General features: G+C 46.2%; 2 protein-coding genes and 1 long non-coding RNA gene across 4 annotated transcripts; 2 read left to right on the forward strand and 1 right to left on the reverse strand.

Annotated features, from left to right (window-relative positions):
- Positions 1 to 18,629: 18,629 nt before the first annotated feature.
- Positions 18,630 to 22,906, forward strand: Egr2 (early growth response 2). 2 transcript variants are annotated; one of them, XM_055598935.1, is made up of 3 exons: positions 18,630 to 18,916; positions 19,017 to 19,125; positions 20,477 to 22,906. In XM_055598935.1, exons 2-3 carry the CDS (start codon positions 19,107 to 19,109, stop codon positions 21,709 to 21,711), a joined length of 1,254 nt encoding a protein of 417 aa, XP_055454910.1. In that variant the 5' UTR covers positions 18,630 to 18,916; positions 19,017 to 19,106; the 3' UTR covers positions 21,712 to 22,906. The 2 variants fall into 2 exon arrangements, with proteins under 2 accessions (XP_055454910.1, XP_055454909.1); XM_055598934.1 differs by having other exon boundaries at positions 18,856 to 19,125.
- Positions 22,907 to 25,310: 2,404 nt separating this feature from the next.
- Positions 25,311 to 29,763, reverse strand: Ado (2-aminoethanethiol dioxygenase). The gene has a single exon (XM_055599001.1). It carries the CDS (start codon positions 29,415 to 29,417, stop codon positions 28,647 to 28,649), a length of 771 nt encoding a protein of 256 aa, XP_055454976.1. The 5' UTR covers positions 29,418 to 29,763; the 3' UTR covers positions 25,311 to 28,646.
- A 247-nt stretch (positions 29,764 to 30,010) lies between these two features.
- Positions 30,011 to 31,833, forward strand: LOC129670466 (uncharacterized). The gene is made up of 3 exons (XR_008719217.1): positions 30,011 to 30,525; positions 30,648 to 30,711; positions 31,227 to 31,833. It is a non-coding gene; the product is annotated as an uncharacterized LOC129670466 (long non-coding RNA).
- The last annotated feature ends 39,207 nt before the right edge of the window (positions 31,834 to 71,040 follow it).

The raw sequence follows: 71,040 nt of genomic DNA on the forward strand, positions 1-71,040 counted from the left end.
GGAAAAGCCTAGTGAATCTGGTCAGTTTCAGGGACTTCCTGAAGCTAGTTTTACATGTTTACTTTCTGACTTAAAGAGCTTTCCTGCAGAATGGAACATTTCAGTCTCAGAGGAAACTGGTACACAACACTTAGAGAGCAAATGCCAATGGCCAAATGACAATCAAGCCCCTTTGCCCACTGAGGCATTTAATCAGCTTCCATTGAAGATTTGCCAACTTTGATGAACACAACTGGGTGCACACTGGAACTAGGTGACTAACAGAGTCAGACTGTAGACGTGTGTCTGGTGCCATTTCCTATTCTCCTACAGGAAGTTTAGTTACATACAGTTGTGTGGCAATACATGGTTGCTTATATAAAAGGAAGTTACTTCTTTTGGAGTATCTATGAAGCATGGGTGTCAAGTTTTTAATGGTTTTGGAGGAAGTGCTGTTACAGGAGATTTGGTTTAGAAAGAACTGCTTCTGGCAGTCTTGCTACCCATGGCCAGGACCATGCACTCACACTTTCTCAACTCATCTTTGGTTCTGTGGGGCTGATATGTTTTGTGAGAAGACTCTCCCTAGGGAGATGCAACATACAAGTCTATCTACCCCAGACAGGGAACCCATAACAGATCAAAGTACAGACATCACCAAAATCCAGTTTGGTGAAAGAATAGCGGAGCGGTTACATACAGGGGCAGAAACAACCTAAAGACAACTGCATCTTCAAAATAGAGTGTTCTTTTCAGGTACCCCAGTTGATCTAAAACTCTTCTGCACTGCTAGGCTGGTTTCTGCTTCTTCCAGGCAGCTGGCCACAGCGTCTTCTTTGCAGCTTTTCTTCCCTAGACGTCTTCCTTCCTTCCTTCCTTCCTTCCTTCCTTCCTTCCTTCCTTCCTTCCTTCCTTCCTTCCTTCCTTCCCTTTCCTTTCCTTTCCTTTCCTTCTTTCCTTCCTTTCTTTCTTTTTTAAATTAAGCTCAGCTTCTCTGAGTCTCTGAGACTTTATAATTCTGTTAATATTAGTCTCTCAGAGCAGCTCTTGGCTTTTATTTTTTACTCTGGCAGGGAGGTGTATAGTGAATCTGGTCACTTTCAGAGATCTCTTGAAGCTAATTTGTTTACCTTCCTGCTTAAGGAGCTTTCCTGCAGGATGGAATGGATGTTTTAATCTCTGGAGGAAACTGTATTCTAAACATTAGGAATCTGAGCCGGGAGAGCAATTTACCAAGTGGCAAAGTCATGGTACACCACAAATACCACAGATGATTTTAGGTTGTTCTTGAGATTTATGGAACTGATTTCTGGTACACTTATATATATCTTTTCTCTTTGGACTTCACAACATTTTTGGTTTTACTGTGGTGTCCATTATTGCATGTATTATAATTTATTTAGATGGATTTGGGCTGAATGGAGTTTTTTTTTTTTTTTCTTTTTTGAAAAATGTGGCACCATCTGTTAGTTCACCAAGAATTAACTGCCTGATCTTATGGTAGGCAAAAGGTCAGCTTTGGAAGAAATGGCCAAATAGTCTTCTGAAGTGGTTGGAAAATTCAACCTCAAACCTGTAGTAAACAGGCTCCAGCTGCCGCAGATTTTCAGTGATACTTGGTATCTACAGTTCCTAATCTTGTGGCTATTCTGGAGACTATGTAGCAGCATCTCACCATGGTTTTAATTGCTATTTCGCTGATGACTAATGATACTGAGATATTTTTATGTGTGTTGGCCATAAACATCATTATTTTGTGAAGTATCTTTGCAAGTCTTTTGCCAATTTAAAGTCAATTTATTGGGATGGGAAGGAGCTCAGTCTGTTTGGTGCCTGCAAAACAAACATTAGGACCTGAGTTTGGGTCCCCAGAACCCACATGAAAAGCTCGACAGACTTGTGCATCATGCCTGTAACTCTAGGTCTTGTGGGTGGGGGATACATACAGGTAGATTAGCTCATCGGTCAGCTAGTCTAGATGAGTTGATGAGCCTCAGGTTTACCTATAGAACCTGTTTAAAAAAATGAAAATGGGGCTCAATCAAGGAGTGACACCCAGCATCAACCTTAGGCTTTCAGTACAAGTACACACATCACACATACATACACAATGACTCAGTTGGAGGGGAAAGCTGTTTAACTGTTAAACGTTGATCCAAAGGAGAGTCATCTCCCCCTCCCACTCCTGAACCACTTTCCAGTCCAGGGTGGCCTCAAAGTCACTATCCTCCTGCCTCTGCCTCTTTTAAGTGCTGAGGTGGCAGTTGTGTGCCACCATGCCAATCTGGTAATTTTGGACACAAGCATTTTTTTAAAATATCAAACTCCTCCTCCATGGCCTGGCTTTTCATTCTCTTAGCGTATCTTTTGACTTACATTAAGGTTTACATTTTAGTGGAGTCTAAGTAATTTCCCTCTACCTTTAACGTTTTATGGGCCATGCAGATTTATGCCCATCTCAAGATCAAAAACAAAACAAACCAAAAAAAGTTTGCTTATGTTATCTTTATTGGTTTCACTTTGTCTTTGAGATCCCCCATTATTCTTGATGTTCTACAATTTTATTCCACTGAATCTCCTAACCCTAGCTGATCTTTTTTTCTGAGACATGGTCTCCACAGCCCAGGCTACTAGAAAATGACTCTTTTCATCTCTTTGAAAGAAAGTCACTGTGTGCAGCTATGCGTTCCCCTCTCTCCATGTCTCTATCAATGATGTGGGACCCTTCCACACAGGGTACATGTCCATTTTTTGTATTTGTTTGTGTAGTCAATAGCTTAAGGCAACTGTACATCAGTACAATGGATATCAATACAGACTCACAGATGGTTTTATGCTTTGGCTTATGACCCAATGCTATTTTGTTGTTGCTCAAGTGTTTCAGCTTTGGTCTTAGAATCGTCAGCTGATTCCTGTACCCTTTTGACATACTTTCATCGCTGTGTTTTTAAAAATCTATGTTCTTATTCTCTGACCCAACAAGATACTCCAGACTCATTTGCATGTTGCCTCCTCTGTTTTTGGAAGGATCCCTGGTTGTTTGTACACGAGGTTAGTAAGGTTAGTATAGGACACCAAGATCTGGGTGTCAGCCGGGTTTGGCTACATGTTTTTTTGACATCAATGTATCTTGTTAAAAGCACAAGTATTGTCTTTCTCTATAATGCTTCTGCATCATCCTGTCCATTCTTTTTCTCTAGACCACATAAAAGGTTAGTTGAAGTGTCTCAAGTTGCCCATCACACCTTATAATTCCCCATTTGGCTCATTGTTTCCTTCTCTTCCACCTCCTTCTCTCTTTTATCCTGCTGTTTTCTGTAGCACCCTGTTCCCATTCAAAAATATTCTGTCTCTAATTCAGATTTTTACTTGATTATATCTGGAAAACAGTTTTCACTAGCATATCTTCTCAAGGTTTGTAAGCAAGTTTATTATTATTATTATTATTATTATTATTATTATTATTATTATCTCTTCCTACTGTTACTGTTCCTACTGTTACTCACAAATTGGTCTACCTCAGCAGCTCCTGGCTTTGTTGACACACTGGCCCCCAAGCCTTGAGGCTCAGTCAGGTTGTTTCACTTTAAGGCAGAGCTTTAGACCACTGCTTAATAACTTTGGGGTTATCTTTTGGGTTCCTCCATCATGTTTATATATAAGCTGGCCGTGAAGAGCCTGCTTCAGCCACAGGTAAGCAATGAGCTGGTCCCCACACAGACTCCCTCAGCAGACACTTCCCTTCATTGGCTGAAAACTCCAAAATACTGTCTATTTGTACGGTTTCATTTTGGTCATGCAAATGACACAGGTTTCAATTTTTTCATTAGCAATATAGTTTTCTCTTGAAATGCTTATATTTATTCTCTCACATATGTGGTGGTGGGGTGTCAGAGGTCCGTGTTGGAGGTTTTCCTCAGTCTCTCTCCACCCTATTCTTTGAGACAGAGTCTTTCACCGAACCCGAAGGTCTTCAGGGGGCTAGAATGACCAGCTAAGTACCCCCCCAGGCATTTGCCGCCCCTGCCATACCAGGGGTGGACTACAGGTGCTCATTCTGCTCTTTATATGGTGCGGGAGATTTGCACTCAGCCCCTTAGGCTCTCGAAGTGAGCACTTTCCCCACTGAGCTATTTCCTCAGACCCTTTATTTAGTAAGATGAAGAGGACTACAGCGTAAACAGGAATACAAAGTACAATAATGGCCCGAACTGGAGAGACTAATGTCTGACCCAGGTAGAACGCTGGCAGGGCTGGAGCCTTCTAAAGTCGCAGACTGTTCTGTGAACTCACTAACACCCATCACTATGTAGCAATAGACCGTAAGTTTGGACATCACATGTCCAGTGATACCAGTAGCAAGGTGGAAGCTACTAGTCTGAGGAACATGATAACTGGAGACAATCTTTGAGACCTATTTGTGGGGACCACAACAGCTCCTGCTGATTGGCACAGGACAGCCATCCCACGTGGTGAGAAGGTCATGACACAGATGCTCTGTTCAAAAGTGGGGAACCGTGAACCCCTTCCTGGCACAGCCTTCTGACTCTGAGGTCTGGGGATAAATGACTACGCCAGACATGACTCACTGCAGTTTGGAAATTCTCAGCTGCAGCCTGCACTTTAAGAAAAATTATTATTATCATCTCTGACTAATAACTAGCAAACCCAAAAGTGAAAAAATAACTCTGTGGGAGATGAAGAGAAAGTTCTTAAAAAAAAAAAAAACAACAAAACTTCATAACGAGCTTGAAGCACAAGAAGACAGAGGTAGAGAAATACAAGCAGCAAGCCTTAAAATATTAACTGGGTAATTATGCCAGTTAACATTCAGTTGTTTCTATGTCCACTGCATTTGTGTCTAATAGCATGAAAGCTAGTAGCCATGGCCAGAGAAGAAGTTAATTAAAATCACTGAGACAGAACCAATACAATATCCATTCTTTTTTTTTTAAAAAAAAAATATTTTTTCTTTTTTTTTTGTAAATTCTTCGAGGGCTAAACAATCTATTTCTTATTTTGAAATTATTCCAAATGGAGACTGAGCCAGTAGCATGGACATGTTTTCTTCCTATGAAGTCGCTGTGTCTTTGTTGCATTTCTCAGTTGAGCCATGGTCCATACAGAAGGTGGAGTCGGATATGATGTTAGACCCAGTTATTCCAATTTCCTGGTCTCTAATCCTAAAACAAAAGACTACCTTGTTGTGAAGAGGGTTTTCCCAAGATCCCCAAATTTAGCTGCTGAAGTCCAAGTATACTGTGGGGTCGTACTCCAAGCAGGGGCCCTGTGGAGAGGTAAACTGAGGCAGCAACTAAAGGAAGCAGCTACCCTGAGAGGACGGTGGGAACAGGCCACAGCTGGCCAGGGAGGAACAGCTGTGGAGGAACCAGTGACCAGGTTTCTCCATTGGCCAAGGAAAGTCCATCTTTGGGGACCTGCCAAATCATGGGGTGTGGAGGGTTCTCTCTACGTCCAGTTGTGTAAACTTTTCTTTAGAACATTTACTTGTTTATATGTTTATGTGTATAGGTGTTTTGTCTGGATGGACGCCTGTATACCAAGTGCATGCAGAGGCCAGTAGAAGAAATCAGATTTCCTGGAGCAGGAGTTACAACAGACCATGGGAGGCAGCAATATGGGTGCTAGAAGTTGAACCCAGATCCTCTGGAAGATCATCCTGCTGAGCCATCCCTCCAACCTCTCTATAGCCTTGAACTCTTCAAAGCTGAACTCTTTATTTCTTATCCATTGACTAGATAAACCAGACAAATGCGATTGGGGACATAACTCCTCCTCTTCCTCCTTCTCTTCCTCCTCCTCCTTCTCTTCCTCCTCCTCCTCCTCCCCCCCCTCCCCCTCTCCTTCCCCTCCTCCTCCTCGTGGAGCCACATAGCACCTTTTGATACAATGTCTATGAAGCTATTCTCAGAGTTTTCTTCAGGGTTAAGAACACTTGGCTGCTGCTAAATTTGGTACCCTTTACTTTTGTGTGGTGTATGCAAATACTGTTTTTCAGTCTTGTGGCCGAGTCAACAGTCTTTGCTCAGAAAAAAACTGAAGACAATAGACACACGAAGAACTGACATTTACGGATCTGCATCTACAGGGGGTGGACTCTGTTGGTCTCCAGGTAGATTCTCAGAGTCCACTGATGCTACCAAATGGCTGCTTAGGATGCGTTCCCTGTTAGTAAAGATCCATCATTCGGTTAATTGGTTGATGTTTAGGGGAGTATCCCTCACAGGCGATCCCAGCATATTAAGTATAGAAAGGTGCACCAATTATGAAGGGAAGGAACAATAAATAACGTGATTTTTTTTTCCACACTCATGCCTGTCCTCACCCCTCCTCAAGCCTGTGGCCGTGTTCCGAACATGTCTGACGGTACCTACCCTGCCTTGTGCACCTTCTATTTCTATTTATTTGTGCACTGCCTGCAAGAGTCCAGGGTTCTCATTCATCTTTTATTCTGTGTAAACTCTTACACCAGCCTCTACACCCTACAGGTAGGTCTCAATTGGATGTTGCCAAGATGGCCTTCCCCCTGGGCCTAACAGATGACAGTAGTGTCACTGTCAACCGTAAGAGACTCCTGACATTCTAGATACTTTTGAACTGTGGTGATCAAATTTTTGACTTGCTTCTTTGCAAGCCCACTCTTTTTTTGCATCATGTACTGATCTGTGTGTGCGTGCATTTTTAAATAACCAGGCTCAATTAAGCCAATCTATTCTTGATTTTTCTAAAAATTATATAAATTATAGTTTCCTTTCTATAGTCCAAATTAAAATACACCATTGAAATTAAAGTGAACCTACAGGAGTGCTATTAGCATATTCAAAGCCAAGTGTTGATAATAATGGTGTTTACTTACCGAAATTTAGCAGTATTCATTCAAAAACAACATGCTGCCCTAACTGCCATCGAGGAAATAATGCACGTTGCTTTATGGTTCTGAACCCTAATTAGTCGGGAACAAAACAACTCCTGTGCCTCTTATTAACTCTTTCCTTCCTGTTATTTTCTGTATTAACCTTAAGCAGAACACCGTTCGGGTGTTCTGTGTTACTGAACTCCCGGGGACTGGCCTGGTGGTTGAAAGAGGGTGATCAACCTTTCTTTATCACAGTGAGAGGAGGTCCAGGTGGGCGCCCTTGGTTCTCTCTTCCTCATTAGCATTGCCCCTATTTATATCTGGACGTGGGCTTGCCTTCTTTGTGTGCAAATGCCTTGGCAAATGAACAAGCCAAGTAACAGGAGTTAATCCAAAGGATTTCAAGGAAAAAAATTTCCTCCCGGGATCATCCAATCTCTTCCTAGGAGAAAGCACAGCCTGGTTCCTTTGTTGGAGAAAGGCCTCTTCCTCCTTTTTACACCATCAAGGATGGTGATGGTTGAGATTGCAGCCCTTGTACCACCCCCCCCCACACACACACACACAGAGTCAGTGCCAGATAATAGGAGACTGCCAGTGTGGTACAGGGCCTGAGATGTTACATAGATGTAACAGACAGGAGGATGCTGGGACTCAGAGAGCCAAAGTGACCAAGATGAAGCTGTAGACCCCAAGCCTGCCTGGTCATCGCTCTTGCATCCATTCGTTTAACAAACTCTGACTCACTCTGCTCTCTTCCAGCACAGCCACGAACAGTGGGGACTCAGTGGTGGTCAAGATGAGGGAGGTCTTTACCCTCATGGGGCTGAGGTTCACCATGCGTGAACCCCGAGTGAGAAAATGGGGCCTGATAGTGGGCACGGTGACTGGGATGAGTAGAGAGGGCTGAGAAGAAAAGGCTTACACAGCTGAACGAGACCTGGGCACAGGGTGATCAGTAGGTAAAATCTAGACCAGTGCTTGTCAACCTTCCTAAGGCTGCCCCCCTTTAATACAGCTCATCATGTTGCGGTGACTCCCCCCCACCATAAAATTATCTTCGTTGCTGCCTCATAACTGTAGCTTTGCTACTGTTATGAATCATAACTGTGTTTGCCGATGGTCTTGGGTGACCCCTTGTGAAAGGACCCACAAAGGGGTCGTGACCCACACGTTGAGAACCTCTGGTCTAGCCAGAAGGGGCAGCCACTACACAGGTTCTGTGACAGGAAGAGGCAGGATGGTGGCTCTCAGGAAGGTTAATCCTCTAGAGCAGCATGGAGGAACTGGTAGGTTACACAGCAGACAAACAAGTTAGAGTAGGGGCCAAGTCGTAGCCAGAGATGCTAATGATATTATGACCTTTTCTGAGAACACCACGCACAGGTTAACTGGGTGTGGAAAAAGCAAAACCATTAAGGTTCTCTGTTAGAAAGCTGCTCGGCTTGTCCCCTCCCTCTGGTCAGGCTGGTCACCCCAGTTGAGACACAGCCACACTTAAGCCACCCCACACAGATGACAATCTCTCGTATGTAATAGCACCACAGGCTGATAACCAAGAAGGTGGCAATCACTGAGTCATTGCCAGCCTCAGAAGTGGGACAAGTGACGACTCCCGTGGATGGAACTGAGGAGTCATGGGACCCAGAATCGCCTCTAAATCTCTATGAGGCCAAGATCTGGCTGGCTGTCGGCTGCTTACCCATTACCTTTGTAGTACTAGTTCTTGCCATTGTAGATACCAAGATGCCGGGGTATGAGCGGGGTCAGTTACCGCTGTGGAGAAGCAAACACATGACCTAAATGATAACTGGCCTTCTGCCATCTCAGTGTCTCAGGCATTGCACAAGCGTTCATATGCCTGGGCCTTCCCAACCGGTCCTTGGCCTCCCATTTCACAGACTGAAAGTCAAGTTCGGCCTCCAGGGCTGTGGTGGAGAATGCTGCTGCTCCCTCTATAGCTGTGTGGCTCTGGGTAAGTCACCCGTGTTCTTTTGGGTTCACTAGGCTTCCTTGGGTGGATGGGGGTAGGGAGGGTAGGCATGGCTTGTCAAGGTAAAGAGGTTGTACCATGTGTCTGAAAAGGATTAAGGCAGGAGAAGGGGGCCTTGGCAAGGGTTAAGTAGCACCTAAAACGTACTCTTAGGCTTTCCAACTGTGGGGAAAGCCTGGGCAATGCAGAAGTTTGTCAACGCGTTGCTTCAGATAGACAAATGGATCAAGAGCCTCAAATCCCAAGACTGGCTCTGAGAACTGAGATTTTTGTCCACAGGGGAACAGAAAAGGCCAAGGGCGATAGTCCAGTCGATGACTGGTTCTTCCAACATTGTGACTAAACCCTTTTAAGTCTCCCAAGGAGAAAACAAAATAAAATTCATAATGAAAAGGGGGGGGTGTTGTCTATCTCTGAGGAATGCCTTGTGAGAGTAGACACCAGAATGAGTTATCAAAGCACGTCTGCTATTCTTCCTCTGATGGCCTTAGGAGAGATACCTACCAGAGTGTGGGTGGTGCAAATGGGATTCTGGCTGAAGCTGGGAATGGGGGCGGGGGAAGAAGACGCTACAAACTGAGTCTTCCCTTTTTTGGTTCCTAGAATAAACCCACAAGATCTTCCAGAGAGTGTTGTTCACTGACACTTTCCAAGCACGTATCGTGCTATCTGCACGCAGAGGGCGCTTGATAATTATCCACTGACGAGATTAAGGGACACAGTCAGTTTGCCTGTGTGTTCGGAGGTGTTACAAGCCTGCCTTTCCACACTCACTGGCTCTGGCTCGCCTGCCTGCTTATCCACAGCCCCTTAGAGCGGACCTTGGAGAGATGAGTCAAGTGGGCTGAGGCTTAAATATTACTGGGTAGCTTTCTCCTGAGCATGCAGGCACATCCACGCACGCACGCACACACACACACACACACACACACACACACACACACGTGCGCGTGCACAGAAAGAGAGAGAGCTCCCTCTGGACAGGTTAATTTGTCATTATTTTCAAACACATGGTGATGAAATGCCTGTGTAATAGGACACAGTGCTCTGTAAAGGCCTTACTCATCCCTAGTGTTTTACAGATGTAAGGCCATCAACCACTGGGGGCATTTCTTCAGCGTTCTTTCATGAGCGGCAATCAGAGAGAAGAATCTAAAGTGCTCTCACTCCTCTCTCTCTCTCTCTCCTTTCAAAGCTCCCATGGACTGTTGCCTGAAAAATCCTGTTTATAAAAAGCAAAGTCCGGGCTGGACGTCACCAGGCCCCTGGGGTAAACACTGCCTGTGTGCTTACAAGACCATTGACTGAAATTGTCCTGTGAGTCAGGGATGACCCTAATGAAACCACACTGGCCCTATCAGGCACAGCAGCCTCAGAGCAGAAACACACGTTTTTGTCAATTGCTGGGAGTGTGACTCTGTGTCTAGCCTTTTTTTTTTTTTTTTTTTTTTTTAGCATCAAGAGAAGCAAGAGAGGCAGGAACTAGCCCCAAAGGCACCATTCTCTGGGGAATCCTCGTTCTGCAGTATGGAAAGGAGCACTCAGATTTGCACCAGCAGCCCCTAATATAAGGAGGTGGGAAAGACATCACTTGGAAGGAGGCTTGGGATTTGTCAGCAAGCAAACAGGTCCAATTCAAACAAAGGCTCTGCCTAGGTCCTAGAATCAGCTGGGTTTCCTCTCCTACCCTGAGCCACATTTAACCCCTGCAGACTAGCAACTTTTCTGGCTGACAGCAACTGGAGATCTCTCACAGTGCTCTAGCCAAGGGTAGAGTCAGACACTCCAGTCCCCATCTTGAAGATGAGAAAAACAGAGGGAGGTGGCCTATCTTGTCACACAGGCTAGGTGGGGTGAGTATCGGGAAACACAGGGTTAGACTGCTTGGGTTCACAACTTGACAATGTCCATTGCGTTAGAACAGGGGTTTGGACTTCAGTGACTTGGTTTCTGCACCTTTCAAGTGAAGAGAATAATGATATTTGCTTCCTGAAATGATGGGCAAAACAAAAGGAATCAGGCACCATCAACAGTAGAATGTTTAGTACTCTTTGGTACTCAATAATACAAACTATCATCACCATCATCATCATCATTATATTGTGAGTATCCCTGTTATGGACACACAGCCAATAAGTGTCGTTTCTAACCTACCGCTTTTCCCTTTACCCACTTTGGCATCGAGTGCCAGGTTTTTGCATTCCCTCTTCATCTTCTTCCTACATCCCCTGCAGGGTTCTCGTTCAAAATAGTGAAGGCTCAGACTGTCTTTCCTAAAGCCGGTGGCCACATAGGCTGTTATTTAGTGTTCCTATAGGCGTGAGGGAATGTCATGCCTCCTTGTCTTTGCAGCATTTGACTAAGAAGTATCAGGAGATACGGGAATGAAAAGCCTTCCCACCATGGAAGGCTAGTGTGATGGGAAGGCAGAAAGCTCGACTGCTTTCTCCTTGAATCATCCATCAACTCCAAATAATGCCATTACCAAGTGACAGAAAAGGGACTGGAAAGAGGTCTCTCGGTTCCTTGTCCTGTGCTCTTTGCATTCTTCAGGTTCCTTGCTTGTAGCAGAGAAGACTCGGAAGAAAGAAATGGCCTCGCTAGTGCTTCCAGGCAGACCTCGCCTTAGTGGTCCCGTGCTGGTGGCCACAGCATTCACAGTGGCCTCTACCCTGGCTGCCAGGAGATGAGCGGCTTTTACTTCACGCAAGGGGAGCTATCTGAATTTTCTTTAGAGGAGGCTCCTGGGGGTCCTTGCCTTGCTCTGAAGTATGACATCTCTAAGGGAAGCTGACATAGCAGGCAGGAAGACCAGCAGAACTAATTAGGAGTTATCTGTGAGGTCTCTCTCACTGCCAGGAAGACACCATGTTCCCATGCAGAACCCTGCTGGCTGGAACACAGAGAGCCATCATACTTCTGAGCTCAGGTGACTTCCACAGTTTAAGAAAGGAGTAGTGTAGAAAACACAGGGAACCATCCTAGAACACAAGTCTCATTCACAGGGCACACCAAGGCAAAACGTGCTCTTTACAGTGGACTTGAATTCGCTATATATCCCAGGCTGGCACCAAATTTGGCATCTTCCTGCCTCAGCTTCCTGAGTGCTGAGACTATAAGACTGTACAACTCAGCTCCTAAATTTTAAGTCACGTTGAGAGTCCCAACCTTTTCCTTGAAGCTCAGTGCAGTTCTTACGTATTTTGATCCCTCTGGAGGAAATGTGTATGTAATTAGGCCACCTTAAATGTATATGACTGGGCTTCCTGAGCTTAGATGATGGTTTTGTTTTGTTATCCCCGAAGCTACAATGTGTTTTAAAGTATCTTACAAAAACATCTACCTCTGGGGTTCTCTTTCTTCCTCACAACCTTCTCAGTAATGGTGAATTCATTATTCTTGGAAGCAGAAACTCAGAATTTGGAAGAAGTACCATGAATCCTTCCTTCCTCAATATCTGAAGAAAAGCCATCCTTCTGCTTTTATCTGATGAGAGTTGGGTTTCACATGAGCTCAGAACACAGCTCTGGGATCAACAGAGCAGAGTCCTTATTCTGGTTCTGCACCTTGCTGGGATGACTTGGGCAGGTCACACACCCTTTCTGAACCTTTGTCCCCTCGCCTATGAAGCAGAAAAGAACAGCCATGCTTCTTCCAAGCTGATTATGAGGAACACAGTGTTGAATCTAGAAAGATGAAGTAGTGCCTGGTGCATAGCATTCAGTCATGGAAATAATTTAATGAGTAATAATTATTGGATATTTTAATATGCACCAGTAATGTGCTATCGGCTTTGTATCACTGTATTTAATCATCACAAAAAACTCAATGGTCATTTCCATTGAGTTCATTCCATTCACTTTCCAGATGAAGAAACCAGGACGGAGCAGCTAAGAATGTGTTGAAGCACACACAGCCGGGGAGCGGCAACATTTAGGATTTGAACGGAAAACCAGAACCCATCACCCTAACCATAATAAATGGTGAGATTATTGTATTTTGGAATACAAAAACTGTCTGTGTTTAAATGCTATGAAACAATTACTTTGACACAGATGCTCTGCCTTGCCTGATCCTTTTATAAACATAAAACCAAAAATTTCATGAGTCAGAAGTTAGTTGGAAAAGAAAAAAAAAAAATTACTGCCCATAACCTGGCGATATAAACAGTCTAGTAAAATAAAACAGGGATGGGTTCTGTAGCTGTAACGACCTTTATTTTTCATGTGCTAGTATACAATACACTAAATATATAGGTGTAATACAAAAGCACAGAGAAAGATGATTTGGAAGGAGGGTTTGGCTTTGAGCTCTTATGACCAGAATGACCAGCTGTCATTTGTTAAGTTGGGCCCTGGGTTAAAGTGTACCAGTCTTCAACAATAGTGCAAATGGGCACATCCATTTACCTTTTCGTTTTTGTTTTTTTTAAAAAAAAAAACCAGGGATAGTTAAAGTGATCTGTAGATCTGACATGATGTCTCTCTGCTTCACTTTACGCACGCTTTCATTTTATACGGGACAAAACTCACACTGTCTGTCATTTCCTTATTGACAACCGAGGAATGTATTTCATTACAACTGTCACAGGGACACAATGCTGATACCAGTAAGTGTTTCTGTATATTCTCCTGGATGAAACCTTGTTGGCAAGTTCTTATTCATCTGCAGAAACTGAGTGGCAGAAAACCAAACCAAACAAACAAACAAACAAACAAACAAACAAAAAACCCTCAAATGTAAAAAACTGTAATGCCACTGTCATTTTCCAGAAAAAAAAAAAAAATAACAGAAGAGAAAGAGGAGCACTGTGAAGGATTAGAGCCTTCTAGAGTACTCTGTATTGGCTACCCCAGTCCCAATGTTCGCGTGTTAGCTGACCTAGAAATGCCTGCCCAAACTGGACTTTCTCTACACAAACCTTGCTTTCTCCCATCTCGAGGCCTTCCTCCACCTGCCTTCTTCCCCAAACACTCTTTCCACAGGTCTTAGCCCCTCCCCTAATCCTTGTATGTCCTTCAGATCTGTGATTTATGAGGTCCGCAGCCATGAAACTTCACTGGCTCTTTTGTCTGTTTTGTGGAGAGCGAACAGAGTCACTGTGGTGCTGAGTTCCCATGCTATACCAGGCAAACTCCATGGGGCTGGGGATGGGGCCTGGCTGTAGGCACCATTGTATTCCCAGAGTTTAGTACCGTGCTGGAAACAGGGTGGATCTTTGAGAAGTGTTTTTTAAAGCCTCTTGAGCCAGCACTGATACATCCATCTACAAAACGTGACCATAAGGGTCTTCTCCTGGACTGTATTATCTAAGCCCATGGCACGTCTTTACAGCTGTGTTGGGCATGACCTGAGCTAGGCTTATAACCCATAGGTTTTCAGATTTGTCTTGGGATACTGGATGTAGGGAACTATTTACCAGTTTCCCTAGTACCCAGGGATCCTTTAAGATGATTTGGCAGTTAGCATTCATCTGGCTTTCAAAGGCCACATGATCTGACTTGGAGGCCACCTGACTTGGAGATCTAGTCTTTGCTTGTGTCTACATTAAGGGGGATTCTAACTTATCTGTATCTCTGCCTCCACCAGCAGTCACAGGTGGGACGAAAATGACATCACAGAGTCCGTGAAGGTAGTCAAACATGTTCCTTTGCACATCAAAATGCAGGTGGTAAATGATTTGATGCGTCTCCTGAGTACTGTGAACAAGAGCTGTAAGACTGGAAAGAAGTCCAGTGCCACCCTCACAGGGTAATTCTCAGGACCTTCCAGCCAGCTCCAAACTGCCCATGGGCCACCTCACCCCTGCCCCAGGAGCAAGCCTGCCTCCAAGAAGCCTCCTTGCTTCCCTTTTCACAGCACATGTGAAGCCGGCAGCAAGCTACTCTTCTCGACTACTGATAGGTTTTGGAGTATTTCATTTACACGGTCCGTTTGACAACACTTCATTTTATTTTTTTTTAAATGCTACGTGTTGTATTTTTATCCAAACACAAAAAGTTCGAATGCTTCAAAGTCGGGACCCTGGTTTCACCTTTGTAGTCCACTCCCACGTCTCTCCTCAGGCTTCTTCCTCTCCTCCTCTCCTCAGCACAGAATCACACCTCTGCCTTCCTCTTACCCCTCCTTGCCTCCAGGAAGGATACTGTGGGGTTGGGTTCTCTTAAGACAGCAGCATTAATATGCTGGTTCTGTGCCAGCCTGGTCATTCCTTCCATCACACAGGTCTGCAGAGTCTCTACAGTGAAATTCTCCCCCTCCCGGCAGGGGTCCACCTGTAACGGCCCCCCTCTCTCTTGCTTTGCCCCCACCCCATCCCCGTCCGGCTCTACTTTTCCTCCGAAATGCCAAAGCAAGATGAAATTCATGAAGGTGACGCGGTCTCTCACCGGCTGAGCCAGGCTTTCAGGACTCAACCGGCCGACCTTCTGACAGTCCCGAGAGCCCCACGCAGCGACCAGCTCAAGAGGGCTTGGACTCTGAAGACCCAGGAGCCGGTCTGAGCCGGACCAATCACCAGCTGCCGGACTTTTGGGGCAAGTGCTTTTAGCTTTTCTGAACTCATCCCTCTACGCCCCGTGGCTGGCTTGAAATATGTGCTCTGGATTTCGCTCCCTCATCTAAGCTGCCTTTATTTAAGGGTTTGGATTTTTTGTACTTAGAGAGAGACAGAGACACTTTTTTTTTTCTTTTAAGGAAAGGGAGGAAGATAGGAGGGAAGAAGAAAGTAAAGGTAAGACTACTGGAAGCTATCACAGACGCCCCCCCCCCCCCCCCCAGGATGTTCTGGGAGAACTGGGAGAGGGACTGGCCCCAGGCACCCTTCAGAGCCTGGCCTGCGAGGCCTGGGGCAGCTGGCGTCTACTAGCACCTGCCCCTCCCCCACGCCCTCCCCCCCAGCTAGGTCCAGCGACGTTCTTAAGGGAGGGTGAGAGTTCCTGGAAGGCTGGGCTTCCACAGGCTCCCCCGAACCCCCTCCCCACTTTCTAGACTCCTTGACGGCGCGAACCCCTTTCTCTTACCCCCACTGGCCTCCCGCGCGAAGGTTGGTAGCGGCCACCCGCCAGCTTCCCGCGCGCTCCACCAGCCCCACCCAGGTCGGGCGTCCTGCCCTCGGCGGGCTCCCTTCTCCGGGCTCGGTCCGCCGCCCGGGAGCTCCCCCTCCGGGCTGCGCGAGGTGGCAGCCCGCGGGGTGTTGGCAGCACCGGGAGAGAGGGGCGGCTGCCGCTGCAATCCACCCGCCCACGTGCCCCGACGGCAGCGGAGCGCCAGCAGTCGCCAGGCCCGCGCGTAGACGCGGGTGGGTAGTCTCACCTTGGGGGCCGGCCTGGAGGGGGGGGACCGTAACCCGAGCCCCGCCGCCGGGACCTCTATTTGCATAACCCGACCCCCCCTCCACCCCCTCTCTCCCCCATCCAGGCTGGAGATGAGAGTCGGGCTCCCCTCCGAGGCGTCGTCTTGCCCGTGGTCGGCGCGGGGGCCGCGGGACCGGCCGGAGCGCAGGCGGAGCGCGCTGGCGCACGTGGTAAGAGCGCTGCCCTCTCTCCCCTCGTATTCTCTCGCTTCGAAACGGGGCCCCGCAGGGCTCTTCAGACGGGGGGGACACCCACGAGGGGTCCCACCCTCGGTGAGCTTTCTCTCTCGCCCCAGTTTGCGTTCGATTCCCCCAACTGGCAGGAGAGAGCGAGCGCGCGCAGCGCGATGGAGAAACTTTCCCAGATTTGCTTTGGGGCGTTTGAAGTCTGGGTGGAGGACGAATCCCGGGACCACAACTCTCGCGGCGGGCGTGGGGGGGAGGCAAGACAGCTCCGGGGGACGCTGGGGTGGGTGGGTGGGTGGGGTCCCCTGACCAGCGGACCCCAAGCTGGGCAGCAGCCGGCGCGCGGCGGCCACGGGCAGCGCAGGTGCAGGGCGGGAGAGCGCCTGCAGCGCCGCGCTCCGTCCACGGCGTGGCGCCCTGGCTCCTGCCCGCCGGGCAGCCCGGCGGCTCCGAGCAGCCCGGGCCAGCCAGAGAAAAGCCGGGACGGGGACCGGAGCCCTTCTTGGTCACATTTTGGAGCTGAGAAGGGCAGGGCAGGTTCCCAGCCTGCGTCACAGATCCCAGGCTAACGCAGGGCCCGGGAGCCTCTGGCTTGGGAACCCGGCCGGGGCGCGTCTGGGGCGGGCTGGGCGCGTAGGGGAGGTGGGAGCCGAGTGTCCTAGGAGCCGGCACGAGCCACTGTTTAGGCCTCTGAAAAAGTTTTTTTGGGGGGAATTTAACAGGAAGGTTTCTACTGGAAGGGTTTGCGCTATCTATCTATCTATCTATCTATCTATCTATCTATCTATTTATTATTTATTTATTTATTTGCCTAGGGGTGTTCGTGTGGGAACCCCCTCCCAGGCGACTCGGAAACCGTGCTATTTGTTGTCACTGAGCAGGCTCTAAGCGAGGGAGAGGGAGACTGCTCCCGGGTAGATCTGGGGCGCGGGGGATAGGATGCGGCCCCGGAAAGCGTACACATAGAGATGGGGGCCGCGGGGGCCTGTGAAGGTGAGGGCAGAGCCTGGCCAGGGTGCCCCGTCTGGCGCCTGGGGAGCCTCTTGGCTCAGGCGAGCGCACGCCCTCGCCCTGTCAAGAGGGAGGCGTGTGGTGTGTAGCGTAAGGAGTGGGAGCGGGGGGTGTAAGAGGGCAGCGGGGGAGGGAAGAGTGTGTAGCGGAAGTGGAGCGTGCGTGTGTGTGTGTGTGTGTGTGTGTGTGTGTGTGCGCGTGTGCGCGCGCGCGTGTGTGTGTGCGCGAGCGCGCGCCGGAGAGGGTGAGTGTCCAAGTCTCCATCTGGCTTGCCCCCACGCAGCGGACCGCCCAGACACGCCGGGAAGGGCGCCCGCTCCGCGCGGCAGCTGGAGGGGGGCGGGGAGCGCGCGGGCAGAGAGGAAGGGGGCGCCTCGGCTCCCTCCAGAAGCTCCCGCCGCTCCCCGGCTCCATCCTCTCCTCTAACCCCTTACCCTCAAGTTACCCAAAATACTTAAACAAACAAACAGCCCAGACCTGTTCCGTTTTCGCTCTTGTATAAATAGCACAGACTTTCCAAAAAAGCAAGACCGCATTCACTCTTATCACCAGACACTACTTTCCACCGTGTAATTCAGAAAAAGGCAGTCAGCTTCCGTGAATGCCGGTAGCTTTTTTTTCTTCTTCTTTCTTTATTCTTCTTTTTTTTTTTTTCAGTCACTTTTTTTTGCTTGCGGTTTTGAGCTGCCAAGAAAAGTGAAGGAGGGGTTTGACTGTAGTGTCTCGGCTCCGCTCGGTTTCTTTCCGAAGTTTAATTTTCCGGAATGGCGCCCAAACAAGGGCCGGGGAGGCGGAGCCGCCGCCACCGGATCCTCTCCTTTTTTGGAAAGTCTCCGGGAACCGGAATTCCTCCCCGCCCCGAAGAGACGGAGCTGCCACGGCGGCCCGCGCGCGTTCCCCCGCGGCCACCTCGCCGGGGTCGGCGATCGCACCCTCCCCGGGCTGAGCTCTGCAGCCCGGAGGCTCGGCTGCAGGCGGGGGCCGGGAGGTCCCCCCCACACACACCGGGGGGCCCTGTCCGCCGCTGGCGAACGGTGGGAGGCGAGCTCGGCGGAGCCCGCGGAGCCAAGCCCGTATGCAAATTGGCCATGTGACGGCAAAAGCTGCTGGCCCGGCCCTGTTCCTCAGTCCATATATGGGCAGCGACGTCACGGGTCTTGAAGACCTGCCCATAAATACTGGGAGCCTAACACTTTCCGTCTGAGAGAGCCGCGATTGATTAATAGCTGGGCGAGGGGACACACTGACTGTTATAATAACACCACACCAGCAGCTCCTGGCTCCCCAACAGCCGGGTCCCAGGCAGGAGAGAATCAGTGGCAGAGAGTCATTTTTCTTCCTTAAAGAAGCCAACAACTTGCTTGCTAGTTTTATTGCTGTTAAGATTTTTTTTTCCTTTTGGCGTGTGTGGTGGTGCTGGTGGTGGTGGTCTTTTTCTAAGTGTGGAGGGCCAAAGGAGATACCGAGCCAGGCTCAGCCAGACCCCTCTCCAAAAACGGCTTCTCTGGCACTCCAGGTAGCGAGGGAGTTGGGTCTCCAGGTTGTGCGAGGAGCAAATGATGACCGCCAAGGCCGTAGACAAAATCCCAGTAACTCTCAGTGGTTTTATGCACCAGCTGCCTGACAGCCTCTACCCTGTGGAAGACCTCGCCGCCTCGTCGGTGACCATCTTCCCCAATGGTGAACTGGGAGGCCCCTTCGACCAGATGAACGGAGTGGCCGGAGGTAAGCCGCGTGTCCTCTTCGGGGCTGGTGGGTGGGGCGGTGGGTGTGCGGGGCTCGGAGGGGAGAGTGGGCGCTTGGGGCGGACGGCGCCGGCCACGCCGGCCCCGAAGACTGGAAGTGAGCGCGGGAGGAGCGGGAAGGGACGAGGGACCAGGGCGCCCCGCGTTGTGCGCGCCGGCAGACGCACCTGGTCACCGAGAAGTCAAGCTTGGGCTGGGCGCAGAGTTCAGGCGGCACCCCTCCGGGGCTTCCCGGCTGGAAGCGGGTCCGCCGGCGGGCCCCTGCGCGTCTGGAGTGGGGTTAGAGTGCCGGGAAAGTTGGGCAGTCCGGGAGAGCGTCGCGCGTCTGGAGAGCTCAGCGGCCGGGGAGCGCCGGGGAAGCGCGCGGGCAGCGCTCTCGGGGCAGAGCCCACTCGGAGAGCACCTCGGAGCGCGCGGCGCTTCGGCTGCGGCCGGGAGGCGCCACCCCACTTGCGCATCGCCCCGGAGTGAATGGGGTTAGCGAGGCGAGGCTGGGGAGCAGGGCCAGTCCACAGCGGAAAGCGGCCCCGAGACTGCAGAGGGAGGCCCGCGCGGGCACCAGCGTGAGTCTGGGTTCCTTGGCGAGGCCGTGTGAGGTCGTCTCCCTCAGCCCCCGCGCCTCCCTCGAAGCTCGGCCTCTGGTCTGGGGCTGGGGCAGAGGACGCGAGGGGGTCGGGCATGGCTGAGGATGTGGGGATGGAAGGGAAACCTAGACTCCTTCCTCCGCAGCCCGGGAACCCATTGGCAGTCGTCAGCTGAAGCGCAGCGGGAGAGGGAGGGGGAGATGGCACCAGGAATTAGCAACGGGAACATCACCCACCCACTTACCCGTTCTGGGGTTCCCCTCTGCCGCGGTTGGCACCTTCTCTGCACCGCCTGGGATTGGTCGGCTCTTTAGTGGTGTCTGTATCATTGCCTCGGCAGCAGGCAGTGGGACCACAAAGCAAAGGAATGGGAGCGAAGTCCGAGGCAGATGGGAAATTGTTTGATATTGTCGCTATTATTGGATATTTTTATTGGGGACTAGAGTCACAGATGGCTGGGGGATAGAAGGGGGAGGGGCACGTCCTGCTTTCTTGGAGATTGGTTTTGAATCCCAGACTCTGGAGAACTTTTTACTATCTCCAGGCCTCAGTTTCCCTACCTGTTGGAGCTTGAGCTAGCCCTATAGTGTTGGAATCCTGAAATGGGGGTGGCTGTGTGTGTGTGTGTGTGTGTGTGTGTGTGTGTGAGAGAGAGAGAGAGAGAGAGAGAGAGAGAGAGAAAAGAGAGAATTGGTTCTTGCCTGCATTTTCATTACTGCATCTCTTTCCTGCCCTTTCCCTCCCCAGATGGCATGATCAACATTGACATGACTGGAGAGAAGAGGCCCTTGGATCTCCCATATCCTAGTAGCTTTGCTCCCATCTCTGCGCCTAGAAACCAGACCTTTACGTACATGGGCAAATTCTCCATCGACCCCCAATACCCTGGTGCCAGCTGCTACCCAGAAGGCATCATCAATATTGTGAGTGCCGGCATCTTGCAAGGGGTCACCCCTCCAGCGTCAACCACAGCCTCGTCCAGCGTCTCCTCTGCTCCCCCACTGGCCACAGGACCCCTGGGCGTGTGTACCATGTCCCAGACCCAGCCTGAACTGGACCACCTCTACTCTCCACCACCTCCTCCTCCTCCTCCTTATTCGGGCTGTGCTGGAGATCTCTACCAGGACCCTTCAGCGTTCCTGTCACCACCCACCACGTCCACCTCCTCTCTGGCCTACCAGCCACCCCCTTCTTACCCATCCCCCAAGCCAGCCATGGACCCAGGTCTCATTCCTATGATTCCAGACTATCCTGGATTTTTCCCATCTCCGTGCCAGAGAGATCCGCATGGCTCCGCTGGCCCCGATCGAAAGCCGTTTCCCTGCCCTCTGGACTCCCTGCGGGTCCCCCCTCCGCTCACACCACTGTCTACCATCCGTAATTTTACTCTGGGGGGCCCCGGTGCTGGGGTCACGGGACCAGGGGCAGGTGGAGGCAGTGAGGGACCCCGACTGCCCGGCAGTGGCTCGGCAGCAGTGACTGCTACCCCCTACAACCCGCACCACCTGCCCCTGCGGCCCATCCTGCGGCCCCGGAAGTACCCTAACAGGCCCAGCAAAACGCCAGTGCACGAGAGGCCCTACCCGTGCCCGGCAGAGGGTTGTGACAGGAGGTTCTCACGGTCGGACGAGCTGACCCGGCACATCCGAATCCACACGGGCCACAAACCCTTCCAGTGTCGCATCTGCATGCGAAACTTCAGCCGAAGCGACCACCTCACCACTCACATCCGCACCCACACCGGGGAGAAGCCCTTTGCCTGTGACTATTGCGGCCGCAAGTTTGCCAGGAGTGACGAAAGGAAGCGCCACACCAAGATCCACCTTCGACAGAAGGAGCGGAAGAGCAGCGCCCCGTCTTCGTCTGTGTCTGCGCAGTCTTCAGCCTCCGGCCCTCCCGGGGGCTCACAGGCCAGCCTGTGCGGGAACAGCACCCTCGGAGGACCACTGGCCTCCTGCACCTCTCGGACCAGGACACCATGAGACGAAGCTCCACGCCGGTTTCTCCACGCCCCACAGGCCCTCCGTCCACTCGAGCTGTACAACACTACCACCCTTCCCTGTTCCTCCCCGTCATCTCGTGATAGTGGACGAGGACCTCGACGGAGCCCAGCCCTGCCCCACCTTCTCCCCCCAAAAAAACGCCTGCCCAAAAACTTAGGCTATTTAACTTCCTTAGGGGAGTTGACTACTCCAAGCAATGGGGAGCCAGAGGAGGGCTGGGTGAGCGCCTCTGGCCAAGAGGGCTGTGGTCTGACCCTGCCCCAGAGATGTCTGATGAGGTTTTGCTAGGCCTTCCCTTTATTTTGACCCTGGATGCCAGGCTTGTTCTGAGACCTTCTCTACTAGGTTGGGAGCTGCTGGTTCCTTGGAGTGAGGACAGCGAAAAAGACTAAGCAAAACTGCCACTGCACTTTATGGCTTGGGGCCGACTGGGGGGCTTGGGGGGGAGTTGTACAGCGAGCAGAGCCTGGTCTGAGCTGCGGGCATTCTGTGACCCTAGAGCAGCGAATTGAAGTGTATCTGGCCGTCTCAACCGTTAAGCAATATGTACTAAAAACTCAGAGAACAGAAGTGCAATGATAGGAGGGACAAAGCAATATTGCTCCTTTTTTTTGGTTGTTGTTGAGAAACGAAGATTATTTTTCCAGTGTATATCCATTCAGATTTTGTGTATTTTTGATGTGCACTGTTCTCCAAGTTCTGAACCTTCGGGAAAAAAAAAATGTAAAGCATTTATGGTCTCTTGAAATGAGTCAAAGGTTAACTTATTTAAAGGGGGATGTACATAGGATGCATGCAGTCGTGTCGTGTCCTCCGTGCCTGGTGTGGTGTGGGCAGTGTTACAGGGTCTGCATGTAGACAGGATGCCTTACTACGGAAAAAAAACAAATCACTCCCTGGGGTTAAGTATGGCTGTATATTTCTGCCTATTAATATTTGGAATTTTTTTAGAAAGTATATTTTTGTATGCTCTGTTTTGTGACTTAAAGTGTTACCTTTGTAGTCAAGTTTCAGAAGAGAATGTGCATAATGTCACTGCAGCTGATTTGTTTGGTTATTAGCTCTTAATAGTTGTGGAAAAAAATAAACAATCTATTCTAACATAAAACCACTAACTGGAGTTCAGATAACGGATGGTTTATGACTATGGTGTAAATAAATACTTTCAACAATATTTTTTGCTGCAGAAATCATTTACGAAGCTCTTGCTGGGTGGAACTACTATTTACATCTAAGAACCACGAACAGAAGGCCACTCAAGCCAGGGGCCGAGCAAAGGCCCTCTGTGTTTCCTTGCTGGCCTGTGGCTACCAAGGCTCACTCTCATTTCCATTCATAAGCCATAGCTAGTCTTAAGGGATTTCCCCCTTGAATTAGTGTAAAAGTGAGGTTTTCTGACTTACCAGCCTTACAGCTCCTCTCTGCTCCTGAGTGGGCTCCGGAAAATAAATACTTACAAACAAGTGGCTAGTCAGAGACGACAACCTCAGAGCTGCTTCTAGAATTCTGACTATAGCTTGGAGCTCAGTCAAGTTGTAGCTTTGTGGAAAGTGTGGCTGTGTGGTCACACTGGAAATGACTTTTGGGTTCCAGGATTAATCGTATGACCACAGAAAACTTTTTCAAAAAGAGCTATCATCCCTTCAGATCAAAATTGCTCAGATACTGCTGTTGACAGCATTAATGGGCGGCTGCAGGAATTACCCCAGGACTCATTTCTCTCCATGCCTGGCTTCTCATGATTGCCCATATTTGGAGGGATCATTTGTCACAATTTCGGTGGATCTAGAAGTGATTCTCAAAAGAGCATGTAAGACAGGTGAACAACAGGCCGTAAAACTCCAAGGTAACCTAAAATTAAAAGGTAAGTTGCCTCCCCCAAGATAACAGGTAATGGTTTGCAAAATAATACACTATAAGGTTTCTTTTACTGGGATCTTTTTGTATTTTCTTTTAAACACAAAATAATCTGACCTACCCACTTATCTTACAGAGCCAACAGATCATGTCTCTGTTAGCATTGTTACTCTGAAAATCTGGACCTAAATACTTGCAATGTCCACTGCTTCTTATGTAATATGATCTGCTGGTGCAGTACTGCTTTGTCTCGGCAGAAAACTCCTTCCCTTGCTTCTGGTCCCGCTGAAGTCCCTCAAGCTGATGGCTGCTAACCAAGGGCTTGTATTTTAGAGTAGCTATCAGATCTTTGGCCCTAAGCAGCACTAGGATTTGAGATTCAATTCACAGAGGCAACTAGCGCTTTTTTCCCCCCTGAATCTCCTTCCTTCATCCCTATTTCATGGATGTAGAAACTTCTTTCCAGAACTCCTAAATAGTTCCAAAACCTTGAGTGTGGGATGTTTTCCTTGCCTTGCAATTTCCCACTGAACTCAGGCTTGCCAACTGTCAAGAGTATTACTGTTGTTTATCCAACATTGGCATATAAAGCAATGCCACGCTGTGGCAACTTTTAAACAAATACTTGCCCTCCTGCAAAACTTTCATTAGAGAAAGATCTAGTACACCCAAATTTTGTACAGTTCTTAACCATTTTCCCAAACAATTTAGAGCATCTTCAATTAACCTAAGCCATGATTTTAAGCGCAGGACTAAACATTTAAAAAACATAAAGAGCTCTCATGCTAAAGACAGCAGTCATGTAATTAGTTTCATGTTGGTGTGGTGGCAAACCTCATCAGAGCTGTAAGAGTTGGTAAACCTGTTTGCTCAGGGCCACCCTGTGGCTTTGCCCCCAGATGCTAACATAGCAGCTCAGTCAGTATCTTTAACCAAATTTCTTTCTCAGCTTAAAGCATTCATGGCCAAATTTGAAGACCCTTAAAAAACGTGCCTAAGAAACTAGCACAGATAAGTTTGGTTCTTTCAGTCTCTTTCCCTGCACTTTAAGGGACACAACTACAAATGTTTCAGTCGCTTTTTGTGGAGAGTGATTCCTTAAGGATTCATGCCTCTGAGGTTTGATTTGTATCACAGTTGATTAAACCTAAATAACTTTCTCAAGCCAGGTTAGTTAATTTCAATATCCTCATTGCTAATTAGATCAAGGCAAATTATTTTGTTTCTCAACTGTTGTAACTCTTCAGTGTGTACGGGGGCAGGTAGGCAGAGATGGGTAAAACCCTGCCAGTCCTAACCACAACCACCAAATCCATAAGGGAAGACAACAAGGTCACGAGATGAAAATACTTAAGTCTTGAGTGTTTTCCCCCTTTTCAGAATGAGTTAATTTGTTTTCATGCTATTTTCCTTCGGTTAAATAAGGCCTTTCTTTAGGTTAAAGTGGCCTTTTCTGTTACAGCGAAATCATGTAATTAGACATTAAATACTATCAGATGAGTTTTCAGTCGTCTTGTTTCAAAGACTACTCTCAAAAAAACAAACTAATTTAAAGTTTAATAAATTAATAAACTAAGGTCTTTGGAAATCTGTAGGTTACTGGCTTTTGGTACAATACAATCTTATGGAATAAACTGTGAGCTTTCAACTATTAAAATATAGTTATCATCAGAGGTAATGTTTTCCTTCTCCACTTTGCAATAACCAACATTATTTCCACATAATTTTAAACATGCCTTTATTTCCCGTAAGTACACAGATTTTACTCAGAAACGAAAACACCCCTGCATTTAAAGACTGGGTGCCATTAACAAACGATCTCCTTCTTTGACAGCAGCAACCTCAGCGCAATGGACCAATGATCATCTGGAGCATCTGGATTGTGTGGAACCATAAACTTTGAATTTGAGCTTGCAGTTACAGGAGTAAATGCTGAACAGCAACGGCAGAGGTCTGAACTTGGGATACATTGTTTCTCTGCCGATCAGGAGAACTAAAGCACTGGGCTCATTTGTAACAGGAGTTGGCAAAGTCCTCCCCAGATGTCAAGATCAAGGAATCTACAAGACAATGCAAGGGGGGGATGAAAGTATACATTTTGACAGAGGGACTCTCCTCATGTCAAAGAACTCACTCCTATTGATAAAACACATTACTTAAAAAGCAGGCCTTTTCACTTAACCAGCAGCAATGTGGTATGAAACCCATCAATTCTCTCAGGAGTAGGAGTAGGAAGGTACAAAAAAAAGGTACTTACAACGAAGTAGTCACTGAAATAATTATGAAATTTAAAAGCTTCAGAGTATTTAGACAGACAATATCTTATCCAAATATCAGACAGTTTCTCATCCATGAGCTATAGTTATTTATTGCATTTATTACTCATCAAAAAAAGTGCTGATACCATTGTGCTCATTGGTCTTTCCAAAGGAAAGGAGACGGTAACTTCAATCCCAGTTTCTAGATCACAATCTATAGTGTAGACATATGCGGAAACACAACGGCAGCAGTTATAGCTAATAGTTTATGCATAGAAGTGCAAGGATTTTTCTGCACATTTTGCCTTAGTAATGAGCATATTCTTTCTAGAGAGGCTCATTAAAATGTTACACTGTTTTCAGCATAAATTTACTCAATGTATTAGTGAAACGACAGTTCCACTGTTCTTACTGAACTAATGAGGAGCACAGTATTGCTGTTTTAGCCCAGAACAGTTTCAGTTATTCTTTTGAAAAGCACCTTAGGTTTTTTTCCTTCTAAATTGCTTGTAATCAACCTTTAACTTTTCCCCTCCTCTTTTGCAATAAAGGCTTTCATGATAATTTTTATTACTAGCCTCGCTGCAGGATAGGTTTCTACAGGCTAGTTTAAAGTACCCTAGAATATGCTATATGACTCTCAACAACCTTTGCTGCAATTCAAAAACTGTATGTGGCTGAAAACCACACTCATCACTATTCTATTAAAAAAATTATCAAGTTTAAAACCATCACTTCCTACCTAGATTTTCAAATGAGTGGCTCAAAGAACTGTTCCACAAGGATCCAAGGACATTTAAACTCCACGATGGGAAACCTGAACTCTAGCAGCCCTGGTGGAAGTCCTTGGTGTTGGACCTGTGTTAGGTTTAAAACAGGTTTTCACTGTCCTGTTGCTTTCACTTTGATTAAGATGAAACAAAACCCCACAAGCCAAAGGACCAATAATTTGCTTTTTTTGTAATACTTTAACAACTGGACTGTGAGCAAACACCCCTTCAGCCTAGGACTGTGTAACCTGGATACGTGGAGTCAAAAGCAGTTTCCCTACCAGGTCACCAAACACCTGCCACCCGTGATGGTTAAGTCTCCATTTATTACAGATATTAGAATTCTATTGCCACACAAGCCATCAAGAGGGCTTAGAAGACAGCTGGGCACATTTCATTTCTACAGTTTGTTTTTATGAAAAGGCCTGCGATAAAAAGGAAGCCTGTGAATAGTAAAAAAGGAGAACCCGTGCTCCATGGCCAGAAGCTATGGTGTCAACACATCTGTAAACATGGTAAAGACGGTAATGCGTGGACAGAACTACAGCAGTTTGGTGCAAGAGTTGGCACAAGGGTTTAATCTTCAATCTTGATGCCCTTAGATGGCTAAATTCTCAGTTGTCTATCCCCTTCATGCATTATCTATGTGTGTGTATGTGCACACACACATTTATACGACGGTGGCTCATCTAGCCATTTAAGTTCCTCTTAAATTCACTATGTAGTCACGAGAAAGACACTGAAGGGCTCCTCCTGCCTCCACTTCCTAAATGCTGGAGCTGTAGGTGTGCACCACACTTGGTTTCTGCGGTGCTGGGGGTTGAGCCCAGGGCTTCTTGCCTGCTGGGCAAGCAGCCTACACCAGGAGCCCCTCCCACGGTACTACACGCCCTCCACCTCTTCAGAGAGGGGCGGCAGGTGCCAGCACTGGCTCTCAAGGGAGTTCTGGGATAGTACCCCCAGCAACACAGCTGGATCTGCAGCCCTCTGCAGGTTCCTGGGAGAGAGAGAAAAAAAGCAAAACAAAAGAGCAACAACAAAACTGATCAGAGTACCCTTCTCTCCTTTCACAGGAAGACGCTGGAAGTAAATAGAGTATGGAATTCAACAGGTGGCCAAAGGCTGCACATTCAGTTATTTGGAAGCATGCCAGATTCAGCTCCTCTGAACCTTCTGGTTAGAAACCACATAATTATTATCATCTTTGAGGTGCATAAAGAAAAGTCACTTGAGGATAATAGTCTGTAAAGGTGACTCCCCAACAACAATCTATTGAAATGACAGATCAGGAGACTCAGGGGGGAGGAGCTCTAAGGGCCTGACCTCAGGGAGTTCACAGATGTGAACTTACTAAAGGCTACCTGAGTACACCAGATGTGGCTAGCAAGCAAGGGGAGGTTAGAAATTATCCTCAACACCCATGGTTATGAGGGTGAACCCAAGTGCTGGAAAGAGGTCTTTTCAGAACTGCCCGGTTTAGAAACTCAATATGGTTTTTGTAGAAACTCTATTTGTTTTTGGGTGTGTGTGTTTAAACCAAACCAATGACTTGAACTAAAAAACAAGTCGAGGTCATGCACAATAAGTAATAAACTATTAAGGAGCAAGAGGTCCTGCGGGCAGGAGAAAACAAATTTCAAGTCACCAAGGGGAGAAGGGGTTCAAACACCTTAGTGTATTTTGTAGGTAATGAGAAACAAAAATATTTTCTTTATGGCTTTAGGACGGAAGCGCTTTTGGGTCCCCTGCCCCACTCCCTTAAATCAAAGCCTTGGTGGCAGTGACAGTACCAGGAAGCAACCTAGCCTCCCACCCACCCGCCCCATAACCGTGCCCGGTGGCTGTACTCCAGTGGGCCGTGCTCCCCATGGTTGCCCAAGATGAGGCGCTGCTCACTCCAGTAGATCCATCCATCAGGCGAGTGGGGTAGAGGGAGAAGAGCCCTTATGGTAGGTCGCTGGCAGCCAGGCCTTTCTTGCGCAGGGCAGGGCACAGCTTTGGCCCACAGTTCCTGGGGGCGGCAGGAGCCTCAAGGCAGGACCTTGGGGCCTGGATAGGGCTCTCCCTCGCACCAGAAGTCATCGGCCTGTGGGGTCTCCAGGAGCCACACTTCTCGGGGAAGGTCGTAGGCAGAGTTGGAAGCCTCCTTCGGTCTGATGGGCTCCAGCACACGGTAATAGTGGCAGTCCCGGCCGTCTTCTGGGTCGTAGGGCGGGGCCAGGATGTCCAGGAAGGCGGCTGGCCCGTCCACCGCATCAATCTGGTGCAGGTTGTCCCGGTGCGGCGTGAGCACGCAGGGCCCGCTGGCCTCGGTGTACTCGGCCCGGGAGCGCAGCACGCCCGGCCGCACGGCCTCCCTCTCCCGGGGCTGCAGCGGCGGCTCGAACTGCTGTTCAGGCGGCGGCGACCTCGGCCCGGCGCCGGCCTCCAGCTTGTCCATGCAGCTGATGCGTACCGTGCCGTACAGCACCTTGAGCATGCCGTGCATGCCCGGGTGGTCGTGCAACGGGATGCACGTGCCGCTCTTGAGCAGGAACACGCCCAGGCTGAAGCCCTCGGTCTCGTAGATGTGCATGTAGGTGACCGGCGGCAGGTTGCGGGGCAGCGGCTGCGGCAGCGCTTTGCGCGGCGCGATGTTGAGGTCCTCGGCGCGCACCTGGGTCAGCAGGGTCTTCAGCTGGTTCAGGTTCTCCGGGAAGCCGGGCGCGGGGGCATCAGAGCCCGTTGCGCCGCCGCGGAAGGTGAGACAAGCCTGGCGGGCGATGCGCTGGATCAGGGAGGCCATGTTGTCGCGGGGCATGCTCGGCGCTTCCTGCGCGGCTCGTGGCCGGCCCGCTCCGCCTCTGCGCCGCCCCTTGCGGTCTCCGGCGGCCGCCACGGCTGCCCGCAGCCCCGCGCCAGGCGGGAGGCCCCGCAACCACCGGCCGGCGGGGCGCGCGGGGCCGCCCGGCACTGTCGCCCCGCTAGCGAGCCAACGGTCGGGCGCCTGCCCGCGCGCTAAGGCGAGTGCGCAGGCGCGCGGCCGCGGTCCGCACTTACGCTCGGGGTACCGGTTGGCGCTGCGCGGGCCGTGCCAGGCGCTGCCTCATGCGCGGAGCTCCATTCACTCGGCCCGCACCGACGACGACAGCCGGGCGCGGCGGGCGCACCCGCAAGGCACGCTGGAACTTGTAGTCCGAGGCTGCGGCTGCGCGCTGCGCGAACGCGTTCTGCGGAGACGGGAAACCAGGACTCTTAAGACCCCGCAGAAAGCCAAGCCCACGTCCTCCAGAGCTTCAGGGTGTTTTCTTGTTTGATGAGACTTAACGATTATGGAAGGGATAGAGCCATCTAACTACAACTCCCGGCATCCCCGCAGGCGGGGTGACACACTTCCGGCAGCTGTCCCGAGCCTGGTGGAGGCTTTTGGCCGCTGGGAGGAATGGGGCGAGAGGGTCGTTCACCTTCTGGTGCTGCCAGGGCCTGCTGGGTCACTCCGGGTCACCTTTGACCCTTGCTCCTTGAGGATGAGGCTTCGGGGTCAACCTCAGCAACTCGTGGGCCACGATGGGTGCATCGCGGAGATCCGGGGATGGCGCTTCTGTACTTCTGTTTCTTAGTTGGTGGATCGGGTCGAGCGGTAATCTAAGCGGTCACTCAGCACAGCTGGGCGCAGCTGTCGTTTGCCGCCGGGCCTGATGACGCCGCTCCTTGACCTACTGATGGTGGGGCCATTTGCTACGGCCAGGGTTCCGTATACTAGCGGTTATCCATCCCTGGAGCGCCTGAGAAACCAGTTGAGGAGGAAGGGGCTTTTTGTCAGAGTACTGATTGCCGCTGTCATGAGTCTCTAGTGCAGTGCAACCATCGGGCCAGTTTAGGAAAGTTTACCCCAGAGTGAGTAACTATTCACTGGACTCTTTACAGAGGTAGGTGGCACCTGGAAAAAGAAGATAGTAGATACCAAGATTTTAAACCCTAACCCCGAGTTTAAGACCTACTTGGCCTTTCAAAGCTAACCATGGGTTTCTTGTGCATTTTGTAATTGCAGTGGCCCGGAAAATCCTCTCCAGTGAAGCAGGCATACATTTGTAGCGGGCTATGTAACCTAGCCAGTAAGTACAATATTCCAGGTGCCTTGTAAGATAATGGCTATTATCTTAACCTCACAGAAACTCCTAAGAGGTAGACACGAAGGTGATTATTCGCCTCTGTACTTGAGGGAATAAGTGCCGGCACGTATGTAGAAGAGCAGCAAATGCAGCCTAAGGAAACAAAAGTTTGAATTGCTGTAACTGGAACCAGGGTGCGGCAAGGACTTAGCTTCTCCACCTTAGTGTGCCGCGTTCAAGCTGTGTGTCTTTCCCAACGTCCCCAGTCCTCCAAGTCCCCACTTCGTTCATTCCCAGAATGCTGGTTTTGATGTAACCAGACGTCTGAACCACCGTTTTTCACCTGGGTAACTTAAAAGATGATTCTAGAAATTACATCCCAGGGTTTCTGATCCAGGAGAATTGAAGGGAAAGATAGGGTTCTGGTCGGGACATCCTCCCTGAGGTGGTTCTAGATTCAGCACCTCGTGGGGGTCACTGTGAGATTCCGTAAATGGTGAGCCAACTCCTCATGACAGGTGAGTGTGAGCCAGAGCAACTGTTCCCGATGGAAAAGGACCCCAAGGACGGTTGGCCAGCAGGACGTGGTGGCACCCGCCTGTAATCCCAGCACTTGGGGGAAGCAGAAGCAGGCAGATCTTTCTGAGTTCCAGACCAGCCTGGTCTACAAAGTGAGTCAGGACAGCCAAGGCTACAAGGAGAAACCCTGTCTCGAAAAACAAAAACAAACAAACAGAAACAAAAAAGAAAAAGAAAAAAAGGTTGGTTGGCCTTTAGAAGTTGGTGGTGTGCTATTGGTAAATGCTCTGTCGAAGTTCCCTGTGCAAGGAAATCCCATGCAGTTTATTTGTAAGTAAGGACTATTTAAGAGAAAGTCTTTTCCTTTTGTTTACAAATACAGAGTTACTTACTGGTTTTTACTTGTATTAAAGCGTAATTAGTGGGAGGTATAGGCGTCACAGAACCCAGACTTGAACAGCATACAGGTGTGCTTGAATTCCGTGTGTCCGTTCTTAATAGTTGTCTGCATTTACATAAACGAAGCTATATATTTCATCTGTAAATCTGAAAGATAAGATACATGTGCAAATACCAGTGACACCTTTGGTAACATAGTAACTGCTTCAGGACAATAGGTATCATTAAGATTTTTAATGGCTACAATCAAGTTACCCTCTAAAGACCAAAAGGTTTAAGCCCTCAGTGAGTGCTGACATGGAATGTGGCCCTGTCAGTTTCAGAGCCAAGTTTTGAAAGGTTACCTTTTTGCAACAATTTATTCAGTTTCCATTCGTAGACTCCTCCCTTTTCTCCTGATTCCAACTCCCCTTCTTCCTTCTTCCCTCCCCTATTCCTCAAAAAAGGGGAGCCCTCCCCTACTAACCCACCCCAGCTCATCAAATTGTGTCAGGACCGTGGTCTGACGAGGTAGCCCCACCAGGAAGTGATCAAAAAGCAGGCAAGAGTCCATGTTGGAGACAGGCCCTGCTCCCCTTACTAGGAAACCCAGGTGAAGCTGGGCTGTTCATCAGCTACATCTGTGTAAGAGAGCTTAGGTCCAGTCCATGCATGGTCCTTGGTTGGGTGTTTCAGTCTCCACAAGACACTCTAGGCCCTCGTTAGTTGGCTCTTTTTATTTTTATTTTTTATTGTTTTGGTTGGTTGAACGGGTAATGCCTCCAACTCAGGCCCTCACTGTTCATCTTTTCCTTGAAGAGTTCACATTTTCCAGACTACCTGCATAAGAAACACTGGGGCTGTTTGTCCAAAGTGCTGTTCCCAAATTACATTAATGTCTGTACCAGAATCTGTTGTGGGTAGAAGTTTTGGAGACCCAGTGGGTGTCGGCAGGGCACATGGCACTTTGTAGGTCACAGGGAGGCGACTTCCATAATTTCGTTTGCTGCTGTCCTTTTAGCTGCACTAATGAAGGATACTGAACCTAAGGGGGTTTACCTGTGAGAAGCGCTTTGCTTGGCTTTCTGTTACGGCCATAGCATAGGCTGAGTGGGATTCTGTATTAATAGCCTTTAAAAATATTCTTTATTTTTCATTTCTTTGTCTTGCTGTAAGTAGAGTGAAGACCAAAAGAAGTGCAGAAAAAAAAGAGATGTTAGCAAAAGTGAGGAAAATGCATGGCAGAAATGTTTGGAGAAGTTTGGAATATATTGTCAATAAATAGCATCTAGCGGGTACAAAGTATTTCTCTAAGCTTTGGAGGTTCAAGGAGGGACAAGGTTTATTTCCCAAGGAATTTACTACAACTGTGCCCCTCCCCAAGAGCGTATGTTGACCACACAATACCAAAATCTATACATCCAAGGTAGTTGGAGAGTCCTTTAGGAGGCAGATAGATTAAGTAGCCCCATGGTGACACTGGTGGCTTTATAAGAAGATGACAACTGGGTTGACGAGCTCCCTATTTCTCACTATGTGATACTATCCTCTGTCATGTTAAGATGTAGCAGGAAGGGCCTTGCCAGACGGCACCCTGCTCTCAGACTTTCCAGCCTCCAGACCATAAGGAATAACTTCATTTATAAATTCCTCAGTCTGGCACTGTTATAGCAGCAGATAATAGAGAAGGCAGGGTGTTCCAGAGTACAAAGACATGAATGTGAGATTTCTTACCAATATAAACATATGGAGACAACTGAAGAGGGTAATAGGATGGTATGGTGTTTGTGTGTGGTGTTTTACTTTACATTCAGTTATAAGACTGATCAGGGTAAGAACTGGGCTTGTCCCAAGTTTCAGAAAATTAGCAATGGGAAAATATTAGAGCATGGCAGTAAAGAGTCTCAGCAGCTAAGAGCACTGGATGTTCTTTCAGAGGACCTGGGTTCAATTCCCAGCACCCATATGGTGGCTGACAAACATCTGTAACTCCAGTCCCAGGGGATGTGACTGTCTCCCTTGGCCTTGCAGGCACTGCAGGCGGGTATTGTACAGCATACAGACAGACAAAGCACCCACACACTTAAATGTTGTTTCTTGAATGATGTCTGTGGCTCAGGTAAAATGGTACTTTCCAATTCAGGACAGTTGTGTGTTCAAGGAAACAGTGCAGTGTTCCTTCCCAGACAGTGTTCACCTGAGAACCTCTCATCTCATGCTATGTCATGAAAGACAACAGTAAGGATCTCTGGCCCTGTGGGTCTACAGAGAGGTGCTTAAAGCTATCCATACTGCTGAGGAGCTGCAGGACCTGTATTAGGACACAGCCTGTCACGCTATGACTGGCCAAGAAGGAACTTGATTCCTACAAAGGAAAGAGAAGGTTTCAGGGCTATTGGGAGTTGAGGGTCTTGGGTGGAGATGACAGTGGAGAAGTGGGCAAGGACTGGCTTGTGACTGCTTTCCAACTATGAAAGGAGGTTGGAGTGTGTTACCAGTACAGCAGGAACCTCTAGAGTGTGTGGGTTGGAAAGGGGCTCAAGCAGCTTCATTTGTTTAGTTTTTAAACAGGAGAGATGGATGATGGAGCAAGTGTGGAGAACCCTATTTTGATGGAGTGGTTCTGGGGAGATGGTGTGAAGATGAAAATGCAGCTTCGCAGGTACAGCCAGCAGGGCTTTCCGGCGAGCAGTCTGTTTTGAAGTCTATGCTACACATTCCCCCTTTCCCAAGCTGACAGCTTTGTGGTGATAGGTAAGACTGTGAAAACCGACATCCCACCTTCTGTCCACAGCTATTAAATTTAGGAAGGGGGGGGGAAGCAAACAGAAGCGTGAATAAAACAAATTCTGTTTTCTTCAAGTTGCTTCATTCATGGGGAAGCCTCTGGAAGAGCCCCCAGTGGTGTCTATTTAGCTCAATGCCCTCTGCTGGGGCTGCATTGGTCTTTGGGAATAGGCTGTTTTTTTGTTTTTCATCCTTCTCCTCTTCAGTTTGGAAAGACTCCTGTTCCTTTATTTGCAAGATAACCTCCCAACTTTTACACAGATCTTTCCCTACAATCTGTTTGTGTATCTCTTGCTCACGCTGGGACTCAGGTGGAAAAGTGCCACATTACTAGCACTCTGGACTGCCAGAAGACAGTAAATAAACTGCTAACATTTCCCCAGTCTTAGACATCTATTTAGACTGCTTTAGTCATACCTAAATATTTGGGGTTCACACTGCATTCATTTTCCTTTCCAGATTTTAATATATGTTAGTTTTCTCCTCCTATAGTATCAATAAATACCAAGTTGTAAAAAAAATAATTAATTGCCAAATCAGAAGTGGCCTTGTGAGTGTTCAGGTGTCACCTGATTTCACTAGAATGACCCCCATCCCGTGGTGGGTGGTTTTTGGGAGCCGATGCTCATGTTTCCTTCTAGCATCTTTAGCCAGCAGGGAAAGAGGCCATTCTAGCACAATGCAGGCAGAAACATTTTCTGCATTCTGTTTACTTAAATGACACCATTTCATTTACCTCAGGCTACCTCCACTAAGATCCTCCCCAGGAACTCCTTTACCCTGGCTTCCTCTGGCTCTCTTGGCTCTCCACTCTGCTGGTATGGAAGCTGCTGACTTCCATAGTCTAAGCTTAGAGACGTTCAGTTTTAGGTTAGACTTTAGGTCATTACTTTAGACCATTACACCAATACACCTCCAATGTCTATGGTGTCACAAAGTGCAGACACCAATTCCAGGCTGATTCTGTAGATCAGGGCGTCTTGCTCTTTTCCCACTTGTGACCTCTTTTGGACAAATTTTACACCACCCCTGAGTATAAGGTATATAAACTTGGTATATAAGCCAAATATTTACTTTATTTCAGAAAGACATTTATTTCAAAACAATTCTTGAGCTAGGTGTGGTGGCTCACTCCTGTAATCCCATCACTTGAGAGGCTGAGGCAGGAGGATCACCAAGGGGTGCAGGGTAGCCTGGGGTACAAAATGAGACCTGCCCTTAAAAAGCTCACAAGGGGAAAAAAAAAAAACAAAAAACAAAAAACAAAAAAAACTTTGCAATCTATGTGATGTGATTTTCAACATTCGTTAAAGTGGAAAGCAAATTTGCTAATGAGGTGGGTGTGTTTATTTACCTTTACATAAAGGACTGAATTCTGGCTGAATATTTAATGCTGAAGGACATAGCTTCTCCCAACAGTTTTCAGAATTGGTTGCTACTTTTGTTTCTTAATTGTTAGTGCTTAGAATGCCACTTTGCATAAGAAAGCAGCATAAAATGGCAGAAGTACTTTCAGAATTGTGTCAGAAATCACTGAGCATTCTACCTCACTTCTAACCCAATATTTACTTTCAAATCTTTTTTTTTTTAATGAAGATCAAGTCAGTGACTCAAATAGCAAGTTTTAAAATCCAGCAGCATAATCTAAAAATTATAATCTGAAATGTGCTGAGGTACATGGTTGAAACTATGAAGAGACTCTGTTTTCCCTAGTGAAGCGATTGTTCCCAGAAGAGCAGAAAATGCTGTGTGTATAGTGAAAACGCTGTGCTTGTTTTCACACAGTAGACACGACTCCGAGCCTGGTGTTTGGGGTGGTGCACACTGGTGGTGTATGGTGTGGCGACGTTCAGAGAGCTCACTGGTGGTCAGGACCAAGGCTGCAGTGACATCATCCAGTGCAACACAGGAGAGCACTTCCAGGAACATCCTGTCCTCATCAAGTGTTTGTTTTTGAGGTAGTTTTTGGTCATTGTGCATTCAGAAATTTTACCATGTTTTCCATGCTCGCCTCCTGCATCCGCTTATGCAAACCTCTCTGAGGTCACAGCCCACAGTTTAAGGAGCTGGACTGTGGACTTGTGAGTGTAGGGTGGGGATCCTGAAGACCTTCAGCTATTCCTCTCCCTTCCTCAGCAGCTTATTTCAGGCAATGGAAAATAAGGGAAAAGGGAATGAAAATGAAGTGAGTTTGCAGGCAGAGCTCACGTGAGGTGAGATGCACCCACAAATTGTTAAAGAAGAGAAAGTTCTTTGTTCCGCACAGCCCAACATGCTGCCAAAGGCCAGTGTACTGGCTAGTTTCATGTCAACTTGACACAAGCTAGAGTCAACAGAGGAGGAAGCTTCAGTTGAGAAAATGCTTTTATAAGATGGGGCTGTAGGCAAACCTGTAGGACATTTTTTAAACTCATCACTGATGGGAGAAGGCCCCACCCACTGTGGGTGGTGCCATCCCTGACCTGTTGGTTTTGGGTTCAGAAGAAAGCAAGCCATGAGGAGCAAGCCAGTAAGCAAGCAGTATCCCTCCAGAGCCTCTGCATCCGTTCTTGCCTCCAGGTTCCTGCCTGTCATGAATTCCTGTCCTGGCTTCCTTCAGTGATGGTCTACAATAGAAGTGTGAACCCAAAAACCAGCCCCACTCCCATCCCCACTCCAACTTGCTTTTGGTTTTGGTGTTTCTTCACAGCAATAGTAACCCTGGCTAAGACAGACAGGTATGCCCCTTTGAGAGGGAATTTTCAGGTTCAGTAGCCCACTTATCAGCTTGATATTGGAGAGGTTGTCCTCTTGTGCTTTAAGCAGTGTGACTATTATGAGACCCAAAATAGTCACAAACTGTAAATTAAATTCAGACACATCTTAAGTCTCTTAAATACTCACCCCCTCCATGCTTTTTGTTTTTCTTCCCCCAAGAAGACATGAGCCATCTCCACCTCCTCCGCTTTCCCATCTGTCCTTTTCCTCCTGCCTGAAGTTGAGATTATTTTTTTTAACTTCTATTTATTTTAATTAATGGATTTTAAACACAAGTGGTGAAACAGTTGATGTTCAGCTTTAAGAGGCAGTGAAAGGGAAAATCGAGTTCTTTCTGTGTCAGGAAATGTGTTTGTGAATGGTGGCTGGAAAAGGGCAGGCTGGGGTTCCTGAGTGCTGTGAGCTTGCAGGTGAAGAGGAGTTGAAGGTAGAAAGTGCTCTTTGAAATACAGCTGTTCTTTATTGGGAGCTGTCCTTTTCTAAGGGATGCTTGTAAGTATTTCTACAAGGTCATGGACTGTGCATTTAGGGTCAGATTCCCTAGGATTAAGATAGCAACCTAATTCTTCTCTCTCTCTCTCTCTCTCTCTCTCTCTCTCTCTCTGAGACAGTGTTTCTCCCTGTATAGCCTTGGCTGTCCTGGCTTCACTTTGCAGACCAGGCTAACCTCAAACCTACAGAGATCCACCTGCCTTTGCCTCCCTAGAAGCATGCACCAACTCAACCGGCTTGCAGCCTGATTCTTTAAACATTCTGATTTGTGAAATCCACAGTTCCTCCTTAGACAGGATTTTGTCTGTCCCCACCCCCAACACAGGTGTGTGTGTGTGTGTGTGTGTGTGTGTGCGCGCGCGCGCGCGCGCGCATAATCTGTACCCTTGCTAATTCACCTTAAAATATATTTGGTGCATTTGGAAGACATCATAAACAGTTATCTTATTCATGTGTTTCTTTCTGAAATGACCTTGTGGGCATTTTGAGAGAGCCATGTTTCCCAGCTTTTGGTGAGCTTGACTCTGAGAGCTAGGGTGCCCTACAATCATTGGTCACCAAAGACACCCTAAGCCACTGGCTTCCAAGTTCATTGACTCCCAAGAAAAAGAGAAAGGAATGAGCAGAATAAATGTCCATTAAAGAAATGAGAAAGAAGTCCTGAAAATTAGAGGGCTCTGACGGAGGAGGCCTGCTGTCTGCCTGCTGGTGACTGCCCAGAACCGGCAAGGAATTTGGTGGGCAAACTCAGGTAATTTTTTTTTTTTTTTTTGAACTTAGTAATTTTTTAAACTCATCTTTCGCCCAACCAGTTTGGTATCCACACACCCTGTGCATGGTCCTGCCCTGTCAGAGGAGTGGTTGTGTGTGCTCATGACCTACCATGGGCTTTGCAGGGAGTTCACTCCAGCCTCAAAGTGAAACATCACTCCAGGCCTTCCTTTGGAAAAGCAACCTTGTCAACAGTGGCTCTGATGCTTTATCTTAGAGTGAACGTGGGAATTCACAGGACAGTTTAGAAGTGGAGCACTTGGGAAGAATGTGGGCAAGAGTCTCATCTGACTAGTTCACACTGGCCTTCCAGATTAAAAACAGTTGTGATTAAATGACATTAAGTAGCATGTTTTCATACTGTGAACTGCCGTGGAGTGTTACAAAAGACATTTTTTAAATGTAGTCTTATATATGACATGCAGGAGACACTCAACACCATGCATATACAGTTCTCTTTTGTGTCTCTGTTGTATTTCTTTTAGTTGCTGTGGATTGTATTGACTTTTCCTGAATACAGATCATGGAGCAGAATGAACAGGCATTCCTGTTGAAAGCATTTGTCTTTATTCTGAGGTTTCACAGCGTATTTTTCAAAAGGAAACTTTTTTTCCTTCTAAGCACAAATTATCATGCAATCAGAGTGCCATGTATTGCTGTTGAGAAAAGCAAAACATGCCTTGAGTTAACTACACATTTTAAGAAGACGTGCTGAGGTAATTGACAGCCAGCATCTCAGCGCCTTGGATGCCTCTAAGCCAGCAGCCTTCAGTTTAATTAGATAATTAGCCCTGGTCAGCCTGTGATGAATGCACAGGCAATTAGCAATGAATTTGGGCTGCTAAAGCCTATTTTTCCTCTTTTGTGTTCCTTTGCTGTCATTAACAACTTTAACTACTGAACAATTTATATCTTCACACTAACAATCAACTTTATTATCATTAAATTCTTTGCAAGTGAGAAAGCAATGAGACCTGATGTTGGTTGCACAACATTAAGTGATTATGTTAAGTAATGCCATTTATTTGCCTGGCCATCCCGCTGCTGTATTCTGTCAAACAAATAGGGCTTTTAGAACTAGTGCACGCTCCACGATTTCCATGATTGCTTTATTTGTCAAACTCAAGCAACTAGCAAGAGATGTACCTCAATTTAGAGCTGTTTCTGAGTAGCTTTCAGAAGACTTGAATAAAAGAAAAGCACCATGTTTTTTATTCCAGAGATGAGTCCCTCTGAGCAGAGCCCTTCAGTCCTGGCTTACTGGTCCATAGATCTGGATTAATCGTCAGGAGCATCAGTAAGAGAGAGAAGGTTCCATGGGCTCACAGGTAGCAAAAGGAACTATTGTGGGCTTCTCTCAGATGCATGTCTTTGAGCCATTCTTGGTCTTGCTTTTGGAGAGACAGAAGAGGAAAGGAAAGAGAAGAGGGTGATGTAGTGTGGGAGGCGTTACCAGCAAAGGGCAGCTGGACCCTGACACTTGTCTTGAAGGCTTTTGTGTTGGATGTGTAAGCTGAAACATTAAGTTACATTTTAGTCAGAAATGAGTTTTGAAAGTGGGCATTTTAAATTTCTGCAGGCTATTTTCAGTTTTGTATGACCACAAGAGGATCACTTGCTTTTTGTAGCCCAAACCAGTCTGTTCCCATCACAGTTTATGAAGTCCTTAGTACACAGACCTTCCTTTTCATAAAACTCCACTTATTTACGATCTAATAGGATTTGGGAGATTAAGTCTAGTGTTAGAAAATTAGTCAGCCAATTAATAGCCGTTTAGGAATCAATTAAAGAAATGTATTACTATTTATGCAGAATTAAAAATGGATAAACAGAATTTTTCTTCTGGTTGGAACATGAACACTGGCTTATAATTTCTTATCTTGAGACTTCCCATCTGGCTGATCTAGGAAATATTTCTTTCCTGCAGCAAAGCAGTAACTAGCAATTAGAGTTTCAAAAATGCCAATTTTAATCATGATTTCCATTTCCCAAATAGAAAAACATACATGAACTATATAAAGCCTCTTCTTTTTATTCAATCAACTGTTTTGAAAAGTAATTTAAATAACTCAGAATCAAGCTTAAGGTATCCTAGAAATGCAAAAATCTCCCAAACCCCAGCCCCATTGCTTTGAAGATGATAATGGAGTTTCCCTGGCACTGATGAATTCTCATTCAGATAGCAACTGTACAGCTGCTAGCACATAGTAGGCTCTGCTGTGTTGCAGCTAGCACACAGTAGGCTATCTCCATTATGCCATTTCAAGATTTGGATGCTCCCTGATGAAATGCTTCTGCACCCAAATTGTTACTGATCTTTATAGTGACCTCTGCAGCAGTGTTTCCAAGCTAGAAAACCCTGGTCCTGCTCTTAGAATTCTGGTAGCCCTAATGCATCTTTTATAGCAGAGCTAAAAATTTCAGTTTAAAGCTAATATAGTATTAGTACCGTCCTAGCTTCTGACTGACAATCTTTCAGGCAGAGGACCTGGAGAAGTGTACCACAGGCCCAAGAGCTGCTTGGGTAATGAATGGGTAATGCCTTAGCTAAGAGAGCAATGAAACAGGGCAAACACTAAGAGCCCCCGTTAATGAGTTAGTCTGGTTCTCAACTCGTTAAAGTATTTGTTTGCTTTTCTCTGTTTTTTAAAAGTAATGAATAAGCAGACTTGGCATTCTTCCGTAGGTGAATGACTAAACAAACCATGATCTCTCCAGACAGTAGGATTTCTGCCCTAGAAAGCAAAGAGCTTTAAAGGCAGTAACAGATACAGAGAGAAGTTACTGCATGGATCTAAGTGAAAGAAGCCCCTCTGGAAAGACTAGTCTGTGAGCCCAAGCGTGTGGGATTGGGGAAACGTGAGACTATGGTGATAGTTGATGACTGCCACAGGCTAGAGGAGAGGAACAGCCCAGGACAGAGCCCTTCTAGGGTACTAGGACTACTCTTCATGGTTCAGGAGGAGAGGAGCATGTGTGGATTTGCCCCGGTCCATGTAGTGTGCACAGAGTGTGACTCGTAATGTAAATGTGTTTCTAAGGCGATGCTCCAAGGCAGCTCATCAGCTTCAACCACTGCACGTGTGGGCGCGGATGGTGTGGGAATCTGCACCTGATTGGGACGTCAGGCCGAACATCACAGTAAAAGAAAATAATTCTCCCTTGCTTGTTTCACTACTCTGACTTCAGGCTCTGGAGTTTTAACATTCAACCTCACAGTTTTAGGCCTCTTTGCCTAAGTGAAAATTGTCATAATATAATACCAAGCTGACAAGTTTCATAGTTGTATCTTTGGCATGGTTTTCCAAATGTAGCATTTTAGTTTTACCTTTCCTCTCTTAATCCAGACTTTCCCAGAAGCCTTTGCATAAAGATAGCATTTGTACTTTAGCATTAACAGTGGCATAGCAGTGCCAGTGGCCAGGTAGGTGCTCAGCTTCTAGTAGTTTCTGTTCCCCCTTACTTAACATGTAACAGTCTCCAGGAATGATCTCAGTCCTATTTCAGATATCCTGTCTCTCTCTCTTCCTAAGTTCAGTCCTACATTTTGTCGAGGTTGAAGTGTATGGTCACCATGTGTCTTAGTTAGGGTTTTAAAGGGAAACATTTAGCTGGGACTGGCTTACAGTTTCAGAGGTTTAGCCCATTATCATCATGGTGAGCCTATCACTGCGGTACCCCACTCCTGGTACCAAATTCTGTCTTAGGGGTTTATTGCTGTGACGAGGCACCATGACCACCACAGCTCTTACAAAGGAAGACATGTAACTGGGCTGGCTGACAGCTTCAGAGCTTTAGTCCATTATCATCGTGATGGGAAGCCTGGCGGTGTGCAGGCAGACATGGTGCTGGAGAGGAACCGAGAGTTCCACACCATGATCCACAGGCAGCAGGAAACGGTGTGCCACACTGGCCAGCCTTGAGCTCCTTAGACCTCAAGGCCTGTCCCACAGTGACAAACTTTCTCCAGCAAGGCCACACCTCCAACAGTGTCACTCCCTATGGGCCAGGCATTCAAACACACGAGTCTATGGGGGGGCCATACCTCTTCAGACCACCACACCACACCTGTAAGAGACAGAAGCATTAGGGCTCAGAGTGAGGGAAGCCAACCACAATGTCACCATCTGAGCCATGTCCCCGCCACTGGGGGCAGGGAGTAGGGGAGAAGAGAACCTGGGAAACTGGGTTTATCTGTTGACTTACACCTTTCCTAAGTACAAGGACAACATGGAATTGATTAAACAAACAAACAAACCAAAAAAACCCAAGATGGTGCCAGGAATGAATGAAGGAACAATAGCAAACATGTAGCATTCTGCTTTTGTCTTTTTTCCAAGTGCATTCTGGACACCACTCCTAGAAGAGATGGTAAAATTATTGAGAGAATGTTCTAGAGAAGTGAAGACAGTTGCAGAGGAACAGAGAGAACTTGAGGCTGAGATGTTTCCTGTGTGCTTTACTCAAGAGATGAGGGGAATGATTCTGAATTCCTCTTCTCTCTAATAATAGTAGTAAAAGGGAGAGGAACTGGGAACCTAACTCAGTGAGATCCCTTGCCTAGCATCAGTATGGTTCTGGTTTGATACCCAGCCCACATACATACAAAAAGATGATGGGGGAAGATAAGCTTCTATTTTTGAACCTTAAGTATGAAGAGTTGAAGAGAACTGTCAATTGTTGTGTGTATGTGTGTGGCTCTGGGTGGGTGGGTTTGCATACAAGTGTACATGCATATGGGATGAGAGGACAACCTCAGCTATCATTCCTCAGGTGCAATCCACATTTTTATTCTTGATACAGGGTCATTCGTTGTCCCTCAACTTCCCAAGCAGGCTAGACAGCTAGCCCCAGTAACCTGCCTGTCCAGTGATGGGGTTACAGAGCCATCTGGCTGGGATTATAGCTCCTGTGCCTGTCTCCTTAATGTGTTTTTTTTTTCCCCCATGTAAGTTCAGGGACTGGAACTCAGGACCCCATGCTTTCAAGGAAAGACTTTAACAGACTAAGCTATCTGCTCAGCCCATCAGATAATAATTCTTATTGCTGATGACATTGTCCTCTGCCTTCCCACACCAATAGAGGGAACACCTTGGAAGCACCCTGTCTGCAGGTGCCAGCTACAGACACAGCACGCACACCCTGTGTGTCACTCCTTGGTGATAAGCCTTACTAGATGCAGGAAAAGGGTCCCGAGGAGGCCACGCACACTTTATATTTTCTGCTGGCCCCTTGAGACTCTCCCTTGGCTCCTTCCCACACGTGGGAAGGATGTTTCAGGAACAGCCAGCAGTAGATGGGAGAACTGAGTGCAGCTGTGCCGTCTTTTAGTCACTGAGACTTTGGAATTAAAGTAGTCGGTCTACGTATCCCTTGTTGTACCTTTAGGGGCGAATTAGGTGACGAGCCAAGAATATATCACCAAGGATGCAAGCACCTTAGGCGCCTAAGACCTCAAACACGAAGGTTTTGTTATCACACATCCTCAGAGCTGAAGGTGGTTTGAGCAGACGAAGCCCTCCAGTGGCACTTAAGTTAAAACAAACAACTAAAAAAGCGGTTCAGGGAAAATATTCCCCTTCATCGTCTAGCACGGACGCTGGCTTGTGCCACAACTTGGTCCCCCTCTCACCTCTCGTCTTGCCTTCATTATTTTTATACTTCCCTCTTAAAGACACAGAGATGCTCTGCGTATGTTGCTGTGTTCTGCTTGACATTTGGCACAGTTCTCCTTTTCCTCACTTCGATTCTGTGTGACTGTTCTCTGAACCCGAGTCTTTTGCTCCTTCCTGATTTCCTCAGCACTTCCTTGAGTGTTGTGCTTTGGTCTAGCAGTCCTTTCTTACCCTCCCTTGAGGGAATGGCAGCCGTTTCTCTCCTCTCTAATGCGCATAATCATTTCCCTTCCTCTTAATGCTGTACAAACTACAATTCTGTTTCAGGGACCCTTGTCTCCAGGAATGAGTCCTATAAGATATCACCCCTCAGCTTTCACTACACAGTGTGCATTAGTTCATTCCAAAATACCTGGTGGAAACAAGGGAGGGAGGAGTCATTTTGGTTCATGGGTCCATGATTGCCTGACCCATGTGTTTGGCCAGAGCGTCATGGCAGTGGGGGCCTGTGACAGAGGAGGCTGTTCAGTACGGTAGGGAAGAAGCCGGAAGGGAAGAGGGCTGCAACTTCGAAAGGCACACCCCAGGACCTGCTTCCTTTCCCTCTGTCCCAGTTCCTGAGCTCTCCGCTACCTCTCCACAAGGAAATTTTCAAAAAGATCTGGACGACTTAAAAGATCTCCCTAGTTTTTAAAGTACCAAAAATGAACCAATTTGTTCTTGAATTCATTAGCATTTCCCATTGAAACATTGAATGGGTGGAATGTGAACTTGGCTTTAAAAGTTCTGTGGAAAAACAAACAACAACAACAATAACAACAACAACAAAAAAAAACAAGAAAAAAGTTCTTGTGCCTTCAAACAAGAGCATGGTTCCGGCACCACTGTGTATTCTAGTTGTAACTCTGGTGCCCCAGGTCAGTTTTTTTTTTTTTTTAATGTTTCTTCTAGAATATTGGACAGCTGATAAAAGAGCAAGCCAGCCCAGCAGGTGTGCCTATGCAAGGTACTAAAGAGAAAGGACCTGTGTTGTTAAAACAGTTTATCCAGACACTATTTCACAATAGAAAATTGCCTGCTTTCCCACACTTATTAGTCAAGCCTCTCTTCTATTTAATGTATAAAATAATAGCTCAGTTCTCTGGGGGCCCTGGGATTTCCCCTCTGCAAAGGGCATGGGGTGCCTTTTTATATCTCCAGGCTGGGGAAACCCCACTCTAGGCAAAGGGCCAATTTAGGAGCTAGCAGCTCATTAAGGAGATTAGAGTCTGAGGAACCACAAAGAGATAATGACATGGAGGACACAGGGAAGACAATACCTGCGGCCCTGACCAGCAACCTCACTGTCTTAGAAAGAGGAAGGAGGTTAACTGATGCAATGAGATGCCAACTGAGAAAACAGGCTGGCTCCACTCCTGGCAGTGTGCTTCATGGGAAACAGTCTTCCAGAGACTAGAAGGCCATTTTTGTCTTAAGTGACCCAAACAGATGCTTTTAAGCTATAGAATAAAAATCAGTATTGGGACTGGAGAGATGGCTCAGTAGTTATAAGCACTGGCTGCTCTTCCAGACGACCTGAGTTCCATCCCCAGCAAGCACATGGCAGCTCACAACTTGAAATTCCACTTCCAGGGGAACAGTGTTCTAGTCTCCAAGGCCACTGATAAATGTGATGCACAGACAGACATTCAGGCAAGACACCATACACACAAAATATGCTACTTATAATAATAATAAAAGATTTTAAAATCTCAGTACTGCCCAGTCACAATCTCTTGAATGAACATACAAAAAATTGTTATTTAAATACTGGCGAACTAAATTCTAGAACACATCAACAAGATCATCCACCATGATGAAATTGGCTTCATTACAGAGATGGGAGAATTGTTCAGCATATGCAAATCAATGAATGATGTGATATTTCATATAAAGGACTTAAAGGTAGAAGTCACATGATCGTCTCCATAGATGAAAAAAAAATGCTTTTGACAAAGTTCTATGTCCCTCTCTAAGAACTCTGACAAGACTAGGAATAAAAGGAACACATCTCAACATAATAAGGCCTATGTATGATGAACCTTAAACAAAATCATACTACATAAGGAAAACTGAAAGTGTTTCCACTAAAGTCAGGGGGAGTCAAGAGTGTCCAGTTTCTCCACTCTTACTTGATGTAGAGCATTAAGACAAGATAAAAGAGATAAAAATAGGAAAGGAAGAAGTCAATGTTTTTTTTTTTTTCAGTTGACATGATTTCATACATGAGAAACAAAAAAAAAAGAAAGAAAAAAGGCACTTAGAGCTGAGAAACACATCTAACGTGGCAAGATACAAAATTAAGATGCAAAGATTGATAGCTTTCTTGTACACCAACAACAAAAAAAGCAAAGAGAGAAATCGTGGAAACAGTACCATCCACAGTTTTAATGTAGAAACCAACCCCCTAAGTTATATGTAACCAAGAAAGTGAAAGAGCTAGATGAGGAAAAGTCTAAAACAGTGGAGGAAGGAATTGAAGGAGACACCAGAAGGGGAGGCCTCCCACACCCATGAACTGGAGGAACTATTAGGGAAATGGCTACCACCAAAAGCACCCACAGATTCAGTCCCATCAAGATTCCAATGCCATTCTTCACGAAATAGAAAAAGCCTTTACATTTACATGGATGTACAAAGGGCCCTGAAGAGCAAAGCAAACTGGAGCAAAAATGAATAATGTTCAAGTTATCCCATACCTGATTTCAAGTTATAACACAACACAGAACCATAGCAAGAAAATAGCATATCTGCCTCTCTCCTGTTTCACTGGGACCATGCAAGTTTAGCCAGCCATCCCGTAGCTTCTAGGGTTCCCGACCTTCTCAGACTAAGCCCATTACATACTCTGCTCTCTGGGTTCTGGCTACTCTACTGGGCTTGACTTAGTTTGTGGAGGTCTTTCACGAACTCACTGATGGGTGAAAAACACAACTCAAGTGTTCCCCAGAGACCATGAGTTGAGAACAACCTTCAGGGTAGCCAGATTAAGACATAGGACCATTAAGAGGCGATGAGCTCATGAGGCCGTGGCCCTTACATGGATTAATGAGGGGTTCTTGAGGGAGTTCATGATAAAAGGATGAGTGATTCCCTCTTCCTCCCACTCTCTCCTTTTCTCTCTCTCTCTCCCATATCACCTTTCATCTTGGGTAAATGCAGCAATAGGGTCCTGACAGAGTGCCAGCACTTTTATGTTAGATCTCTCAGTCTTCAGAGCTGTGAGAAATAAATTTCCAGTCAGTGGTATCAGCAGCAGGAGTTAGACTTAAGATGCTACAATCATCCTCTGGATAGCGTCACTGAAGTCTGTATCTGGAAATGTAGGGGAATGATGACAACATCTACTGAGCTGTGGGCACAGATTGAGCATTTGGCCTCATCGACATGCTTACTGCCTGGTGGCTTGTATTGACCTTGTGGTCAGAGGAGACTTATTTTCTATTTTTGAGACATTAGAAGCCAGGTTTCCCTCCTCAACTTCTGTGGATGCCTGCACACATATGTGTCCTCTTTATTGTCAGAGTGGTTAGATTCTAGGTCTGTGTTTCCATTTTCCTTTTAGTATTTCAGTAGGTAGGTTTGATAACTAGACCCCTGCCTCCTCTGCTCCAAGTCACCAGCCACATATTTCAGTGGGAACTTGCAGCATGCAGCCGGGAGGAGATAGTGCTTTAGTGCCGTAGTTCTCAACCTGTGGGTCGTGACCCATTTGAGGGTGGAATGACCCTGTCCCAGGGTTTGCCTGAGACTGTTGGAAAACATGGATATTTACATTATGATTTATAACAGCAGCAAATTACAGTTGATAAAGTAGCAGTGAAAATATTGTTATGGTGGGGGGTCACAGCATGAGGAACTGTATTAAAGGGTCGCAGCACTAGGGAGGTTGAGAATGCGTGCTTTCTTAAAAGGATCTGTGTGTTAATAACCATTGTTCTCCTTGACATTCATAGCACTCGATGTATCTTCTTACCTCGTCTGTAAGGATCTTCACATACTTGGAGAAACGCTTGGACGGAACGATGATACACAGGCATGGCATTTCCCTGGGTGGATTTGCTGTGCCTTTGAGGATTCTTGTGATCCCAGGCTCTTCTTGGTGACTGTGGCCTTCTAAGAAACACCAGGATATAATGCAAACTATTATTTTTATTTTCCTGCTATGCTCAGTTTTATAACTGTAGGCAAGGCAGCTCATCTCTTCAGATTTCCCTTTTAAAAGGAAATCTGTGTGGTGATGGCCATTCTGTTATTTGGAATCCCATGCTTAACACTCAATTTTCGAAGTTTTCTAGAAGCAGCAAGCACAGCGTTGTGTGTAGAGACTTTTTCTGGAAAGAAAAAACATTTAAATCTGCCAGATGACATTTTAGACATTTAACCACATTTTAAGCCTTTTCTGTGAAAAAAAAAATAATCTAGATAAACCACTTAATAGAACCAAATACTTCTTCCCTCACAATTTTTAATATATGTATGTTTGGTTATATTTTTGTATGTTCAAACATTTTCCTTTGCACATTTTTTTGTGCAAGGGATATACATACACAGTCACATAGAAGGATTAGTGCCCCAAATTATAGCATTTTAAAAAGAGATCAGCATCTTCATTCCTGTCAATTTAGTTGTTTCTTAGGCCTCTTTCGTCCTTTGGCTGTGAGTTTCTGGAAGGTCACACATCTCTTCCTGCAGTTCATCTGGTACCTCAGGGCAAATAGGTTTCCGGTGGTTGACGTGAAGTAGTTCCATAACCTTTCATGGAGCACGTGAGGACCTCAGAGCCTGTTGTCACCACGGCTACTGTTGAATCCCTGGGCTCCGTGGGCTTCAGAAGATTTGGTCTTGCTGAGGCTCCTGTGGCATTGTGGGATATGACACAGTGGCTTGAACATGTCAAATAACTGCCCTGTATCCCACAGGTGGGGCCTCTCAGTAAGAGAGCTCACTTGTGCTGCGGGTGGTGAAGCAAATGTTTCAACTGAAATAAGGAGCCTGGGACTTTGGGCTCCGAAAACCAAGGCCAAATCCAACAAGGAGGAGTTTATTATCTTCTCCTTGTTTATCATTATAATGTGAAGCTCAGGAGTGATAGCTTTTAAGGCTGGTGAGCTCAGTGATTCAACAGAGACCATAGAGCTCACTTTTAACTTTTCTGATTCCTTGACCCTTTTCTGGGCCATCCTTTCATGGTCACTGATGTTCCAGGCATCATTGTGTTCTCACTCATTTCCTTTCAGATGAAGAAAAATAAAGCTTTATTTTCTTTCTTTTATTTTTTTTTTTTATTTTTTAAATCATGGAAGAATCTTTTTTTCCCTAGAAAGTTCTCAGAAGACTCCCTGAAGCATGGTTAGCCAGAATGATGGTAGAAACTATCTCTAACCCAGTGGCTGGTTTGGGAAACAGAATTACTGTGATTGCATTTGGTTAAGACTCAACATCTAGAGGTCTGAGGGGGCATTCCACTGCACTCAGAAGATAGTGTAAACAAGGTCAAAGTTCAGTTAAGCGACAACTGGAGTGAATGGTTGTGAAAGTGCACCCGATACTGCTCACTACTACCTGCTACAAGCATCTCTGCTTGAGTTGTGTGTGTGTGCACTCATGATGCGCATGTCTGGAGGTCAGGGGACAGCAGGTGTCCTTACTCTGTCACTGTCTGCCTTGCTTTCGAGATAAAGCCTCTCACTGGCCTGAAACCTGCCCAAGAAGGCTAGTCATGGAATTCCAGGCATCTGTGAGTCTCAGCCTCCCAGGCTCTGGGATTCCAAGTACACTCTACCAGTTTTGGCTGTTTGCACCTGGGCTCTGGCCATTGAAGCCAGCTCCTCACGCCTGTGAGACAGGCACTTACCAGCTGAGCCACCCACCCAGCCCACGTCTTCTGAGACATTACAGAAGAAAAGACACAACATTCTGTGCTCTGCCTTTCCCTTTAAAGAAGATGGACATATTCTGAACAAATAGTAGACGTTATGAGTTCTTTTTTTTTCATTTTTATTTTTTCTTCACAATTTATTCATTAGGGTTCTTTAATATGGAATTTTTTTTTTCTTTATCTCTTTGAGACAGAGTTTTTCTGTGTAGCCCTGGCAGTCCTGAAACTTGCTTTACAGACTAGGTTAGCCTTGAACTCAGCGATCTACCTGCCTTTGCCTCTAGGGTGCTGGGATTAGAGATGTGCGCTACCATGTCCTGCTTGAAAAGAAAATGTTTTTCCTCCAACATAATATTTTATTAATTATTTGGGGATTTCACACAATGTATACCAGTCACACTTGCTTCCCCTTCCTCCCAGGTTCATCCTCCCAGCCTTGTGTACCCCCTCCCCCCAAAAAAAACCCACAGAAAACCCCCACCAAGCCCAATCTGTGTTGCCCTGTACTCATTGGAGCATGGTCAAACTCCCAGTGGCCAGCCCCTTAAAAAAAAACGGAGTCATGTGATCCATACCACCTCTCCTACCCCCAAGCCAGAAGCCATCATCTTTGAAGGGCTGTATTTCAGCATCTTTATCTCAATTTGTTTTTTGTTTTGTTTTGTTTTTAAGACAGGGTTTCTCTGTGTAGCCCAGCTGTCCTGGATTCGCTTTGTATACCAGGCTGGCCTCAAAGTCACAGCGATCCACCTGCCTCTGCCTCCCTGAGTGCTGTGCTTTTATCTCAAATTTTTTTATTTTTTATTTTATTTTTATTTTTTATCTCATTTTTTAAGGACTCCCTTCAATAGCTTCCTGTCTGGACTGGTTCTTTTTTGCTGTTGCTTTTTTTTGGGGGGGGTGGACAGGGTGAAGTGGGGGACAGGTTGTCACAGAAGTCTTCAATGCCTCTTATTCTCAATTATGAGTCTGCAGTCATCAGCATTGATAATTGCAAAACAAGCCTCCTTGTAGCACAGATCACAGACGCTAACAGGCATGGCCTGAGTTTTCAGTTAACAGAAAGAAAGAATAGTAACAAGGGAAGACCCAAGTACCGCTGCTGAGCTCACACTTCCACTCTTTGCATTTCCTTGCTGATAAAGTTGACTTGGGGCAGGACAGTGCTGAGGTAATCATTTCCTCATCTCAGCCTATCAGATGGGCCTCCTTCCTAGCCCGATTGCAACTTTCCTTGTTGAAAGTGGTGGCCACATGAAATTCTAACTGATAGATAGAAGTCCTCTGAATGTGGGTTTTCTGGGAACTCTTATGTTCACCGACAAAGTGAAAAGGGTTAAAAGCTCTCAGGAACCTCCCCCTTCTTACTGTAAGATGGTATCAGGTGCTAGAGTAGCTCTCTTGACAGCATGAGGTAACGACCATGGGGAAATATTCATACTGGAGATCGGAAGAACAAAAGATTCTGAGTCATGAGACCAAGCCTAGAACTACCTACATTTGGCTCTCTGGCTGTGTGGGGTCACTGAATGGCCTCATTGTTTAGGTGACTGAAGCCGGCTTTCCCTTACATGCATCTCAATGTGCTGATGGTAGAAAGCGCTGAAAGCTGAACAGTGTCTTCGGTATTCTTTACCTCCCTCCTCAGTGATGCCTTAGCTATGGGTTCAGGGAGATTGAATGGCTGGACCCCAGCTTCACAGGCCAAGTCAGATGACCCCATCTTGTACCCACTCTCAGCCCTTTAGAGTCCACTTGATGGTTTTTTTTTAACTCTAATTCTTTATGAGTATTGCTATTATTGTATATGTGTATATACACACGAGTGTGTGTCATGCCATATCTGTGGGGGTCAGGGGGCCGTGGGATTCAGTTCTGTCCTTCTGCCATGTGGGTCTTGAAGCTTGAACTCATGGTCATCAGACTTGGTGGCAAGCACCTTTCCTCCTGAGCCATCTCGTCAGAGGACCCTCCATCTGATTTTTTTTTTACTTCTTTTCTATCTTGTTGTGTTTTTCCATCCTAACTAGATGTGAGAGCTTCAGGTCAGAGGCTGGGCCCTTCCCTCTTCTGGCATCTGTTCTTAGACTGTGTAGAAAGAAGATTCTCAGTGGCTGAGATGAAACGAGTCTTGCTGAGGCAGCCTTTCTCCACAGCAGCAAGGAGGGAGGTAAGCATATGGCTTATCTTCCAGAGACAGCCACTCACCTTCTTGGCTTTTGACTTGAGAACAGAAGACCCATGTGCCCTATGGAGCCCTCTCCCTGCTAATCACCAGCTCCGGGTGGAAGAGCCTCTGGATTTTGGTTGCACACTCCTGTTTCTACTTCTCCAACTGCTTAGACACATGGTTCCTTCGGGGCCTGTGGTGGTCGGCTTGATGCTCCCTCCCACAGGTAATGGTTTTAAGTTAGTTTGTCATGACTCAGCAAAGTGGAGCCTTTGGTGCACCTGTCTGTGTCTGTGCTGGGGAAGAGGGGCTGGGTTGGCGCTCAGGATATTGCCCAGCCCAGCAAGCCCTCCCACCTTGTGCCCAGCCCTAGCCCTACCTCTGTGCATCTTTATCACCAGAGTGACGTCTTGTTGGATTAATGTTACCAGGGGCTTTGCCCTCATTCCTCTTGTGCTGGACAACCTCCCTTCCCAAAGCCTGTCCTGCTCATTCTTTCACTCCAAGCACAAGAGCCTTTTGTGGGCTCCAAGATGTCATTCCAACACGGAGCTTTGTGCCAGCAACTGTGGGTTCTCCTTAAGGTAACTGTGGGTGGCCCTCCATTTATTTCCCTGTTTCCTTTTTGTTTCTGTGAATTCTGCCCTGCTCCCCTTCCCCTCCCCAGGCACATGCCGTCCGTGTCATCTGAATGACCGCTTAGAGGAAGGATCAGAAGTTTGTTGTTTCATTTCCAGCATAAATCAAAACTTTGTGCTCACGCTGTGGTGCAAGTGAGTCCAGGAATAGCTTTGGGATTGCTAAGTGTCTGGAGAGCACCGACTACAGACATGTTTTGAAGCTGGTCATAATAGTTGCTACAGCTGTTAACAGTTCGTGAAAGAATAGCGGCATTATCCACCAGGCCTTAAAATGTGCCGGACTTGCATTGCACAGAAGTCACCCTGGGATAGATGTGGATGTTTTTGCCTTTCTGAAATCCAGCCATAAAGTCTTCAATAACTAGAGAAATTCCTTTCACTGCTGAATCCAACATGAAGGACATTGTGTTGTGACAATTCCATATCGCAGCCCATGAACGTTGTCTTTGTGTGAGTGGATGTACGGCCTGTACTGTTTTGTTTTTATTTATTCTGCATTCTTTATTCTAATGTCCTTTCCTTTTTCCTGACCAGAAAGATTGTTACTGAGCCCTTCACAAAGCTGAAATCCTGCAGTGTGTTAAAAAATGTTAACAATTCAAAGAAGTTATGAAAATTTATAAGTTGGCAGAATGCTTGAAAAATATCTGCATATTTTAATATAAATAGGTAATGCAAATATTTGTTCATTGCATTGAGAGATGAGTCTCTGTTTTCCAAAAGGCCCTGCTATTTAAGTTTGATTTATTTGATTACAGTGAATACTGTCCATAGTGAATGAGGCCAAAGATGAAATGCCACCATTGTGAGCAAATGAAAGAAAATAAGTTAGATATGTTGCTGCATTGTGGGGCTAAACAATTCCTTCCCAACAATGGGGGTTACTGTATGAGTAGAATTCTCATGAAGGTGATGTGCTTTTAATATTTTTTTAATTGCAATTTCCCAACTTGAGATGAAGTTTTGGTGTTTTAGAAGAATAAAACTCTCCCTTCTTCACCCCTCCCTTCTTCCTCCCTTCTTCCTCCCTTTCCTCTTTGCTGTTTGTTTTACCGTCTCTTTATGAACTGACAAGTTGGAGAGATGAGATGGCTCAGAAGGTAAAGGTGCTTGCTGCCAAGTCTGATGGCCTGAGTTTGATCCCCAGGAAGCACGTGGTAGGAGGAGAGAATGGAATTAAATTCTGACTTTCACATATCCTCAGTGTCACGCAAAACTGCACACACATAAATGTAACTAAAAGTTTTCAAGTGTATTAGTAGACAAGTTAAATGTGGGTTGGCTCTTTTGAGGGGATAAACATATAAAGAAAAATAAGTTGACTAAAAATAATTATCATGTAAATATGAAGGGAGTACATTGTTTAAAGATATTTACATTTAAAATGAGCCCGAGCCAAAGGTCGGTGTGGAAGGACTAGGCTCTAGGGTTCCAGGTCTTTCTGCAGTCACAGTCAAGGTTGTTGGTGGAAACCTAGAGGATGGGTGGTGCTGCAGGGGGACGGCTTCCAGACAGGGCTGCACATCTGAGAGTAGGCCCAGAAATTCTCCTGGGATCAGATTGCAGGCCAGCATACCTGGCATCCTGGGGACCTCTGCAGCAAGAAGCCCTTTCCACAGTGACAAACCAGGAGGGCACCTGCCAACAGATGAGTACAGCAGTGGCTGAAAGAGCACTGTGCAGTGAAGACGCGGGGATTATAAGGCTCAGCCTGGATGTTCGGAACCTACAGACCAAGAAGCTGGGGAACCGCAAAGCGCTCCTGAGCTGTCACAGCCCACGTTCCCCAGCAGCCGCTTTACCAGCCGAGGCCCTGGGGACAGGAGAGACCAAGGGGAACAAGAGGAAAGGATGGAGGCTACATCCAGGACTAAGCAAGTCTGTCCAGATAAACTGTTTCTCGGTATCATCTGGACAGCCACTGGCTGCCATCCCACACTGTGGGGGGAACACTCTCATGCTCTCCGGGGCCAGTATCCATGCTCCTCATGGCTCATGGATCTCTGAGGGCTATGGGAACCCTCCCCCTGCCATTTGACTGAGAAATAATTCCAGCAGCTGACATCTGTGGAAGGCTTACAGTGCACCAAGCATTGGCGATTTGCTAACGCTGCGGTACTTGTCTGTAATTAGGAAGCTGAGGCAGAAACATTGAAAGTTAGTGGCTAAGGTACATTACACAGAGAGAGCCTGTCTCAAGAAAAAACAATATGGGCCCTGAAGAAAAGCCATATGTCTGTGATTAAGATTATGGCGGTGGCTCACAACCATCTGTAAGTCTAGTTCCAGGAGTTCTGAGCCCATTTTATGACCTCTGAGGCACAGGCATGCTTTAGTGCAGGCAAAGTATTCATACACGTAAAACAAATCTTTTAAAAAGGCAAAATAAAATCAGCTGTAGCATAAACAACACAGGGAATCATAAAGATAGCCCAAGAGAAGGTGAAGCCGAGGGGGTGGCCCAGGGAACATGTAAGGAAACGATTTGAATCCTGCTATTTTTCAGGCCCTTGCTGCCATCTTGCCCTGGCTTCTTCTGGTCACCACAGGACCAGGTCACCACAGGCTTCTTCGTGGTCTCCAATGGAATCAATTCCGGGGAGACACACAAAGTAAGGTATAGAGCATGCTCTTGGAGAAGGAGCCAGACTGCACAGATTTTTCTGGGTATATTTATTGAAATGTAAGGGTATATCTATTGAAATGTAAACAATTCTTTAAGGGTATCTGAAATCATGCATCCATCGTGGAGTCTCATAATGCTATCAAATAGCTGCGTATGCTTGTGTTTATGTATGTGTATGTGAGGGGATGTGTGTGTGTGTGTATGTATCTGTGTGTGTGTGTGTGTGTGTGTGTATACAGTCATATTATAAAATATATTAAAAAGGTTTTGAGGAGCAGCTGAGGGAGAGCTATTGGACAGTGGCAATCACACCTGACTCATCTCCACTTCCCATCAGCACTTGATTTCTTTACCACCTCTCAACGCCAACCCAAGAATCTAGCTTCTTCCAGAACTAGGTAGACCTTTCATCTTGTTTTTCTTCTTAGGCACACTTCTGGGTGGGCTGGGGGCCGAGGAAAGAATGTGGTGCAGGAGTGAGGGGATTCTCCGATTATGGCGGTGCTTGGCAGAGGTGAAAAGTGGTTTATGTAAAAGAGGGGTACAAGTACAACTCTGGGGATTCTGAAGGACCTTAAGGACCACCAGGAAAGATGTTCCAGAGAAGGTGACCTAGAAAGGGCCTGAAAGGGTATATAGGATTGTTTTCATTTTTACTTTTTGGTGCGCGTGGGTGGAAGAAAGCCCAAACAAGTGCTGCACTGCAAAATTGTCTGAAGGTGGGGGTCGGGCATGCTTCCTCCCATCCCAGGCTCTTCTTGAGATGTAGGGGTTAAGAGCGTCACCGACTCTTGGCATGTTCTGGGTGGTAGCCTTCCCACTGGCCTCCCTCCTTCTTTCCTGCCATTCTACCCCCCAGACTTTGATGCTTGTTTTATTGAGTGTTGAGACCAACATTCTCCTCCTTAGGCTCCTATGTGGCCATGATGGAAGTGATGTTCAGTCATGAAAAGTCAAGAAGCTTCCTCCTGGGACTCTTGAGACCCTCCTCTTCGGAGGCTGAGCCAGCATGTGGGTTACAAGGCTCCTGGCTGGGGTGAAGGGCAGGTAACACCTCCCAGAAATTAAAGATGTGAATTAAAGATGCTCTTGAAGCTGAGTCACCATGGGTTATCAGTTCTCTCCACTGCCACCTTAGATCTCACTGAGCAGAGCAGAGGCGAACCCCTCTATGGCCTTTCAAAATCTTGGCCCCAAACCAGTGATCATTGAAATGGTTGGTTGTGCAGCTAGACCTGGCCATGACTGGAATGACATGAAGGTCACAGCCATTGTGTACCACAGTTTCAAAGTTTTCAAAGTCTTAATTAACAAACACACATCCTACCTCTACTCCAGATAAAACAGGCCTTAATTGTATCTGTCATCTTGCTTTCCAAGGCTGGCTTGTGCTTGCCCAAAATAGCAGCTGAAGTCCACATCTCTCTCAAATATGAGTGATGGGCCTCATACACAGACCAGACTTCATACCTCCAAAGTATGGTCCACAAGCTATGAATGATGGCTGGGTTAGGGAGACAGGCTAAAATTATCACACTTCACCAAAGACCATGCTACGATTTTACCATTTTCACAGGTAGGCCCAGGACTCAACATTTTTAGCAAGGCTCCTATTGAATTCTGTTCTTTCCTGAAGATGGGGACTTCTGGGGTTTCCTGTTTAGGGCCAGGGAACCCTGAGATCCTAGAGGAAGCTAATTAATTTGCGAGTGTTACTTTGTTGGCCTGTTGATTTTAAATTGTGAACGAATTGTGACGTTGGACCAGGAGTTCCACAGGTCCAACCACCCCTCCCAGGCCATGGTTATCTTTTTCAGTGCTATGGAGAGCTGACATTGGTCTTAATCCCATGCTGCCTCCTCAAATGTCAACCCACCTACCAGGATGAGGAGAGTTGCTTTATTTTATTGCATCAAGGATGGTGGAATATGATTGAATACCAGTCTTTTTTCTCACTATTGCCTCTGTCATTTGGATTAATCTTATAGAAGAGTTGGTACCATGTACTCTCTAATGCTAATAGACTTAAGAAACAATGTAGTTGTTTGGACCACAGTCTGTTCCCTCTGGCCAACTGGAACAACAGTGGAAAAAGGGGAGTGTGGGGTACAAACCCTACAGATTTAAGTGAGTGAAGACTGGATACCTCACTTTCTCCGGGTGTTTGTGAATTTGCAGACAGAATTTGGAAGCAGATTGGGGAAGCCCAATAGGAGAAATGGAATTGAGTTTTGGGATCATCAGACTCAACTTTCTTGTTTATATAGAGGAGTAAACTGAGGCCCAAAGAAAGGAAATTGCTGCACTAAATCTTGGCTCTTTCACTTCCTGTCTGTGCTTTCTCTGAAATGTAGGATGACAGCAGGGCCACTTGTCATCTTTGGGCCAAGTGAGTAAATAGCATGAACAGAATGGAGCCTTGCTTGGCCATGTAATTGCTGTCTGCTGTCTAGGTCCCACTCAGCTGCCCTGACATAGCTAGCAGCTGACAGAGCCAGGCCCAGACCTGGCTGCCTTTTCCTGAGCATGAGCTTCTGTGGCATCCAGAATCTCAGCAGGCAGGCTCACAGGATACCTGCCTTTCCCAGCCTGGTCAAGCACTATTTTAAGAACTTTCTGTAGAAGTGCCTGAGGACAAAGGGCTCTGGCTGGCTGCCTCCAGCCTCACAGTTTGTTCTCGGGGGAGGGTGGCCTTTATGTCCTGTTTTTCTGTCTGTCTGCCTGTACAGGTGCCCTGTACACCTGTCCCCTTCCTGACTGACTGCTCCATGGGGCCACAAATGTGGGGCTGAGGTCTCAGAAGCTGAAGCTACTTACCAGAGACATGCCGCCTGATGCCCTTAGCTTTTGGCTGTGAGGTTTGAGTAACTCTAGTCCCTAATCTCTGCCTGCCTTACATCCCTGTCAGAGCTTGAGCAGGAAGGAATGCTTACCCCACAGGACTCAGGGAGGACTCAGACTGGGTGTATTCTGTACACAGTGGTATCTTGGTCACCTGTAACCTAGCTTTGTGACTTCAGAGGAGACAGGATAGAGAGAGCAAAGAAATACAGTTTGAAATGCAGTGATATTTTAAATAATCACAGAAGGATAAAAGGTCAAAATGGAGAGATGATTGAAAGTATAGTACAGCCCTATGAAGTCAAAGAAGTTGACAATGGCTCTAAAAAAGTAACAAAACAACAAACAAATAAACAAAAAACAGGCAGGTGTCAGGGAGGAGAAGCAACTTCAAAATTTTCTTTTCTAGTCTGAGTTTCTCCCCTACTCCTGCCTCCCGCTTCTGTCTGGGTTTGTCATAGTTTTTTAAGACATTGATTTAAAAAATAAATATGCCAGGAGTGTCTATTCAGGTTTAATAGCTTATATTGCAGGACTCTCAGGGGAGTTTTAATTAACAATCAATCCTATTGATGGAGTTCATTTGCATTTATACTCTTACATTAGATAATGGAAGCCTGCTGGTCACAGGATAGGAGGCAAGCAAAATACCTTTTGCTGGGTCTCAAAACGGAGGGGAAAAAACAATAAAACCTTCTTTCTTTAGAAGAGTTGCTGAATCAATGAGGATTATGACTGACACAAAACTCTGGCTTTCTTAATCTTTCTGCTTTCGTGCATGATTACTGCATAATTCAGTATGAGTCAGGTGCTGCTGGGGTAACAAGCACCCCCACAGCTCCCAGTGATATAAACAAACTCATTTCTTCCTCAAGTGACACATCTCTTAGTTTGTTTGGACCCCAGGAAGCCAGGCTGGGCCAACTACTGTGGGACAGGCTGCCAGCTGTCAGGGTCTGGGGAAACAGAGGTAGACTGGTAAATTAAAAGAAGGGGAGAAGTGTGTTCCTACCATGGGTTTGGGTGGACAGCTCCACCATATCTGCACGCACGCATGCACGCACGCATGCACGCACTCACAAAGCCTCCTGGAAGGGTATTGACTAATTTCTGGTGTCTTCCCAGCCCCAGGCTGCTGCAGAAATGGGATCAAGTGTTAGGTGCTTGGCTGACTGTGGAGCTCAACATGTGACTTGAACAAAAGGAGAAATAGGGTCAGAAAATTTAATCTTCTCTTTCATCTCCTCCTTTGGCAGCCCCCGCCCCCCACTTCCTTGACTCTAGGCTTGATGACTTGCATGATCCCCGGTCACCATTTAGCCACTCTAAGGCTCTGTCTTGCAGATGGCAAACGGGGACTTTCTTAGTCCTGTGTATGGATTACGATGGACATGTGAAGGATGTGCAGTTAGGACTCCCAGTGCCCTTGCCTGGGGTTTTTGAGTGCCCATCCTGGCTGAGATCTCCACTGATCCTGCTGCTCCACACTCCTTGTTGGCACACAGTCTACTCTGATCTCTCCATGATTGCATTCCTGCTGTTCCCACGTTAAGATTTCATACCTGGCTTCAGCACAATGTTCTTTTCTATAATCGGGGGTAACGTATTCCACATTAACTCACGAAAAGCTGTAGGTTAGGAAAGGTGTCTTCAGACACCCCCACCGACAGGCCAACCTGAAAGGAACACACCGGAGCAAGCTGATGGCAGTTGTAGAGTTATAGCATGGTCAGAATGAAGGGTATCTCAGAAACCATCCCATTTGATGACTTTCTGCCCCAGCTTTGAAAGATCATTAAGACTCTGGTCTCTGAAGGGTGGAAGGATGTGCTCTGTTTGAGGGCATCCCTCTCTTCTTGGCTCCCCCAGAGGCCCTGAAACACATGTGTAAATTTTAGGCTCCCTCTGATGACCCTAGGTCAAGCCTCTGGCCTTACTGAACAGAGACTAAGGCCAGAGGGAAAAAGAGATGAGGATTCCAGACAGATGGGTTGAGGTCAGGCGTAGGAGACCAGGTTGCCATCATGTTTCTTGTCTGATATACCTGCCTTAGAAGAAGGCGCCAGAGAAGAAAGGGGTCATTTCTGATGATTCACAGATCTTTTCATAAACAAATTTATTTTTCCTTGTAAGGCTCTGGGTGACTAGACAGAGATAATAAGACTTAAAAAAAAAAAAAAAAAAAAAGCAACCCTTTTCCTCTAAAGGACTGGTTAAAATGTGGTACAGGCTGTGAGTTACTCAAGGTCATTATTGTGCCATGGGTTATCAAAGGCCTATGCGAAATGTGTGGGACTTTTATGAGCTTGTTTTTATTATGGTAGACTGTCTGAGGGCCCCTTTTGTACTTTGAAAGTTCTAATGGGACCCCGTAATCATCTGTGTGATTATGAAGGTCAAATTGTGCTGAACAAACCCCAGAGCTATTTTTGACCAAATTAGTGGATGAACAGAACAGAATATTAAAAAAAAATAATTTTGTTGTTGTTGCCCTTTCAGCCTTGTGGGCACAATGAAATCTCTCCTGCAGCTGAGAAAGCAGCTGCTGACATAAAGTTTCCCGACTCCTCTTGTTTTCTGTCATCATGGCTGTTGTATCCACCCAGGAAAATGGGCATAGTACCTATGTCACACAAGACATTCAGGGTACCCGTGCAAATGGTTCAATTTATTTTCAGTCAAGAAAATGAAGAAATGAGCTTTCAGGTTGAAGGAAAGGTGATTGATCATAATAGGGCAACTGTCTGTATACCAGGGTAGCAAAAACTAGATTATTTATGTATTTACCTTTGTGAAGGACAGAGCCCTGCAAACAAGAGCACCCAGTGTCTCTGACGCTCCTAATGTGCCCCTCACTCTGTTGTCAGTGTTGGATTTGGCTGAGGCTTTCTTTCACCAGGTTCAGTGCAAAGGGCAGAGGCATGCTAGGTTTGGGACAAGAACTGGCTGAGCGGTCACTTCGGTTTGCCAAAGAGATTTTGTTCCAATGTGTCTGGGCCTGTCCCTATAGCCCAAGTCCCCCTGATTGTCCCTCCATAGTGAGGCCTGTGCTTTCGCTCTCCATTTTCCTTTCTTTTTTCATTTTAGAAGTATTTTTGGGACAGGATTTCTCTGTGTATCCCTGCCTGTCCTGGAACTCGCTCTGTAGACCAGGCTGGCCTTGAACTTACAGAGGTCTGCCTCTCTCTCCATTTTCAGCATTCTATCTTACACTAGGAAATGTGAAAAGCAGTGGTCCGTTTCCTTCCTCCTGTGAACTGTGAGGCAGAGAGAACTTTGAGTTCATTCCCTACAGGATGGACTTGGAGATAAAGGTTATTCAAGTCCAAACAGAACAGAAGCTCGAGTGCGCAAGTCTTAATGAGACCTCGGATTAAAAGGCACCTGCCTTCTGCCTTCAGCTTTCTAGTATTTTGTATCAACATTGGAGTTCTGAACTTGCTGAACAGATCTTAGACAATGAATATAGGGAAGGGATGCAAATCCGGCTCATTTTACAGGGAGTTTTTCCCCAGAGCTTGACTCCAGGCCATGTAGGACTGTCATTGCCCCTTGGGAAAGTTCTGTTTCCTAGAATTTCAGATTTCAGATCACGCGCTGCTCTGTAGCTAAGACACAGCCTCTTGCCACTTTAAACCTCCTCTCTGTAATAGCCTTTGGCTGAGGGCCATGTTCTAGTGGCTAGATAGCTTGTAGCCAGAAAGCGTTCTTCTGGTGAGTGATATAGATGTCACACTGAGACTGGGAAGGAGATCGCCTCTCTGACATCAGGGCCCTGTCTGTCTGTCTGTCTTTTTGTCTGTCTGCATTGCCTACATGATAAAGCTTTAGTGACGTTCTAGCCGGACCTTCCTGTTGCACTTGAAATTCACAGAGTGCAGCCAGAGGTTGCAAAACTGAAGCAGCGTGATGGTGGGGACTGCAAAGAAAGGTGTGATGGAGAATTGTCTGAGAGACACAGAGCTCCTATGAGGAGGAGGGCCAACAGGTGGGACACGTTAGGATTTTCAAGAACACTGGGTGCGTTTGCCGTTATGGTCCTGATCCCCATGAAGGTAAATACACAAATAACTGAACCTTATGACTCTTTGACAAACAAATATTATCATTCTCTATCACAATATCTCTTTTGTCTTGAAAATGATGTTTTCTTTTTGTTTGAAAAGATGGCGTTCTCCTGGGTACTCTGAAGGTTCTGTGGGCTGTTGATCACCTGTTGTATCAGGTGGTTAATCTGGCCACCCTAACAGCAAGCATGTCTATGTCCTCAGGAGTGCCTTGGGAAGCCGAATGCTTACGAATAGGAGTCATTTTATTACTCTAAGTGGTAACAATGCATGTCACAAATGGGCGTGGCCCAGAGAGAGAGAGAGGGAGAGAGAGAGAGAGCTTAATTCTGCAGGCAGCTCCACCTGTCAGTAGCTCAAGGTGAGAAATAGCCTGTGTGAAGACTTTTTCATTCCAAAGCGATATTCAGGACGTTGGTTTTAGGGACGAAGGCCAGAGAATTTAGAAACATTGAGGTGCTGTAGCCTTTGGTCCCCTGCTTCAGTTAACCACAAACTAAGAAGTCTTCTTAAGCAAGTTGTTTCATTCTGTGCAGTGACTTCCTTCTCTCTAAACAAGACGGAATGACAGGAGCCCCATCGAGACCATGAGATGAAGTGTCTGCAAAGCCCTTTGGGTAATGCCTGGGATACTGTATGTTTTCAGTGTTAGTTACTGTAATTGCTATTATAATTGCTATAATTATCATTATGGAGTTATCTCATTCGACAGAGAGGGAAACTCAGGATTCTCCATCATTTTGCTAAGTTCAGACAGGTAGATAAAAAAGATGTCAGAGGTTAGAGTTAAGCAATAGTTTGTGAAGAGAAGGAGTGGGAGGGAACATAGAAGGTTCAAAGATCGTCCTTTTTACCCTGTTCTCTCCAGCAACGGGTATGAACTGTCCTTTCCAGCATGTCCCCACTTTGCAAGCTACCTTCCTAGAGTGGCTTTGCTATTTTGGGGCCTCTCAGGGCAACTGGTGGTCAGTTTGTGTTCCAGGAAGGCTTTCATGGTAGCCTGGTGTGTTGTCACAATGCCCTCTTTAACGTCACATCACCTTATTGTGTGAACATTGTCTCATCTCAGATCATCACAAGAAGGGACTGTTAGTACAGTATTAAGAACACACACACACACACAGAGAGAGAGAGAGAGAGAGAGAGAGAGAGAGAACCCACGTAATCGCTGTCACAGTACATGTGGCAATTACTCTACTTTACTATCATTGCTGACATCTTACTGTGCTAGTTTGTAAATTCAGCTTCATCATAGGTTCACGTACATAGTCCATAAAGGGTCTGGTACCAGCTGCAGCTTCAGGTACCTACCGGAGTCAGGGGACACATGTCATGGATGAGAGGGCTTTTTGTTCCACTCCTCACCCTACAGAGACTGCTGGAGACAAGGTACATGAGGAAAAGGTCAACAAGGGCAACATCGACGTGAAAGGGTAGAACCCAGCTGCTCCACAGGTAGGGATTTTCTTCTGATGTTTCCAGGAGGAGAAATTGCTCAGTTACACAGCGGCACCCGCCATACTGTATCTAGAATGGCTAAAACCTTAGTCCAGAAACAACCACATGAATAACATACCCAGCCTCAGGCGCCCTACACTGGCCGATTCCAGCTGGATCATCATACCAAAAATTAGGATAGAAAAACCATCACCTCAAACTCAAAGTAAATGTGATCATCTTAATAGCACCAGCAGTGATAAGGACATTAATATTACTGTATTCAGTCTTTTTAATTATTTTAAAAATATACTTTTGGGGGCAGTTGTCAGTGTTATACAACAATGCAGCTACTGTCTTAATCAGTGGATAAGGAAACTGAGTCTGGCTGATTGGCTTAAATCACACAACTAAGTTTTGGTCCTTCAGTAATAGATCTTAGACCTGTGCTATCTGTTGAATTCTTTAAAAGCCTTCAGATTGACTGTAACAATAAGTGTGGGCCAGGGAGATGGTTCAGAGGTGGGAGGTATTTGCCACCAAGACTGACATCCTGACTTCAGCGCCTAGAACCCACATGGTAGACAGAGAAAGCCAACTTTGTAAGTTGTTCTCCCACCTCCACGTGTTCTCCATGGCACACACACGGTCCTCCCAACAACAAAATATAATTAAAGCAATAATAATTATGTTTGCTCAGCTACTCCTGTTTCTTTGGCCCCATGCTAATGAACTGACTCACACCGTTTCCCATGGTTCTGCTGCAAAGTGTAGGTTATCAGACCCTCAGGTAGTTAAGGAAACTCAGACTCACTGAGTTCATACGACTTTTTCCTGGTCCTAATTATAGTTAAGTCAAGTTCTTCCAGAAGGTCTGTTTGCCTTCTCAGACAAGATCTTCGTGCCTGGTTCTTGTTGATGATTGCCATTTGAGTGGATATAATTTTAAATCTTCAGTGACTATTGGCCTTGTGTGAGAAGTACGTACAGATTGCTGTAACCCAGTCAGCTTGAAAGATGGGGGCATCATTTCTACAAATGAACTGAAACGTAAGGTTTTCAGAAACGGGGCTGAGGCATAACGGAGAAGCAAAGCCCTCACCTCCTGATAGATCACCGTGAGAGCTGAGGCCCTGAAGGTCCCGCCACATGGTGTCAACCTCAGTTTTCATCTGAAGATCTGAGGAGCCTTCAGGCTGAGCCCAAGCAAGGATGCCATTGGTGCTTTGCCTCAGAATGGTCTCCACACTGCTCTCTGCTGCCTGTCCTCTCGGGGGTTTCAGCATACACAGTGCTGGATGTAACCCTCTCTGCTCCTCAGACAAAGATCAGCATGCCAGAACTCAAGAGACAAGCTGTGAATTGATCTTTCATGCAGAGCATGGTTCACAAGGCCAGGCCTCAGCCTTACCCCATTTTCAAGGACTCATTCATTACAAGGGCTTGTCTAGATGTGAAAATAGCCCTCAGTTCTCCCTTGGTCATTTTCCACATTTCCTTTGTGAGCCTGAATATCTTTGAAGATTGTGGATTTGATAAGTAAACAATAAACAATGTTTTTGAGAAGCAAAAGTTTCTATGAACCTTCCAAGTCGAGTTAAAGGTTTTAAAAGATCCTGCAACTGACTGGGTGCAAGCATAGGGGCTGCTGTGTCCAGGGCCATCCGTTCCCTACTGTTTTGTGACAGCTAACTGGAAAGCATCTATCATCATTCCTTCAGTTTAGGGTTGGTGAAACAGCCCATGACACTATTTTCCTCCTAGACTACCTTCAAAGAACTTATGAGGCCTTGCCCTTCCCACTGTCATGGATCACATCCATTTTCTGTAGGTTCCTCCCTGCCACAGAACTAAAAATAATCCTGGCATCTTGCACCACCCTACCCATGTTTCACAATGGGCACACATAACCAGGGACACTTAAGCGACTGCTTTCTGTTTGGTTTGGTTCTTTCAAAGGAATAGATAAATCATCATGCTACGTGATGAGAGAGGAAATGACAGCTTTTTATCTTTTATTCAGGTAGCCTAAATTTACATGAGACCACAAAAAGTTCCTGACAGGATGTTATTGATTGCATTCACCCAGCTGGGGCCTGAGATGGGTCTTCCTGCCACGTCACGGGGCACCCTCTTCCTCTCCCTCCAGCCCATGAGTCAAATCTGAGATCTGATTCTCCTACAAAAGTGGATGTTTAGGACAGACATCTCAGGGCCTCGGGCAGATTTCCCATCAATCGTCTGCACTGGGCTCCCTTCTCTTCGTACTGATCAGCAACACTATCGTCACCTGTTGGATGCTCTGACTGACATGAAGCTCAGTCATTGTATATTGAGCACCAGGTTCCCTTGTGAATAATTTACTTATATTAACTGGCATAATTTCCAAAACACCTTCGTGAGGGAGGTGCTGTTTTTAATCCTTATTTCATGGGTGAGGAAGTTAAGAGCCTGGCTTGTGGTTTACCTAAAGCAAAGGGAAACCAGGCAAACCATCCTCCTTTCCCCACTTCCTTCCTTGCTTTCATTCAAGCCCCAAGTGTTAGTCTGTCCTATGTGCAATGGGGCTGTAGCTAGCAGGAGACAAAAGCTCTGTCCTCATTTGAGACTTGTCAATCACATTTCTTCCTCATGGACTTTCCCCAGACACTTGCCTATGTTCTAACCTTTCTTTTTTCTCTTCTCTTCTCTTCTCTTCTCTTCTCTTCTCTTCTCTTCTCTTCTCTTCTCTTCTCTTCTCTTCTCTTCTCTTCTCTTCTCTCCTCTTCTCTTCTCTTCTCTCTTCTCTTCTTTCTTTCTTGTTGTACTTATTTATTTTTAATTAAAAAATTTTAATTACAATTTATTCAATTTTTATGTTCTGGCTGTGGGCCCCTCCCTTGTCCCCTCTCAATCCCACTCTCCCTCCCTCTTCTCCTCCCATGTCCTTCCCCCAGTCCACTGATAGGCTCCCTCCCCTTCCCTCTGACTCTAGCCTATCAGGTCTCATCAGGACTGGCTGCATTGTGTTCCTCTGTGGCCTAGTAAGGCTTCACCCCACCCCCCTCAGGGGGAAGTCAGCAAAGAGCCTGCCACTGAGTTCATGCCAGAGACAGCCCCTGCCCACTTGAAGACTGAGTCTATGTGCAACATCTATACAGGGGTTCTAGGTTATCTCCATGCATGGTCCTTTGTTAGAGTATCAGTCTCAGAAAAGAATCCTGGGCCCAGATTTTTTGGTTCTGTTGCTCTCCTTGTAAAGCTCCTGTTCCCTTCAGGTCTTTCTATCTCCTTCTTTCATAATATTCTCTGCAGTCTACCCAAAATTTGGCTGTGAGTCTCAGCCTCTGCTTTGATACCCTGCTGGGTAGTCTTTCAGAGGCTCTCTGTGGTAGGCTTCTGTCCTCTTCTGATGCCTATCCTGTTTACCTTTCTGAATGAGGATTGAGCATCTTATCCATGGGCCTCCTTCTTGCTTAGCTTCTTTAGGTGTATAGATTTTAGTATGTTTATCTTAATTATATGTCTAATATTCACTTATAAGTGAGTATATACCATTTGTGTCTTTCTGCTTCTGGGATACCTCACTCACAGTGATCTTTTCTAGTTCCCACCATTTGCCTGCAAATTTCATGATTCCCTTGTGTTTTTATTGCTGAGTAGTATTCCATCATGTAAATGTACCACAATTTCTGTATCCATTCCTAAGTTGAGGGACATCTGGGTTGTTTCCACATACCTTGAAAGAAAAATTCTCAACTTCATATGGAATAACAAGAAACCCAGAATAGCTAAACAATAAAAGATCTTCTGGAGGTATCTCCATCCCTGGTCTCAAGCTGTACTATAAAAAAAAAGTAATAAAAACTGCATGGTACTGGCATAGAAACAGATTGGTAGATCAATGGAATCAAAGACCCAGAAATAAACCCATACACCTACGGACACCTGATTTTTGACAAAGATGCCAAAACCATACAATGGAAAAAAGACAGCATCTTCAACAAATGATGCTGGTCTAACTGGATGTCTACATGTAGAAAAATGCAAATAAGATCCATACTTATCACCCTGTACAAAACTAAAGTCCAAGTGGATCAAAGACTGCAACATAAAACTAGACATATTAAACCTGTTAGATGAAAAAGTGGGAAAGAGCCTAGAACTCATTGGCACAGGAGACAACTTCCTGAAGAGAACAACAGCACAGACTCTGTGATCAAAAATCAATAAATGGGACCTCATGAAACTGAAAATCTTCTGTAAAGCAAAGGACACTGTCATCAGAACAAAACAACAGCCTACAGACTGGGAAAGGATCTTCACCAACCCTATATCTGAAGAGGGCTAATATCCAGAATATTTAAAGAAATCAAGAAGTTACAAAGCAACAAATGAAGTAATCCAATTAAAAATGGGGTACAGTGCTAAACAGAATTTTCAATAGAGGAACATTGAATGGCAGACAAACACTTAAAGAGATGCTCAATGTCCTTAGTCATTCAGGAAATGCAAATCAAAACGACCCTCAGATTTCACCTTACACTCATAAGAATGGCTAAGATCAAAAACTCCAGTGACAACACATGCTGGAGAGGATGTGGAGAAAGGAGAACCCTCCTCCATTGCTGGTGTGAATGTAAACTTGTACAACCACTTTGGAAATCAATCTGGTGCTTTTTCAGACAATTAGGAATAGCACTTCCTCAAGATCCAGCTATACCATTCCTAGGCATATATCCAAAAGATACTCAAGTATACAGGGACATTTGTTCAACCATGTTTATAGCAGCTTTATTCGTAATAGCTATCTAACCTTTCTAAGTGATAATCTCAGCCTACCTTCCAGTTCAATACCTATAATTTGTTGCAAAATTCCAAGTTTTATATTTGATTTAATGTTTCTCTTTGAAGTGTTTCTGTACTTATCAGTGATGTCTAGATTTCCAATAAACCTCAGGGAAACTGGGGCTAACTCTTGCCTCCTGAGGACAGTCACTAAAGTCAAAATTATTGTTAGCTCATAGACTGTGCCATACATATACAAAGACAGAGATATGGGTAGGGTGAGTCAGGAAGAGAGAGAGAAAGAGAGTGAAACATACTCAGAAAGAGAGGGAGGGATTGATGGTGACTGACTGAAGTTATGGTCTCAGTTTAAGAATTTTTCTCCTGATAAAAGCATTATAAAAAAGTCAATTTTTTGCCAGGCATGGTAGTGCACACCTCTAATCCAGCAGAGGCAGGTGGATCTCTATGAGTTTGAGACCAGCCTGGTTATACAAAGTGAGTCCAGGATAGCCAGAGCTACATAGAGAAACCCTGTCTTGAAAAACCAAAACCAAAACAGAACAAAAGAAAAAGTTGATTTTTCAACAGAAATGGTCATGAAGCCAATTCAGGGTTTCCTGATGAGGTTTGCAATTTGAGAATGGAGCATCTGATCCCCAAAACCATGATTCTATGGGCTTAAGAGGCCAGTCTAGGTTTACTAAAACACTGACCCCCCCCCCAAGGAAAACTTCTAGGTGCCTTAGTTGGGAGTGGCTAGGTTCACAAATTTAGTTTTCCCACTTCCCATTGTATAATAGTCCTCCTATCAAATGTAGGGAGGCCATGAACTGGTTGGCTTGGCCGTAATCTGCCGCACTGGAGCACAACTCAGGCTACGTTTAGTGTGGCGACAATGGGACGCGAGTTTACGGCTTTGCTCGCTTCTGGGGTTAGAAAGATAGTTCAGTGGTCAGAATGCTTACTGATCTTGTGGAACAGTGGCTCTCAACCTTCCTAATGCTGCGACCCTTTAATACAGTTCTTCATGTTGTGGTGACCCCCAACCATAAAATTTTGTCGCCAACTCATGATATTTTGCTACTCTTATGAGTCGTAATTTAAATATATGACATATGACCTCAATGGGATTGAGGCCCACATGTTGAGAACCACTGTTGTGGAGGTTCAGGGTTCTGTCCCCTGTGCTCACATAGTAGCTTACAACTACCTGTAACTCCAGTTCCAAGGAATCCAGTGCTCTCTTCTGGCCTCTGCAAGTACCAGGCACACATACACGCAGGCAAAACACCTAAACACATAAATTAAAAGTAACCAAGTCTAAAAATGTTATTATTTTGGAATTTGTTGGGTTATAGTGCTTGTCAGATTTTACAGTTTGCAATTGTTGTGATTCAATAAGTATTTACTTGTGTCCCTAATTTTACTTGCAACTTCGTGTTCTTAAGGAGAATCCCAGGTATGCTTCCTCTTTTCAAGGACTGACCCCTGTCTTACTCAGGTAACATTTAATTTTAAATGGAATTTGTGGTGTGCATGTGTCCTTCACTGGCCTGGACTTTTTCTTGAATCTTTGGGCCATCAAGAAAGACTTTTCACTGTCAGATATTTTGATGCCTCTGTCTCCGAGGTGTGATTTTTTTTCTCTTTGAATAGATCAGGAGAAATCACCAGTGTGATATCAAAGTGTGATATCACCAACAGGTTAGAGGCTTTCCCATGCAAAGCCCGTGTATATCATGGGAACATCAGCATCTACTTACTTTCAATAATATGATTCTCCTTGTACTTGTGGGTCTGGGTAGTCAGTGAGATCAGAAAAACAGGATGGTGGACTATGACCGTAATGCCATCCTACAGATTTAAGAGTGCCAGGCACCTTTTCTGTTGACAACTTCTTGTTCAGAATCAGCCATATTATCTCACAAAAGGAGACTGAGAAGTTATAAACACTCGAGTGGTAGCTCTCTGCTCTGAACTTCGCTAGACATGCAAAAAGAAAATGATTAAATTTTTGGTAGATAGGTTTGGTCTTAACAAGGGGATTGTCATAGTTGTCCAATGTGTGTTTTATAACTGAATGTGCATGTAGTGCTTTGGTGGAAAGAAAGAAGGGTTTGGAATATGAACAACTGGATTTGTGTCTGTCCCAGAATATTGCTTATTAGCTGTGTGACCTCTCATGAGATGCAATCTTTCTGAGCATCAGTCTTATTAATCATGTAAGAGGGTTGATAATAATATCTGCCTCATTTACGGCAGCGCTTATTTTCAGGGTCAAGTGGGATCAGCGACAGAGTTTCTTGTACTCAGTCAGGCTACACAAACGTAAGAACCAACCTTTTTCTGTTGGTCCAGCTGGACGCTCCCACTGAAGCGTCAAGTGAAGATCAGTAAAGGTGACATGCTGCATTTGCCTGCCCATAAAATGGATAAGGATGCTGATGCTCCTTTTACTAGGAGACCAGACACCCTTTTCAGTCAGTCTTCTCCCAGAGACTATTGATTGGTGATAGGGCATGGGACAATATCCTGATGCAT

The sequence above is a fragment of the Psammomys obesus genome, unplaced genomic scaffold, assembly GCF_907164565.1.
Source record: "Psammomys obesus unplaced genomic scaffold, mPsaObe1.curated_primary_1811, whole genome shotgun sequence".
Taxonomy (NCBI): Eukaryota; Metazoa; Chordata; class Mammalia; order Rodentia; family Muridae; genus Psammomys; species Psammomys obesus.

Coding starts and splice junctions, on each gene's coding strand:
- Egr2 (XM_055598934.1), top strand. CDS start 18,957: ATGATGACCGCCAAGGCCGTAGACAAAATCCCAGTAACTCTCAGTGGT. Junction 19,126..20,476: donor GATGAACGGAGTGGCCGGAG/GTAAGCCGCGTG, acceptor TTCCCTCCCCAG/ATGGCATGATCAACATTGAC.
- Ado (XM_055599001.1), bottom strand. CDS start 29,417: ATGCCCCGCGACAACATGGCCTCCCTGATCCAGCGCATCGCCCGCCAG.